Source organism: Lathyrus oleraceus, chromosome 3 (genome assembly GCF_024323335.1).
Source record: "Lathyrus oleraceus cultivar Zhongwan6 chromosome 3, CAAS_Psat_ZW6_1.0, whole genome shotgun sequence".
Lineage (NCBI taxonomy): Eukaryota > Viridiplantae > Streptophyta > Magnoliopsida > Fabales > Fabaceae > Lathyrus > Lathyrus oleraceus.
The window spans coordinates 349,312,512-349,384,600 of NC_066581.1; the positions used below are offsets into that span (position 1 = coordinate 349,312,512).

Genomic DNA, 72,089 nt, shown 5'->3' on the forward strand with positions numbered 1-72,089 from the left:
CAAGCACCTCCCTTTTCCAAAACGCAAGCTCTCAAAAGATCCTCCAATGACTGAATCGTCCTCTCAGTCTGACCATCAGTCTGCGGGTGATATGCAGAGCTCAATCTCAGTTTAGTTCCCAAAGCCTTCTGCAAACCTTCCCAGAATTTCGATGTAAATCTAGGATCTCTGTCCGAAACAATACTCGACGGAATACCATGCAAACTTACAATTTTCTCAATATACAACTCAGCTAATTTCTCTAACGGATAGTCCATTCTGATCGGAATGAAATGAGCCGACTTTGTCAATCTGTCAACAATCACCCAAATAGCTTCAAAATTCTTAATTGTCCTCGGTAAACCAGAAACAAAATCCATACTGATACTATCCCACTTCCACTCTGGAATAGCCAACGGTTGCATTAGCCCAGACGGCTTCTGATGCTCAATCTTTGACTTCTGACAAGTCAAACAGGAATAAACAAAACTCGCAATTTCTCTTTTCATTCCCGGCCACCAAAATAACTTTTTCAAATCATGATACATCTTCGTAGCTCCAGGATGAATACTCAGGCCACTACGATGTCCTTCTTCAAGAATACTCTTCTTAAGTTCGATAACATCCGGAATACACACCCGATTACCAAATTTCAAAACATCATTCTCATCAACTCTGAATTCGCCACCTTGACCTTGATTCACTAGAGTCAACTTATCAACCAAAAGCACATCGGATTTCTGACCCTCTCTGATCTCATCTAGAATACCACTTGTTAACTTCAACATTCCCAATTTAACACTATTGTGAGTACTCTCACACACCAAACTCAAGTCTCTAAACTGCTCAATTAAATCCAATTCCTTCACCATTAGCATAGACATATGTAATGATTTCCGACTCAATGCATCAGCCACTACGTTTGCTTTACCCGGATGGTAATTCAAACCAAAGTCATAATCCTTCAAAAACTCTAACCATCTTCTCTGTCTCATATTCAGCTCTTTCTGATCAAACAAATACCTTAAACTTTTATGGTCACTGAAAACCTCAAATCTTGACCCGTACAAGTAATGCCTCCACAACTTCAGAACAAACACCACAGCCGCCAACTCTAAATCGTGCGTCGGATAGTTCCTCTCATGAACCCTCAGCTGTCTTGAAGCATAAGCTATAACCTGCTTATTCTGCATCAACACGCCACCCAAACCCAACAATGAAGCATCACAGTAAACTTCAAATGGTTCCGACGAACTCGGTAATATCAGAATAGGAGCAGTAGTTAACCTTCTCTTTAACTCTTGGAAACCTTCTTCACATTTTGAGTCCCAAACAAACGCTTGCCCCTTCCTAGTCAACATCGTCAATGGTAACGCCAACTTAGAAAATCCCTCAATGAACTTCCTATAATAACCAGCCAAACCAAGGAAACTTCGAATCTCAGCAACAGACTTCGGAGCTTCCCACTTAGATACCGCTTCTATCTTAGAAGGATCAACAGCAACGCCACCTCTTGAAATCACATGACCAAGAAAACTCACCTCTCCTAACCAAAATTCACACTTGGACAATTTAGCAAATAACTTCTTTTCTCGTAGAACTTCTAAAACCACTCTCAAATGCTCAGCATGCTCTTCTTCAGATTTCGAATACACCAAAATATCATCAATAAACACCACAACAAACTTGTCTAGGTACGGATGGAAAATCCTATTCATATACTCCATAAATACTCCAGGTGCATTAGTCACACCAAAAGGCATTACAGAATACTCATAATGTCCATACCTTGTTCTGAAAGCAGTCTTCTGAATATCCTCGGTTTTCACACGGATCTGATGATATCCAGATCTCAAATCTATTTTGCTGAACACACTTGCACCAACCAACTGATCCATCAAATCATCAATCCTCGGCAAAGGATACCGATTCTTGATCGTCACTTTATTCAGTTGCCTGTAGTCCACACACAACCTCATAGTACCTTCTTTCTTCTTAACCAATAACACGGGTGCACCCCACGGTGACACACTCGGACGAATAAATTTCTTATCCAACAGATCTTCCAACTGACTCTTCAATTCAGTTAACTCAACAGCAGACATACGGTACGGAGCCATCGATATCGGCCTAGTACCAGGTACCAAATCAATCGAGAACTCCACTTCGCGCTCTGGCGGTAATTCATTCACCTCTTCCGGAAACACATCAGGAAAATCACACACCACGGCTAGATCGCCAATCACCAGTTTATCTTTAGCCTCCAAAGTCGCTAACAGCATAAACAACTCTGCCCCATCAGCTACTTCCTCATTCACTTGCCTTGCTGATAGAAACAAACTCCTTCCCTCCTCAATCTCAGGAAAGACCACCGTCTTATCAAAACAGTTGATAGAAACTCGGTTAAACACCAACCAGTTCATACCCAGAATAACATCAATCTGCACTAGTGGAAGACACACTAGGTCCATCCCAAAGTCTCTACCAAAAATACTCAAAGGACAATTTAAACAAACCGAAGTAGTAGTCACTGAACCCTTCGCAGGAGTATCGATTACCATACTACCAAACATCTCAGATATCTCTAACTTAAGTTTCACAGCACAATCCAAAGATATAAAGGAATGAGTCGCACCTGTGTCAATAATAGCTACAAGAGGAAAGCCATTAATATAACACGTACCTCGGATAAGTCTGTCCTCACTGGAGGTTTGAGTTCCGGTCAATGCGAACACCTTCCCAGTTTGAGATTTCTTTGGCTTCTGACACTGACTTCCAATATGCCCTTCTTCGCCACAATTAAAACAAATCATTTCCTTGTGCTTGCAATCAGCTATTGCATGGCCAGTCTTACCACAACGAAAACACCTCTTTACTTCAGCAGTGCATACATTACTCTTATGACCAGCCTGACCACATTTGAAGCAAACTATACCAGCAGGAGCACCTCCCCTACTAGTCCTCTGAGCCGGAGCAGCTCCTTGTTTCCCTTTTCCCACTGGGGCATCATACGGCTTGCCACGAGTTTGATGTTGCTTGCCCCTGCGGTCACTGACAATCTTGTAATGAGCATTATTGTCTTCTTCAAATATCCTGCAGCTATCAACCAATTCAGTAAAAATGCGTATCTTCTGATACCCAACAGCCTTTTTAATTTCAGAGCGCAGTCCATTTTCAAACTTGATGCACTTTGAAAATTCAGCACCAGCACCAGTGTAATGAGGGTAAAATTTGGACAGCTCCACAAATTTCGCAGCATAATCAGTGACAGACATGTTTCCTTGCTTCAGCTCAAGGAACTCAATTTCCTTCTTACCACGGACATCTTCCGGATAATACTTTCTCATGAATTCCCTGCGGAATACATCCCAAGTAATGACTTCACCTGCCACGGTCAACCTCTCGTGAGTCTCTAGCCACCAGTCATCAGCTTCGACTGCTAGCATGTGAGTACCATACCGAACCTTCTGAGCTGGAGTGCAATCCATAACACGGAAGATTCTCTCAATCTCTTTCAACCATCCCAAGGCTGCATCTGGATCATGCTTCCCTTTAAACACCGGCGGATTCTCTCTCTGAAAAGTCGCCAAGCTACGTGATCCAGCATCACCACCAGCATTTGGCAAGTTCTGCACAGCCTGTGCCATCGCTTGCATTGCGGCAGCCATTGCAGCGTCATTCCTTCCAGCCATTCCAACTTATCAATACAACACAACTTAAAAGTTAGATTAGTAACAATACAAAATTGTTAGACAGTAACGACACGACAACTGGCCGGACAGACCGACCTGCTCTGATACCACTAATGTAACACCCTTCTAAAATACCCCAAATATTTAATTAAAATAACACATATCAATCAGAGTAAATATGCAATCAAGGGTGTCACACAACATTTCACATCATAATAACTGTCATGCTCTTTCATTAACTCAAAACATAAAACATTTGCACAATACGCAGCGGATAGAGATCAAATCGATCATTCAAAACATGCAACATACTACATGTAAACTGGTTCAACAATCATCAACAACAATATTAAAAATGTTCCCTCCCAATGTTACATCTATCAGAGCACGACCCTCTAAGTAGACTACACTAGACTCCAAGCATTAGCTTCCACTCAACTCATTTGTTCGTTACCTGAAAAATAGTTGTAAGGGTGAGTTCCTCAATCGATATAATAAGCATTATAAATCATCATGTAATGCTAAGTAAATTCACACATTTCATCACCCTAATCGTAACATACATCCAGGAACGGCACATCAACTCAAACATCATACTTAATATCAACACAATTCCACTCCTCAATTAAATTAAATATCCATACAACAAGCCAACAAAATGCAACTCAAATGAGACTCGACTCGTCATGCATGTGGTACCATTCGGAGTAAAACTCCCAACTTAAAATCATTGCCATTTTATTGGGCATCAAGGCATAAGCCTTCAACTTTCAACTTAAGATTTTGCCAATCCAGGCCAACGTGGTGTGAGCAAAGCTCCGACTTAATGCATATGAATGTACATGGCATACACGACTTTAAACTGTCGACAACATAATAAGAATAGCAATACAACAATGTTTTCAACAAAATCAACTTATAATCAACTTATAATCAACTTTGGCTCACCAAGCCTACAACTCAGTATTTTCAACAACTTTAACACAACTTATCAACATATTTGTATCAACGCTTCATAACATAAACTCAACAAAGTTACTCATCAAAATTAACGATAATAGGCCAATAACCAATTATGTTCACAACATTAAAATATCAATTTTTTCCAATTTCCAACAGTGTTAACCGGTTAACGCCCTGGGTTAACCGGTTAACGCAGGACAAAACACACTTTCTGGCAAAACGCAACAGTGTTAACCGGTTAACGCCCTGGGTTAACCGGTTAACGCAGGCAAAACAGCACATTTCCACAAAATATAACAGTGTTAACCGGTTAACGCCCTGGGTTAACCGGTTAACGCAGACAAAACAGCAGTTCCTGCGCTAACACAAGGCAGAATGCAGAGTTCTCCGCATTTTCCGCCGTTGGAGGACTTCCGGACCTCCGATTCAATTTCCGTAAAAAGCTATACGTTCGGGGGAACACGACTCACACAATTACGGACTCAATTACAGCTTTAATACAACTTATTCATCACAATATTTCAGCATTCAACATCCCAATTAGGGTCAATTCCACGGTTTATCACTACCCATGACATGTTAATCTATAATACCCATTAAACGACGATAAACCCCCCTTACCTGAGATAATCCGGCAATCTCTAAGCTTCAAGCTTTTCCGTTCTTCAACCTTTGCTCTCTAGCTCTTCCTCTTTGCCCTTTCTCCACTTTCCACTTTTCAGCCGCTTCTCTGTTTCACGTGAAAACTCTTTACCAACAATGAAAACCCTTTTCTCTTATTCCAACTTATATATATTTTCCACTAATTATTATTCCAAATAATAATAATAATAATAATCCAATAATTCAATTTATTTAATTAAATTAATAAATATATTATTAACTCAATTTAAATAATTCTCTTATTTTATTCGGGGTGTTACAACTAGTCTGGAACCAGAGGAAAAATGGATGTGCTTCCCTAAGACGACTTATCTTATAGAAAGTGCATATAATAGGGTGTGTATTGATATGACAAGATACCACTTCTCGAAAACTTTTTCCACATACATCATCTGAGTGGACAACTCATTCCATAAAGGAAGCTGAAACTTGGCTGGATAACATTTTGGATAGGATGGAAAAATTCACCAAATTAAGTGAGATTGGAATAGAATCAAATAAGTAAAAGTTAAAGGTGAACCACCCATAGATATAGATTTAGGCGGTTACAAATGTTTTGATGCATTTTAGTTTTTATATAACAATGTATTTAGGTGGTAACACATGTTTTGTATGTAATGTTGGATTGATATCAACGATGTAAACTAGGAACATTTTGATACATTTTTATGTATATTTCAGTTTTCTAATTTTTTTTCTAACTTTTTATGTTTCATAACAAGTTATGTTTCCATATCAGGCTTTGTGTGAACAGTATGTGGTGAATCCAAAAATGTAATTCTGGATGCACCCCATTTTCTAAAAATAATGCTAACAAGGGGTTAATTCAAAAATACATTTCCGTATACACCCTAAGTTTACTAAATGAAGGAGGGTGTATATGGAAGTACATCTCTGGAATATCCTTTAGGACATGATTGGGTTTCTAAGGGACATATTAATCTAAAAATTGTATAAATATGGGTGTCCCTCGTATTGTTAGCAAAATCACACATAAAGTAATTAATATTCATATCTCGCTTTTGTCTACTTCAACGGTGAAAAGCCCCATCTTAAATATAGGTTCACAGATATCACTCGACTTGACGAATTAAAATCCATACTTGAGAATATGTTGTGCTTCCCAAACAATCGAAGAGTTGTGAAACTCTATTATCATTCACCTTAGATTGACAACATAGGGAAGATATAGTTAAGCAAATTTGAGATAAAGACCTATGAAGATTTAACTGTTATGTAGAGTACATTTCATTGTTAATAAACTAAAGGTCTAATCGGGGTGAATGTGAATGTTGCAAGATAGACCGAAGATATTCTAAAGATGTTGATACGTCCTCAACTATCATTTGATGATGAAATATAATGTTAGATTTAAGTTAATGATTATCTATGTAATGTTATATTTTTAATGTATGTCATACTAATGATTGATGCTAATTTATGTTACATTTTCTGCATTTGTTTATGAAAATGTTTCTGGTTTTTTAAGAACTGCAGTTTCCGAAAATAAAGTTCTAGATTTGTCTTGAGGTTTTGGTGCATTTAAAAATGCATTTTCATATTTGATGAGAAATTTGGTTTTTTCACAAAGGTGTGTGAGCACCACTAAGGATGCCAAAAGTAATTCCCTTAACTTTAGGTAGGCCCAATGTACAAGCTCGATGGGCCTAAATTTTGGAGATTTATTCAATTCACCTAGTAAAATGTAGGATATTTATTGAAAAGATTCCCCTAGTAGTAAGGGTGGCAAAACGGGTTGTGGCCCGTCGGGACGACCCGTTGTCATATGGTGAACTGACATTATGTGTTTTTGCTTTGGAAAGCAAATGTCGCGGATAGCAAGAGTCGCCACCGACTTTTCTTTTATCCAATAAGGAAAGGTGGAAAAGAACAGGAAAGACCTTAATTAGATTTTGGGTTCGGGAGGTACATTATACAAAGGGAAAGTGTTAGTACCCTTTGTATCCATGGTTATCCATGGGCTCTTAATTGCTTGATCACTTATGTTTGTCTGGAAAAAGTGGTTGTGAATTGTTTAGAAAATGTTTTGAAAAGAGAATTTAACTTTGTAATGATTCTTGTATGAATGTATACAAAGTGGTTATCTCGTTTAGTTTTGAAAGTTGTTTAGAAAAATATAACTCGGTAATGATTCTAGCATGAATGTATACCAAGTGGTGATTTTCTAAAAGATGTTTTGAAAAGGTGTGAGGTATGAAAAGTATTTCGATTTGTGAGTAAGCAATTAAGAGTTATACCTACCCAAGGTCTTGATGGGCATTTCCTATCCTTGTGAGGGTAAAATCGTCCTTATTATTGAGAAATAAGTAGTTTTATCCTTTGGATGTAAAAGGGTCATCGTAGGGTCATCGATTGGTCATTGAAAGCAACGGTTGTAAGGATACCTTAGCATTTGAAGGGACTATCATCATTTAACCGTAGGCTACACCGAAGGGTCATCGAGGGACAAAATCATATTCGAAGGCAACATCCGAGGGGCTATGATTTATTTTAGAGGGACATGATGATTTAATCGAAGGGTCTTGGCTAAAGGGTATCCCCACATTCGCGGGACATGACCGTTATACCGGAGGCAACAAAGAGAGGTCCAAGATCACATATTCAAAGGCAATATTTTGCAATTAAGTATTTAAGATGAATTTCCACATTATGATCAATTAGGATGAATCTCCACATTAAAATTAATTAATTAATTAGGATGAATCTCCACATTAAAATGAATTAGGCAATTAGGATGAATCTCCACATTAAAATTAAGTAATTCAGAATCCATCTCCATAAGGGTATCCCACAAATAAAGTGGAATACTTAGCCGGCCGTTTCTTCGGGAATATGTAAGCCTTTACACAATTCAGCACACGGGTTAGAACATCGAGATAAAGCACAATTGAAAATTGCACCATAAAATAAACACAACAGTCATAAGGTCAGGCCAAATAATGCAGAATCATAATAAATCTTGATTAGATAAGCATAAGGCAGAACAGAAAAGAAACAAAACAGCCACTGTCCCGTTCGCTCCTGCTTCGCCTAGCGAAGGCTTAGCGAGTGCTCGCTACAGGCTCGTTTAGCGATGTGCTAGCGAGCGGCTACGGGTTTTGAGTTTGATAGCAGCATGATCTCCGGAACCCTGAACTTTATGGCATTTAATTACAGGAATAGCATGGACAAACATCAGGATATTCAGGCATACTTAAATTCACATGTGAAATCAAATTACATATCCGAAAATTTAATCATGATGCCTTATGTATGTAGAGATTACCGATTAAAAGCATAAAATAGCAGTGATGCGCAAACCTGTTTGCAACTGAGCTGCGATGTTGAAGGGACTGACCACTCTTGGTATCGGATGGAGTTGGGCGGAGGTAACTTCGGTGTGGATGAGCGGCCTTCAGGGTTTCTTTACTCGGAATTCTCTGAGTTAGTCTCCAGGGTTTCTATGCCAGGGTTTCTGTCCGTCTTCGTCTGTCCATTTTCGTGACTGAAGTGTCGGTATTTATAGTGATTGTGGTGACCTAATGGGCTCAGAATGAAGCCCAAAAATTCTGATATTCGCAAGCTTCGCTAGGCGAGCGTGTAGCGAAGGGTTCGCTAGGCGAAGGAGTTGCTCGCCTAGTGAGCTGGCCAGTTTGGGCCATTTTCTGGATTGGGCCACTCGTGAGCTGGGCCTTTGTTCTTTTAAGGTCAATCCCTTGAAAAATGGGTTGGAGTGCTTCGAAAAGTGTTTTGTAAGATTAACGGGCAAATTTTGGGGTATGACAGCTGCCCCTGTTCGATATTCTTGAACCGAGAGAGTTAGGATGGCATGTATGCCATTCGTGGTCTGGAGGTGGAAGATTATTGAACACTAGAATGCCCCAAAAATTTGCACTTGTCAATTAGTCTTGATGGAGATGGGCTTAAAGATGCCATCTAGGAAGTTTGATGACGAGAGCTTCAGAGGGCGTTGTACATTAGACGAAGTCATACCGGGTCATACGCTAAACCGTACAGTGAGTCATCCATCAGGCTGTCGACTTCGCTGGGGAGTCAGAGTGTGTTACGTTGCTGGGGATAAGAGATCAGAATGGATTATACACTAGACCGTATCTGAATAGCAGAGTGAATTGTTCATTAGGCGGATGACTGACGAAGGTAGAATCAGAATGGATCATACGCTAGATCGTATCTGAGTTGAAGATCCAAATGGGTCATACGTTAGGCTGTATCTGGAGACGAAAGTAGTCGTACGCTAGACTACACCCCGGAATGTACCGTACGCTAGGCAGTATCTGAGGATTTGAAGGTCCAAATGGGTCGTGCGCTAGACCGTATTGGAGTTGCAGAATGAGTCGTACGTTAGGCTGTATCTGAAGAAGAAAGTAGCCGTACGCTAGACTACACCCCGGAATGTACCGTACGCTAGGCAGTATCTGAGGATTTGAAGGTCCAAATGGGTCGTACGCTAGACCGTATTGGAGTTGCAGAATGAGCCGTACGTTAGGCTGTATCTGAAGAAGAAAGTAGTCGTACGCTAGACTACACCCCGGAATGTACCGTACGCTAGGCAGTATCTGAGGATTTGAGGGTCCAAATGGGTCGTACGCTAGACCGTATCGGAGTTGCAGAATGAGCCGTACGTTAGGCTGTATCTGAAGAAGAAAGTAGTCGTACGCTAGACTACACCCCGGAATGTACCGTACGCTAGGCAGTATCTGAGGATTTGAGGGTCCAAATGGGTCGTACGCCAGACCGTATTGGAGTAGTTGAAGGTCAGAATGGATCGTACGTTAGATCGTATCTGAGTTGAAGGAGTCATATATTGAGCTGAGTCAGAATGAACCGTACGCTAGGCTATATCTGAATATCTGGGGTGGGCTTAAAGATGCCACCATTGGGCGGATATCGGAGCGTTTGTCAGAATGAATGTTCATATGGATTATATCTGAGGGATGTAGTTGAATCCTGAATGTAATTGATAAAGATGACTGTCTGAATGGACCTTTGTTTTGACTGTATCAGGAGGATAATTAGCCTGAAAAACAAAGTTAGTCTCGTGCCATGTCATGATGCATGAGATATTTTATGTTTATGAAAATAAATGCGAACAATGTATGCATGCGGATGCTGTGAAATGATGTAATGAATGAATTATGCGTCTGAAAAGTTTTTTTTTTTTTTTTGGTTCCCCCTGGGGAAAATAAATCCCCATATTCTGATTGAAGATATTTGTATTGATGACCCTTTCTTAGCCGGGGATACTTGATTTCTGTCTGATGGTAGAAATATTCAACAGAGCCTGGCTGGGGATGGAAGAGATGACCAGTCTGTCTAGTGATGCCAATTTCTTCTGGGGAATAACTGGCTTAGTAACGGATTCATTGGAAAGCATGGTTAGACTTTCTCCTCGATCCTGAAGTCTCGTAGTGATTGCTATTTCTATTTTATGCATGCATTTTTGGTACACATCGATCATATTCAAATGCACATATCAATTCAAATTAAATCAATGGATGTTTATGCAAACAAAACAGAAAAAGTAAAAATAAAAGCATCTTTTTGGAAATAAAATTATATTGATTTTGAAAGAGGGCCTATAAACAGGCAATTTGTGTACATGGAGACAAAAATCCTAGTAAGAGGAAATTGTCGAGAACATAAAGAAAAGCTATGAAGGAAAAACTCTGTTGATTTTAATTCTACTACTGTCATTATGTCTTCAAGCGTCTCATCTCCTGCTGTCGGATAGAATTGATTGGCTTGTTCAGTCCCTTGAACTTGGATGAAGCTGTCTGAGAACGGGACATAGTCATACGCTTTTAATCCATAATTTTTTTTTGCCTGGACCGCCTTTTCAGGTTTTCAGTCCACCAGGATACCCTTTTTTTTCCAAGCCGCCTTTTCAGGTTTTCGACTTGCCGAGTGTACATTTTTATATGTTTATCCCTAATTTTTGCCCGAACCCTTTTGGTTCGCCGGGATGCCCTTACTTTTGCCTAGGTACGTCGACCTAGCGGGTCTCTTTTATGCGTAGTATTTTTTGACTATGTCTACGTTCACGGGATGTGGGAAGTCTTCGCCATCCATCGTAGCAAGTATCATGGCTCCACCAGAGAATACCTTCCTAACTACAAATGGCCCTTCGTATGTGGGAGTCCATTTGCCCCTGGGATCACCTTGTGGTAGAATGATACGCTTGATAACTAAGTCGCCGATTTGATACACTCGTCTCTTGACCTTTTTGTTGAATGCCTGGGTCATGCGCTTCTGATATATCTGCCCATGACAAACGGCCGCCAGTCTCTTTCCATCAATCAAATTTATCTGATCGAGTCGAGTCTGAATCCATTCATCCTCGTCTAAACCTGTCTCTTTCATGATTCTTAGAGAGGGAATCTGAACCTCTACCGGTAGGACGGCTTCCATTCCATAGACTAAAGAGAAAGGAGTTGCCCCTGTCGAAGTGCGTACTGAAGTGCGATAACCATGAAGAGCAAATGGTAACATCTCATGCCAGTCTTTGTACGTTACTGTCATCTTTTGTATGATCTTCTTGATATTCTTATTAGCAGCCTCCACGGCGCCGTTCATCTTAGGCCGGTACGGAGAAGAGTTATGGTGTTTTATCTTGAATTGCGTGCAGAGTTCAGTAATCATCTTGTTGTTCAAATTAGTGCCATTATCAGTGATAATTCTTTCAGGGACGCCATATCGGCAAATAAGACTATTCTTGATGAATCGTGCCACCACATTCTTGGTGACAGAAGCAAGTGAGGCTGCCTCTACCCACTTTGTAAAGTAATCAATAGCCACGAGGATGAAACGATGTCCGTTGGAAGCGGTAGGTTTAATCTCTCCAATCATATCAATGCCCCACATTGCAAAAGGCCAAGGGGCTGTCAACACGTTTAATGGGGCAGGAGGCACATGCACTTTATCCGCATAGATCTGGCACTTGTGACAAGTTCTGGAGTGATGGTGGCAATCAGCTTCCATGGTAGACCAATAATACCCTGATCTCAGAATCTTCTTGGCCATTGTATGTCCACTAGAGTGAGTCCCAAAAATACCGTCGTGCATGTCTTCCATAATCTTTTCTGCTTCCTTTTTATCCACGCAACGAAGCAAAGTCAAATCATGATTACGTTTGTATAATATTCCATTACTCAAAAAGAATTTAGCGGAGAACTTCCTCAGGAATTTTCTGTCATTGATGGACGCCCCTTCAGGGTATTCCTGAAATTTTAAATATCTTTTTACTTCGTGGAACCAAGGTCTCTCTTCTACTTCATCAGCGTTAAGTTCATAACAATATGCTGGTTCATCTAGTCGTTCAATGGTGATCCTGGGAGCTTCATTGTCCCATCTGACTCTGAACATAGATGACATGGTGGCCAAGGCGTCTGCCAACTGATTCTCTTCTCGTGGAATATGTTCGAATGTAATCTTTTCAAAGTATGGAATTAATGTCAACACCCGCTCTCGATAAGGGATGAGATTTGGATGTTTAGTGTCCCATTCTCCTTTGATCTGACTGATTACTAATGCTGAGTCTCCGTACACACTCAAAAACTTGATTCTCAGGTCTATAGCAGCTCTGAGTCCCAAAATACATGCTTCATACTCGGCCATATTGTTGGTACAATCGAAACATAGTCTAGCAGTGAAAGGCGTATGGCAACCCTTGGGAGAAATAATTACAACACCAACACAATTACCCAACGCATTAGAAGATCCATCAAAAACCATAGTCCATCGGGATCCCGGTTCGGGTCCTTCATCCGGTCCAGGTTCTTCATAATCAGTAACAAGCATGACATCCTCATCTGGGAACTCAAAATTCATAGATTGGTAATCATCCACTGCTTGATGAGCCAAATGATCAGCTAGCACGCTTCCTTTGATTGCTTTCTGGGTAGTATACTGGATATCATACTCTGTTAAAATCATCTGCCATCTCGCTATTCTTCCGGAGAGGGCAGGTCTCTCAAATATGTATTTGATGGGATCCATCTTAGAAATCAACAAAGTGGTATGATTCAACATATACTGTCTTAGTCGGCGAGCAGCCCAGGCCAAAGCACAGCAAGTTCTCTCGAGCAGTGAGTATCTTGTTTCACAGTCGGTAAACTTTTTGCTAAGGTAGTATATGGCATGCTCTTTTCGACCAGACTCGTCATGTTGCCCCAACACACACCCCATTGAATTTTCTAACACGGTCAAATACATGATTAGAGGTCTTCCTTCAACTGGTGGCATCAGGATCGGAGGTTCCTGAAGATACTTCTTGATTTTGTCAAAAGCTTCTTGACATTCATCATTCCATATCATCTCTTGATTCTTCCTCAGTAGTTTGAAGATGGGTTTGCAGGTAGCAGTTAAATGGGAGATAAACCGGGCGATGTAATTCAAACGTCCCAAGAAACCTCTGACTTCCTTATCTGTACGGGGCACTGGCATTTCTTGGATAGCTCTCACCTTAGTCGGGTCAACCTCAATTCCTTTACCACTGACAATAAATCCCAAGAGTTTACCGGATCTTACTCCAAAGGTGCATTTGTTCGGGTTCAATCTCAGCTTGTATTTCTTCAACCTCTCAAACAATTTGTACAAATGATCGAGATGTTCTTCTTCAGTATGAGATCTGGCTATCATGTCATCCACATATACTTCTATTTCATGATGAATCATATCATGGAACAAAACCACCATAGCACGCTGGTACGTTGCCCCGACGTTCTTTAAACCGAATGGCATTACTTTGTAACAGAAAGTGCCCCATTGCGTCACAAACGTAGTTTTCTCCATGTCTTCAGGTGCCATCTTAATCTGGTTATAACCCGAGAATCCATCCATGAAGGAGAATACTTTGTGTTGAGCGGTATTGTCTACCAGAACATCAATGTGCGGGAGTGGAAAGTCATCTTTGGGACTCGCTTTGTTCAAATCTCTGTAATCGACGCACATTCGCACCTTACCATCCTTCTTCGGTACCGGTACCACATTAGCAACCCATTGAGGATAAGAAGTAACAGCCAGAAAACCTGCATCAAATTTTTTCATAACCTCGGCTTTGATTTTCTCAGACATTTCAGGACGCATGCGGCGAACCTTTTGCTTAACAGGACGACAATCTTCCCTCGTTGGCAAACGATGCACTACTATATCAGTATCCAATCCTGGCATGTCTTCATAAGACCAAGCAAAAATCTCTACATAGTCATGTAACATCTGAATCAATCTTTCTTTGATACTGTTTTCCAAGCCTGCTCCTATTTTGACTTCTTTCTTGTCCACTTCAGTACCCAGGTTTACAATTTCGATTGACTCTTCATGCGGCTGTATAGTCTTCTCTTCTTGCAGTACCAGTCTGGTAAGTTCTCCAGGTACTTCACAATCTTTCTCACTTCCATCCTCAGCTTGGTAGATCGGATTTTCAAAGTCATAATGAACAGTAGTAGAACTATTATCAACAGGATCCAAACTGGGTATGGATCTGCAATTCGTTACGTGAGTGTGTGTAAGAAAACATAGCTTTTCGGAAGATGACAGGAAAGATAAAGAGCGCAATATTTGAATGCAACAAGTCCATTGATTTATTGAATGTGAGTATGCTTATGAAAATGACAAAACCCTTAACAAATTAGCTATTGTGCCCCGGGCATAGACACAATGCTTTAAGAAGTTCAATTGTAAAAATTAAAAAAATGCAACACTAAAACAGACAATAACAATTACTCCTGACTAAAGGAAATCGGGATAGTGTCTTCAGCCTTCCAATTATTGAGTCCGTCACCAATTGTTGGGAAAATCCAGCTATCCAGGTCGCAATCGCTATCAGCATCTACTACCGCATTAATCTGATCTTTGACCACCCTTTCCGAGTTAAATCCCAGACCAGACTTGTCGGACTTGTATGGTACGTTGATCAGTTGACCCCAGCCAGTACGACCACCGTTTTCAACCACGGTTTGAGCATCTTTCAGAGAAATCATAGCAGGAGGAGCACGAATAACCTTGGGCACCAGGGGAGTTGGCTTAAGGACAGGGCTGATCGGAGGAACTACTTCAAATGACTGAGAAGGAGTCTCAAAGAATTCACCATCCATCTCGACGCATCTGAAGGCCTGCACACTACTGACAATATATTCTTCTTCTCCACACACAGTGACAACCTTACCCTCTATTGGATACCTCAGCTTTTGATGGAGAGATGAGGCTACAGCACTTGCCCCATGAATCCAAGGGCGTCCCAGCAAGCAGGAATAGGCAGGACGAATGTTCATTACATGAAAGGTAGTGTTGAAGACTTGAGGTCCTATCTTGATAGGGAGGACCACTTCACCATGGACAACACTCTTCGCACCATCGTAAGCACGCACCACAATGTCACTAGGCTTCAGTTCAATGCTTTTACAGTCAAGTTTATCGAGCACGACTTTCGGTAGTACATTCAAAGAAGAGTCATTATCGATCAACACATGAGACAAAGTGATCCCCTTACACTCAATGGAGATATGCAGAGCTTTATTGTGATTCTTTCCTGCTGGTGTCAGGTCAGCATCAGAAAAGCCTAGGCCATTGTCAACAGCCAGGTGAGCAACATAGTTTTCGAACTGATCGACGGATGTCTCCTGAGGTACATGAGCAGTCTTCATGAATTTTATCAATGCATTGGCATGAGATTCAGAAGATAATAACAAGGATAACATCGAGATCTTAGACGGAGTATGCCCCAACTGTTCTACCACATCAAAATCACTCTTGCGGATGATTTTCAGCATTTCTTCCATTTCTTGTTTGGCAACCTCTTCGGTAGTAACTTCGACGGGTGTCCCTGACTGAGAAGAGTTAACTGGTTCCTTTCCTCGGGTTTCAGGGGCGGGAGGTGAGATTTCTGGAGAGAAGATCCTTCCACTTCGAGTAACTTTACTAGTCCCGGCAATGTCATTAGGATTAGCAGAATTACCGACTTGCTTCACGCCATGGATGTAAATATCACCTCCATAATTCCACGGAATGGCTTTGCTTGAGGAATACGGTACTGGGCCAGGTGCAGTAATGATCAGGGGAGCTACCTTGGGCTCAACAGTAATCTTCACAGGTGCTCTGGTAGCGGTAATCTTCACTGGAGCTTTGGACCTAGCAATCGCAGATATTTCTTCAGTAGGGTCTTCCACCTTAGGAACCTTTTCGAAGAGAATTGTGCGATCGTCCATCAGCCATTGAATACCATTCCTCAACTTCAAGCACTCGTTGGGTCGAAGTACACAAAGATCGCAACTTTCAGTACAACCTGGAAATAAACCAGCTTGCAATAAATTCTTCTTGATGATCAGGAGAGGAGATGTTAAGTCCGCCACATTAGCAATGTGAGAATTGTCATCCACAGAATTAACAGTTTTGTCATGGTTAGGCATATGAGCAGTGATGACATTAGGAGTCTCCGGAGGATCAAATTCAATTTCTCCCGCGTCGATCATATCCTGAATTTTATTCTTCAACAACCAACAATCGTTTGTATCATGCCCGGGGCTATCGGAGTGATATGCACACCTGGCATTGGGATTATAACGAGGAGAAGTAGTGTTGACATTCGCAGGAGGGCCTCTGAGGGTAATTAAATTCGCCTTCAGCATACCCTGCAGTGCTTGTGCTAAAGTCATATTGATCTTGGTAAACTGCCTTCTTGGCCTGTCTTGTCTGTGCTGGAAGTTTTGAGTTGGCGGGGCTGCAATTGTGACTGCTCCGACGGTATGGTCACGGCTTTTCTTGTTATGACCCCTTTCACCATACACAGCATTTGACTCATTCTTTCCCTGATGGGTCTTTCTGGTGCTTGCGGAGGTAGCTGCCTGTATCTTTCCACTTCGAATACCACGTTCAACACGTTCACCCGTCAATATAAGGTCAGTGAAACCTGATGAAGAACTTCCTAGTAGATGGCTGTAGAATGTACCAGTCAGTGTACCCATGAACATGTCCACTAATTCTCGATCAGTCATAGGGGGTTTGACTCTGCCAGCCAAATCTCTCCATTTTTGAGCATATTCTTTGAAGCTTTCCTTAGATCCCATAGTCATATTCTGCAACTGTAGCCGAGTAGGCGCCAATTCAGAATTGTACTGGTAGTGCTTGTAGAAAGCCATCGCTAAGTCAGTCCAGGTGCGGATGTTAGAGCTCTCGAGCTGATAATACCACTCCAACTGTGTGCCAGACAGGCTCTCCTGGAAGAAATGGATCCATAGTTTCCTATCAGTGGTATACGGCTGAATCTTTCTCACATAAGCTCTCAAATGCATCTGAGGACAAGACGCACCATCATACTTAGTGAAAGTGGGGATCTTGAATTTGCGAGGAATGACCACATCAGAGACCAGTCCCAAGCTTTCGAAATCCAGACCGGGCGCCTTCTGCCCCTCCATAGCTAGCATACGTTCTTCCAGCAACTTGTACTTATCCTCTTTTGGAGAGTACTGTTCATCTTCATAATCTTCATCGTCGTCCTCCTGGTTGAGGGGATCAGCATTCTCATCTTCCGAATCATTCTCTGTCTCCTCCTCTTGATCCTTCGGAAGTCTAATCTTGATTCCCGCAGCCTGTCCTTTACGCCTTCTTCCCGGGTTAATGTAACTCACAGGTTTCTGGTCTTTCTTCTTCTCGAGCAAGAGAGCCTTTAGTTCCTCCTGCCCCTTGGATAAGCTCAGCATCATCTCCTGGAATTGAGCATTCTGAGCCTGGAGATCTTTGACAGTTTGTTCGAGAGCCATTTTTCTGTTTGCAACAGGAAGACCGTGAGAACATAGATCCTTTAGAGTACCTGTTATGCAATGTTATGTTATGCTATGCAATGTATGCAATGTTTTCAAGGACTTTTGGAATTTAACTTTGCGTAAACTACCAAAAAGAGAGGAACTTTTATTACTAATTTCTTAATCAATGTTCATTACAAAAAATAATAATAAAAATACAATGAAAGCTTAAGTCTCCCAGGGGCGGCTTCTTTTTGGGCGAAGATACGCATTGAGTCTTCGTTCCTCATTAAGCTGGCTGGTGAGCTCTAGTACTTTCTTCCTTTCTGCACCGAACTGAGCTTCGAAAGTATCCCTTTCCTCTCTCAACTGGGTCCAGGATCTCTTCAATTCCTCAACATCGGTAGGCATATCTGGATAAGGAATGATCTGAGGAGTACCTCTTTCAACCCCTGGTTCAACAATCAATGGTCCGACCGCGAGATATGGCATGACAAGTTCGCGAGCTCTTTCGCGTACCCATCTGAGATAAGGTTCCATAGGAATGGAGTGTTTCTGTCCTAAAGTGCTTCTTTTCACCATGCCCCAGGCTCGTACAAATCTCTGACGGAGACCTTGGGAATCGGTGTTATAGTCGAACACAGTGCCTTGAATAATTCTTTCATGTGGACCCTCTCTTCGAGCATACCCCAATTGGCGTAGGGCTAAAGCTGGGTTATAAGTAATACCTCCTCTTATCCCCAGGAGTGGTACGTTAGAGAATTCTCCACAACGGTCAATGATGATAACATTTTCTTTGAGATGAGGACACCAACGGATGTCTGAATGGGAAAGCGACATTATCCTTTGAGACCACTTCAAATTCTGCTCATTCTTCAAGATTGCTTGAGGAAGGTGCGAAATAAACCACCTAGATAATAAAGGTATGCAGCACATGAGAGTCCCTTGTCTCTTCATAGTACGGGTGTGAAGGGAATGCAAAATGTCTCCGAGCAAGGTAGGCACAGGGTTATGAGTGAGGAATATCTTAATAGCATTCACGTCTACGAATTGGTCTGGATTAGGAAATAACACCAAACCATAGATTAGTAATGCTAGAACGTCTTCGAAAGCATGGACATTCATAACCTTTAAGAATTCTCGGGCCTTATTTATCAGAAACTTGGCAAGTAAACCCTTAACTCCACTTCTTGTTACCCAATTGGTTTCAATATCGGACTTTGTCATGTGCAAAGCCGCGACAACCTCTTCAGACTTCGGAATCTTTTTTGAACCACTGAAAGGTGTTTGATCAAGGATAGGTATCCCAAGCATCCTGGAGAATTCTTCTAATGTGGGTACCAGCTGATAATCTGGGAATGTGAAGCAATGATGTTTAGGATCGAAGAACTGGAATAGAACTCTCATCATATCTTCTTTGAAACCAGTGGTAACCAAATTGAGGAGGTGACCATGTTTTTTGATGAACTGAGTCTGATCAGGAAGTTCTGACACTAAATCCTTTAGTTGAGGAGAGATTGCTACAAAATTGATCTGGATGGTCTTCCTGGAAGCCATAACCTGTCTAACAGAGCAAAGCTAAATCCCTAAGTCCTTGAAATGGTTAGTACAATGCTATGATGTTATGATGTTATGATGTTATGATGTTATGATGTTAAATAGATAACAAGCACAAACAAGTCACACAACAATCATCCTTAGGTTTTAAGGCTTGCATGAGTTCCATAGGTAAATACCCTCCCCACTGAAGTTTGGTTGGTTCAACCTGTCCTAGAATAGTAACCGGGTTCTAGAAGGATCTCCAATCATTGACCTTCCTTTAAGTCCACTTCAGTGCAACACCAAGTGGTTGACCGAAGCTTCCCTAAAGTCCAATCTCAAAGAGTGTAGTATCGAGTCTCAACCAACCTCAGTCGGAACCGAAGTCAGTTATCTCACTACTTTCTAATGGCTAGGATGAGTCAATTAAGGTTCTAAAGGTATGGTTAATGCTTTGATGACACCATGCAGACGCCAAATTTTTCCTCAAGTAAACATGAGGAACATCAGGACATCCAAAGTGTCACATTAACCGTAGCCATCATTTTGACCATTCCAGTATACGCCGGATAGTCGCGATGATCTATTGCTACTTACCTAAGGTACACTAGATCCGGGTGTAGGATCTTTCACTCAAGCATAAAATACCCAGGCAATCCCTTAAAAGTAAATCAGACAATTTGAATAAGTGATCTTGTTTTTAAGGTAACCTCTCTTTTTAAGGGTCCCCAGCAGAGTCGCCAGTTCTGTCATACGGTGAACTGACTTTATGTGTTTTTGCTTTGGAAAGCAAATGTCGCGGATAGCAAGAGTCGCCACCGACTTTTCTTTTATCCAATAAGGAAAGGTGGAAAAGAACAGGAAAGACCTTAATTAGATTTTGGGTTCGGGAGGTACATTATACAAAGGGAAGGTGTTAGTACCCTTTGTATCCATGGTTATCCATGGGCTCTTAATTGCTTGATCACTTATGTTTGTCTGGAAAAAGTGGTTGTGAATTGTTTAGAAAATGTTTTGAAAAGAGAATTTAACTTTGTAATGATTCTTGTATGAATGTATACAAAGTGGTTATCTCGTTTAGTTTTGAAAGTTGTTTAGAAAAATATAACTCGGTAATGATTCTAGCATGAATGTATACCAAGTGGTGATTTTCTAAAAGATGTTTTGAAAAGGTGTGAGGTATGAAAAGTATTTCGATTTGTGAGTAAGCAATTAAGAGTTATACCTACCCAAGGTCTTGATGGGCATTTCCTATCCTTGTGAGGGTAAAACCGTCCTTATTATTGAGAAATAAGTAGTTTTATCCTTTGGATGTAAAAGGGTCATCGTAGGGTCATCGATTGGTCATTGAAAGCAACGGTTGTAAGGATACCTTAGCATTTGAAGGGACTATCATCATTTAACCGTAGGCTACACCGAAGGGTCATCGAGGGACAAAATCATATTCGAAGGCAACATCCGAGGGGCTATGATTTATTTTAGAGGGACATGATGATTTAATCGAAGGGTCTTGGCTAAAGGGTATCCCCACATTCGCGGGACATGACCGTTATACCGGAGGCAACAAAGAGAGGTCCAAGATCACATATTCAAAGGCAATATTTTGCAATTAAGTATTTAAGATGAATTTCCACATTATGATCAATTAGGATGAATCTCCACATTGAAATTAATTAATTAATTAGGATGAATCTCCACATTAAAATGAATTAGGCAATTAGGATGAATCTCCACATTAAAATTAAGTAATTCAGAATCCATCTCCATAAGGGTATCCCACAAATAAAGTGGAATACTTAGCCGGCCGTTTCTTCGGGAATATGTAAGCCTTTACACAATTCAGCACACGGGTTAGAACATCGAGATAAAGCACAATTGAAAATTGCACCACAAAATAAACACAACAGTCATAAGGTCAGGCCAAATAATGCAGAATCATAATAAATCTTGATTAGATAAGCATAAGGCAGAACAGAAAAGAAACTAAATAGCCACTGTCCCGTTCGCTCCTGCTTCGCCTAGCGAAGGCTTAGCGAGTGCTCGCTACAGGCTCGCTTAGCGATGTGCTAGCGAGCGGCTACGGGTTTTGAGTTTGATAGCAGCATGATCTCCGGAACCCTGAACTTTATGGCATTTAATTACAGGAATAGCATGGACAAACATCAGGATATTCAGGCATACTTAAATTCACATGTGAAATCAAATTACATATCCGAAAATTTAATCCTGATGCCTTATGTATGTAGAGATTACCGATTAAAAGCATAAAACAACAGTGATGCGCAAACCTGTTTGCAACTGAGCTGCGATGTTGAAGGGACTGACCACTCTTGGTATCGGATGGAGTTGGGCGGAGGTAACTTCGGTGTGGATGAGCGGCCTTCAGGGTTTCTTTACTCGGAATTCTCTGAGTTAGTCTCCAGGGTTTCTATGCCAGGGTTTCTGTCCGTCTTCGTCTGTCCATTTTCGTGACTGAAGTGTCGGTATTTATAGTGATTGTGGTGACCTAATGGGCTCAGAATGAAGCCCAAAAATTCTGATATTCGCAAGCTTCGCTAGGCGAGCGTGTAGCGAAGGGTTCGCTAGGCGAAGGAGTTGCTCGCCTAGCGAGCAGGCCAGTTTGGGCCATTTTCTGGATTGGGCCACTCGTGAGCTGGGCCTTTGTTCTTTTAAGGTCAATCCCTTGAAAAATGGGTTGGAGTGCTTCGAAAAGTGTTTTGTAAGATTAACGGGCAAATTTTGGGGTATGACACCCGTGCACCACCAAAAAATGGCAGGTTGGGTTGGGATTTTGTGCCCGCCTACCCGCCCGCCTTAAGCCTGCCAAAAAAAGGGCCAGGTTGACCCGTCAACTCTCCAACCTAGTTATCAATCATTCAAAATATTTATTTTGGTTGGTTAAAGGTTAATACTTGAATTATAGTTTTGGAATACTTGTTGATGATTCTGTATTATACATTTATTTGTGAATATATGCAATATTTTTTGAAGTAAAATTTATTAAAAAGATGCTATAGTTCTAAAAAATAAGTGAAAAATCTAATTGAAATGTAAAAATAAGCTTATTAATCTATTAGAAATGAAAAATAAATAAATAAATAAATAGGCAGGCATGCCCGTCGCCTGCCAACCCACTACCTTGGCGGGGCGGATTATACTTTTAAGCCTAATTTCACTTGGCGGACTTTCCCACCCCACCCCTTTTTGGCGGGCATAAGACGGGGAGGATGAACCATTTTGCCACCCCTACCTGGTAGTATGTTTTGACAGAAAATACACTATTGAACAAAAAAATTGGATGACATATGTTATTAAATTTAAGCATATATAAGGTCAATTGGAAAACTATCAAATAATCGTATAATTTTGGTATGACCTTTTTCGCATACTAAGCTTGTAGTTATGGACTTTTATATTTTTTTTAAATGAAAAAAGGGAATTTCTTATGGCACTCTATTGGGTGGAAAAATACCCTATGGAAAACCGAAATTACCCCTCAGATTTTGGAGATGCATCTCTGAATGCACCTTGCTTTAAATCAAAGCTTTTATTGATTCGGAGTTGCATCTCCAAAATATTTTAAAACATACACCATGCATTCCAATTCGAAAGGCATTTTACAAGTTTATTATTCCGGAGATGCATCTCTGTTTAGGGTTTACGAATATGCATCCCTGTACCCTATCAAAATAGTTCGGATTATGTTTTTTTTATGGTTTATGCAGATGAAAGTGATGATTTATAAATGTTAAGCACCTATTATATGAGATTTAAACCATACATTCAATATACAAAAAAATTACATATATAAATCCAGATGGTCCAAAAATGACATATATAAATAAAGTTGAAACACAGAATAAAGTAGAATGAAGTGAAAATAAAATCAATCCATAATGTATCCAAAGTACAACTATTAGATACTACTGCGTATGTATCCTTTTGGATTACTGGTTGAGTTTGTTGTTCAGTTCCACATAATCCTCAATCTTTCTTATTGCATTTTCAACCTATGTTGCTTGAAGTTAAACTAAGCACTCGACTACTTCCATATCAGAATCATCTTCAACTTGTTCAACTGAATTAGGAATGACTCGATCCACTGCTGGTGAAGGTGTACTTTCTAAATTTACTTAACTAACCATCGCATCTATTAGGTCTATCTAATAACATTGTTGGCTTTCCTTTTGACGCGGCATTGCTTCAAACATGTTGAAGACCACTTTTTCATTGTTAAACCTCAAAGTTAATTCACCTAATTCAACATCAATGAGAGCCTTGTAGGTTTCCAAAAATGGTCTTTCAAGAAGTAGTGGAATCTCATAATCTTTTGGCATGTCTAAGATCACAACATCTGCAGGGAACAATAAACCATCGACTCTGGCAAGGGAATCTTCGAGAACTTCATAAGAATAGGTGATCGAATTATCAACAAGTGTGGGAGTCATTTTTGTTGGTTTTGGTTCACCATTATTCAACTTCCTCATCATAGATAGCGTTAACAGAGTGATGCTAGATCCTAAACCATACTAAGCATTCCCAATAGTTAGTGACCCAATAATACAAGGAACGATAAACTTTCCTGGATTAGTGAGTTTGGCTGGAAGTTTCCTTTGAATGATAGGATTGCATTCTTCCGCCAAAGCGATGTTTTCATCGCGTTTCAACTTTTGCTTTCCCGATAAGAGCTCTTTCATTAATTTTACATAAATAGGCATTTGTTCAAGAGCTTTAGAAAATGGAATATTAACCTGTATTTTGTTAAACACCTCCATGAAATTTTTAAAATGACTCATTTCCATCTCTTACTTAGGTCTCTTCTTCATAATTGGGTAAGGAGGTTTGATGTAATCGGAAAAACTCAAGATTTGATTCAGTCAAGATTTGTTTCTTTATTCTCCTGAAGGGTGAATTTTTATCAATAAATTGGTCAAAGGTGTATCCTCTGACTTCATCATCACTATTATTCTCACTTTTTTCTCCCTCAGAATTATTATGAACTTCCTTTTCAACCACTACTTATTTTTCACTCTTTTTCTCAACTTCCCTTGATTCTTTCTTTTCCTCACTCACTCTCGGTTTAGAAGGCACCACTTTATTTCTCAACTCAATGGCTTTGCACGCTTCATTTATCAGGTTATCCATGGTGTTACCAATTGTCATACCCCAATTTTGTCCAGGCATTTTAAATTTCCAAGTAACCAATTATACTTTGTTTTGTCCATAATAAAATTTCAGTCTTGTAGACAAACCGGTTGAATCGATTTCTTAACCGCGTCTAAAATCATAGAACAGTTTTTTCAGGTTTGGGCTTGCAACGATCTGTTTTACTGAACTACATTACGCGTAATTTAGTTTGGCATGTTCATTCGATTTTTTTTTGCATTTCGCGCGTTCGCATTTTGATCAGTTTGGGCCATTTCACCAGGATATTTTTAACTGCAATATTTGATTTGTGACTGCCTATTTTATTGAACTATATTGCGCGTAGATTATTTTAGTGCATTAATTTGTTTTTTCACATGTTTGCGGATCCGTGTTTTGCTCGATTTAATTCCTTTTTATTTCATTTATTTATTAAAATAAATAATGTTAAATAAATAGAGATAAAAGTAAATTAATTGAGTTGATTTATTAAAATTTGGGTGATATTATTTCATCAAGTTGAAACTCATTTTGTTACACAATAATGCAGAAGGGTGGAATTGACATTAAATAAAATTGTAAACCCTAAATGATTAGTATATAAGTTAACTATTGGCCCGTGGAAGAAGGACTCAGCCGCCCAATCCATCCATTAGCCATTTCCATCAGAAACAAAAATAAAAAAAGGAAACAAAAAAGAGAAGTTTGAAGAAGGATATTCCTTCTTCTTTTTCCTACACCACCTATTCAAGTTACTCACTCGTCCTACATCACTCAATCTCCGTTCATCACAAATACCTTCACCACTACCCCGCTTCTTCGTAAACCACCCAAACTCACTTCCGACAAAACAAACCACCATCAAACCACAACATATCTGCCTCCTTCAAATCGTGCCACTAGCAAACTTCTTCCACCGACATCATCTCACAACACAGGACCACCATCCACTAGCCACACAAAATTCCAGCCATCATCTTCTTCATATCCGGTTTCCCTCTCAACATCATTATCGGCCACAACTTCGAGCTCCTCCATAACCTTCAGGTTGAACCACCACCCTAATCATCTCTCTGTTTCGTCGGCCTCTCAAATTTCGACCGTCACTTCCAATAACAACAACCTCAAGTTACAACACCTTCGCCGGATTTTGCTCCATCACCTTCATTCGCAGAATCTGTGAGCATCTCCAACCACAATACTCCAAGCTTCAATTTCACTTTGTTCAGCTTAGATGTCGCCATAATCGCTTCAACTAGTATTCAACTCGTTTTCGTTTATGTGAGTATTTCGGTGCTATTGCGAGTAAGATATTTGAAGTATTTGTGGCTTAATTGTTTAAGATATTTTGTATTGTGGATTTCATGTTAGATGCTGTTGGTTTTGCACTTCGATTCAAACATTGATCACATTCACATATTTTTGTTGTGACTTTGCTAGGCTGTTGTTGGACTGTTTCGATTAAAATTCTATAATGATGTAAATATTTGTGTTGTTTTGTGCGGATGATTTCAGTTTTTTGAAATCAAAATCAGATCTGGTGCGTTAGGCAGGTTCGACACCAATTTGTTTTGGTATTGCGTGCCTAACCTGTGTGTATATATGAATGCTTTTGGTACTACTCCCTCCGTCTCATAAAAAGTGTCTCATTTATATTTTTTCTATGTCTCAAAATAATTGTCCTTTTACAATATCAATATAATATTTATTATTATTTTTTCACTATCTTACCCTTATTTATTAACTTTCACTTTATCCAACCACTCTTTTAACTACAATTAATAGGGATATTCTAGTAAATGGTATTAGTTTTATCATCAAAATCAATACATCCAATCATTTCCTTAAGAACCGTGAATTTTTCAAATAAGATATTTTTTATGAGACGGAAAGAGTATGTATTTTAGTATCAAATTGTCGACAACTTTGTGTTACGTAACGCACCATTGTGTTAAGTGACGTGTCCTTGCATAACAAATTTGCCTGTGACGCCTCTATGTTATGTGACGCGTCCTTGCGAGCTAATTCGTGTGGGATGCCTTTTTGCATGTTAGCTTTGGTTTTTGCTTTCTGTTTCGATTGTGATGAATGGATATTGTTTGCGACTTGTGTATGCATGATGAATTCCTTCTTGTTTCTTTGTGTTACGTCTTTGCGAGTTAGAACTCGCGACCTCGCATTAAAACTCGTGACCTCGCGTTAGAATTCATGAACTTTAGTTAGAACTCACAACCTCACGTTATAATTCGCGACCTTGTGTTACAATTCACGACTTCGCGTTACAATTCATGAACTTGCGTTAGAATACGCAACCTTTCATTAAAATTTGTGACCTTGTGTTACAATTCGTGCCATTGCATTAGAATTCACACACTCGCGTTAGAATTCGCACCTAATAGGTCCGTAAGTGCACGGAAATATCGGTTATAATATAAAAAGTGTCGAGCCTGAAGGTAGAGAAAAACAAGAAATGGGGGTTTGAATTATTTTCATAGCAATCAAAAACTTTTTGCAACACCACACACACAAAAAAATTCTAACAACATAAGGAGTTTAACCTGGTTCGCTTGAAAATCAAAGCTACTCCAGTCCACCCGACCAAGGTGATTTCGCCTTCAATAAGGACTTAATCTAATAATCTCAATAGAATACAAAAATGCCTAAGAGTTTAACAACCTCTTAGCCCTCTCAAGTATACAGATCTAAACAAGTCACTTGAGGAATTACAAAGATTTTTTGGAATACAAGTGTTTGACTAGATGCTTCTAGGTAAATAGCATAAACACACGTTTAAGAACAATGAAACAATGACCATACAATATGAGCAACAACTCTTGTGTGCATAATGAATATTACAATGAGAGATATGAACATATGTTGTGTATTGAGAGTTGTAGATCGAAGTGTTGTGATAAGGCCTTTATATAGTACTTTGAGATGATATCGTTGGAAAGGAAAGGGAAAATAGAGATAAAACCCCAAATGAGAGAAATGGTATCGCAACCAAGAGCGGATTCGGAAGTCGGTTATGCAAGGGGAAGGTATTAGCACCCCTCATATTCATGGTACTCCATGGGAACCACTTGCTCGTATCAAATGTGTATGGATGTTGTTTATCTGTATGTTGCTTGCTATAGGGATGAGATGAAAGAATGAGATGGCGGAGAAAATAAGTTTTAAATTAGTTTGAGAGAAAATAAGTTTTAAGTTAGTGTGAGAGAAAATAAGTTTTAAGTTAGAGTGCTTGCCAAGGATTTTGGCCTTTGTGCCTACGTATCCTCATACATGCAATAAGGAAGTCAGAGCTTCGTAGTTCGGCTCACGAAAAGAACATTTGTTTGGTTGTTTTTATTGAACGGTATTGACGTTCGCGTGCTACTGTTCACTTGCTTGTATACTTTGTCATGGGAGCGGAAAGTATTTGCTTGTTTGCGGTAAAGTGGATACGCTTGGTTCGCACTCTAGCAGTTAAACATTACTTGCTCACACATGGAGGCTTAAGCGTCGTTCACAGTAGAACGGAAGTAACACGTTCTTACTGAAAGGTTTTTGAAGTGTGCCCTAAGGCAAAAGATGATTTGATTTGTTGGGGTTGATTTTATGTACGGAGACATGCATCAGACCCTTGGCTAGATACAAGTAAATGGTCCAATAACTCGAGAGTTGAGAGGACAGTGTTGTCCTAACCACTCTTTTTCATCCAAAAAAGAGATTTAAATTGTCAAAAGAGTTTGGAAAGTCTAATAATTGGAACTTAGAGAGAGACAAGTATCTGACCCTTGACTAAGTACGGTCAACGGTCAGAGTACTTGGGAATTGAGAGGACAATGGAGTCTTAGTTACTCTTTTTATTCCCCATAGCACCTAGATCTAAACTATTTGAATCATTATATGTTTTAAAGGGGGAAAGTCAAGTGTCAGGTCCTCAGGCTAGGTACGGATGACAACCCAATTACTTGAATGTTGTGTACAAACACGTACACCCCATTTTGCATTCCAATTTGTTATGAAAATGTTTTGAAAAAGGAACTTGATGTTGGATCAAGTGTTTGAATTTATTATGAAAAGTGTGTGAAGAATGGAGGTAAGAGATAGAATGAGGTTGAGAAGAGAATGGAGGTAAGAGATAGAATAAGGTTGAGAAGAGAATGGAGAAGAGATGATAGAATGGATCATGGGGTGGATGGGAGATACTTGACATTGAATCAAGTATTCACGTTGCAATGGTGTGAGTTTTATTCGGAAAACAACTTGACATTGAACCAAGTACCGTTTATTTCTTTCGAAATGCTTTAGTTTATCGTTTTGTATTCTATCTTTTCTTTTTATTATCATGCATGGTGAACTAACTAGAAAGCAATAAATCTACGCTATTACATGATTATGGGGTGGGGGAACATTTGACTCACAACGGGAGGATGGATCCACACAATACAACATAAGGGAATGAAAGGAAAATACATGTTACAAACTATTAAACTACGTACCATGCCTAAAGCATACAAGTGGCGTGGTACGTTAAACAATACAAGGCTAATGAATAGGTTATAAGCATGTCTATCTAGGAGTGAGCTTGAATCCCAATGTCACATGCGGAGACATAAGGCAACAAACGGGTTAGCATGAGATTAAGTCAAATGAATGAGAATGATGCAACAATATGTAAGCATGCTCAATGGTTAAAATCGATTCAAAAGGTAATGGATTAATCAATGAAAAACAATCAAAGATATATCCTATGATCATGGCAAATGAAATTAGACATAAAAAGTATTCATCACCTAAATTGAAATGAGATTTTCAATTTACAATACGATCATAAACCACAGAATCAATTAAATGGACAATTAAAGTGAACGTTAATTCTAAAATTCAAAATCTACCTAAACATGAATTAGGATCACAATCAATCAAATAAAAAGTTCACAATCCAAATTCAAGAATTAAATCTACCTAAATGGACATGGAAATCATCATACAAAAGTCAAATTGAGCAAAAATTAACCGAATGGGAAAATCATGGTAAAATCAACCATTAACCATATTAATCCAACAAAAATACACAAAGAGAAATATCAAAAACCTAATGACTAAGAATCCTAATCACGATGTGGTTAATCATTTAAGAATCAATTCTGGAAAATTAAGAAACAACTAAATCTAATTTAAAAAGATTAAACCTAATTGTGGACTAACTAATCACCTAATTGAATCTAATTAACTAATCAATCAAAAAAATGAATTAATTCCTAATATCTAAAGTCAAGAAATTAACTAAATCAAACATGGATTAAAAATCCAACACCAAGATTAATAAGGAAAAAAAACCTGGAATTAGCAATTTAATCAAGGGTTAATCATATATTAAAGAAGAATTAAGGGAATAAACATAAACGTGAGCCAGGGGTGTGTGGAATGGGATTGGAGGTGTAGGAAATGAATGCCCTTTTTTTATGCTTGGGCCAAAGGCCCATATCTCCCTCAAAATATTTCGAAGAACCGGGTTTTCAGATTGCCCCGACGAAAATTTTACCCTGTACCCCTACAATTGTACCCACACCCCTACATTAAAATTTTTTTGACCAAAATACCCTCATATAAATAGGGTATATTTTCCATTTCAATTTTTTTTACCATTTTCGTTGAAGACTTCCGTAGAAGACAAATATTTGGCTTTTTTGCATTGTAAACCGGAACACTCAGAGTAAGTCTTCTGGTTCATTAATTGTATACCGGAACACTTCTCTAAAGAGTTCCGGTTTGTTGCATTTAAGGGGCACTGAATCGGAAGTCTTTTAGAAAGTCTTTCGGTTTGGATAGTTGTATACCAGAAGTCTTTCTTAAAGACTTCCGGTTTGGATGATGTATACCGGAACTCTTTAAGAAAGTGTTCCAGAAGGCTTTTTTGTTTTTTACTAACCGAAACTCTTCTTTGAAGTGTTCCGGTACGTAATTTTTTTTTTAATTTTTTTTTTTTTTTAATTTTTTTTTTTTTTGCAGTGGTTCGAAGACGAGGTGCAGATGGCCGGATTCCAGTCCGCATGTTAGACCGGGGTGCATCTTCATCTGCAGCTGCAGCTGAGCCGGCTGGATATCCAGGAGGGCCGTACAATACGTCTCTTTTGGTGAAGTACGAGCATCATGTTGCTCGACATATATGGTTCGGTGAGGTAAGTAAACGGGCTATATTTGAAAATGAATAATAGTTGAATATTTCATAATTTGTTTTCTAATATGTGTTTTAATTGTTTTTAGGAAAGAGGTCCAAAGAAAGAGTTGAAGGTTGCCGGACATCGACTGAAGTTGACTTCTAGAGTTCCATTGGCTCTTCCACCACAGATGGAGAGTTGGGTATCTAGATCCGGTTTATCTTCACTGCAGAGAACGAGTCTGAACAAGATAGACACAAATCTTGTCTCTGCATTTGTGGAAAGATGGCATCTAGAGACATCTTCATTTCACATGCCGTTTGGTGAAATGAGCATTACTTTAGATGATGTCTCATGTCTACTTCACTTGCCCATCAGAGGTATCTTCTGGAGTCCTCAGGATGTGACTGAAGAGCTAGCTGTTGAACTTGCTGTTGACTACCTAGGAGTGTCACAGGGTCAGGCACAGTCACATGTTCGTAGCTGCAGGGGGTCGTATTACAAGTTGGAGTGGTTATATGATTTATTCGTACATCATAGAGCTGCTTCCAGCTGGGCATATGAGACTAGAGCATATCTATTGATGTTGGTGGGTTCCACCATATTTGCTGATAAGACCTTTACACTTGTAGAGGCACGATACCTCCTTCTGTTTAGGGACTTGGATGGATGTTCAGGATATAGTTGGGGAGCAGCTGCACTAGTTACCCTCTACCGATATCTTGGAGATGCGTCCATGTACAGTTGCAAACAGCTCGGTGGATATCCTACTCTTCTACAGGTATATAATTTAATTTTGTTAATTAAGTGTTGGATTCATTTTATAAAATATGTTAACTTAATTTGTTTTATTTATTATGTTTGTATTTTGTAACAGTGTTGGATTCATGAGTACTTTCCAACTGTTGGAAAAAGAGGGGAGAATTGGAAACCTGCTGATAACTGTGGTCTTCCCCGAGCGATGAGATGGTCGTATAGGCAGGGAGTCCTGAAGGTCGATGATTTACGACCTATTTTGACGAGCTGACACCTGCCGACGTCATATGGCGACCATTTGAGGATCATAGAGCATGGTGTGTATTTGATGAGATATGTCTTTATAGGGGTTGTTTGAAGTGGGGTGAAACAGTTGTCCCATACTTGCCTGATAGATGTTTACGTCAGTTCGGATATAGGCAGTATGTTCCATCCCCACCTCTGGATTGTATGATGGCGACAGATATTGATGTTGATTGGATTAGTTACCATCAGAGTGTTATCGCTGTGATCAGTTCAGGAAATTGAAGAATGAATTGTGGTTGCTTCTTTGATAATTTGATCTTCTTCGAAGTCTGTGATGGTTGAGATTGCCTTTGTGAAGATTGAGATTGTCTTTGTGAAGATTGAGATGCCTTATCAACATACTCATGATACGAAGGGTCCCTATAAACATCATAATCTGCTGGTTTTTTCCCTTTCTTCTTCACTCCTCCTTTGGTTTTTATTTTCTCAGGTGGTGGACACAATGTTGTCATTGTTGGGTATGCTAGTTCACATACCCTACTCTTTAATGCCCTTTTCCCAATAACATCTAATGACCTAAATCGTCTCCACAACTCATCCATTGCAGAAGTCATATCCACCTCTGATCCATCATCTTCACCTACCTCTAACTCAACTTCCATAGTTAGTTTCCTCCAATGAACATGAACAACATCAATGGGTATCGGTATACCACCTACTCTGTATCTTCCTAACTCACAAGCACAAGATAACCCATAAGATGTTCTAAGAGTACAACCACATATTTGCCTGTTAGTTCCAACATAATCAACTCTCAATAACTCTTCAGCAATACGTCTCAAAGTAGCTCGAGATACGGAACCACGCAAATAACCATAAAAGGGACTTACGTGCGCGTGCTCAACTTCGTAAAAACTCTTTTGAAAAGAAGCTCTAATGTTTCCCAGTTGTAACCTCAAGTTGTTATTCATTGCTTCCCAACATTTGACCATGTCACCTATACTGTTTCCTAACATTTGCTTTAACTTCCAATGAGCAGATTCAACCCTAAAAATATTGAAAATAACACATAAAAAATACATAGAAATAATATCAGATATAAAAATAACACATACAAAATTATAAGACGTACCGATTAGTCGTTGTGTTACCCAAATGTAGCACTCGATTAATCCATGCTCCAACAAATCTATGCCTATGTGGAGTCAACCATGTATCATTCACATAATTAATAAATCCACTATAATCAACACATGCTTGCTCAAGTTGATGAAACCGCTGACCATACTCAACCTCATCACTAGCCCAGACAACTTCCATCCATAATGTGTCTATCGTCTTTTGCAGGTCATTCACCACATGTTGTTTGCATTTGGCACCAACGTTTTTGTTAATGTGAAATCTACATAGCAAATTAATCGAGCTAGGAAACACAACTTCAATTGCTTTCATCAAAGCAAGATCTCTATCTGTCAAAATCACTTGTGGACACATGTCTTTCTTCACAAACAACTCTTTTAATTTCTCCAATACCCAGCAAAAATTCTCTGTTTGCTCAGACTCCATATACGCAAATCCAACAGCAAAAGTCAACTCCGTCGATGTCATGCCAACAATTTCAAACAAACGTTGTCTATATTTGTTTGTCTTGTAGGTGCTATCCATAACTAACACAATCGGAAATATATTCAACAACTTAACTGAATCAGGATGTGCCCAAAATATCTCTCTCACCACTTCCGAGTCATCCTTTTTTCTACTCCAATACACATATCCTGCATCCTCAATAAGCTTAAACAAATGTTGTATCTCACTCCTAGGACCTCTTATCTCTTTTTGTATCACACTCTTATGCTTGTATACTTGCGTAATCCGAGTGACATTCTCAGGATAATTGTCTTGCAAGGAAAGCAATATGTGTCTAGGTGCTACATCTCTCTTTGCCAAATCAGCGACATGTTGCTTCTCATCTGTGGTCAACCTACCAATAAACGAATGACCTTCTAATCTATCCGGTAAACCATGATTATGTAACGCACATTTTACATCAATCTTCCAACCAGATCCATCTTTCGCCGGAGTCGACCTGATTTTAAATGGACATCCACATTTCTTCGACGCACTTTGGGTACCACTATCACTAATCTTGTGTTTCCCACCTTTATCACAACCAAATATTATTTTGTTACTTCTCCCTCTCTTCCCCGTTTCAGTATCTGAACGACTGATAATAACAGTTACTTTATTGTTGATTCCAACCTCTTTAATCCATTTGATAACCTCTTCTCGTGTACCAAATCTTTTCGTCGTCATAAACGCATAAGTAGTATCTACACATATTTGGGGAAGATTTTCCATTCCTGCAAAATAAAATAAAAAAATAAAAAAAAATAAAAATTAAAAAAATTAAAAAATTAAAAAAATAAAATAGCGAATCGGAAGAATTCTTGAAAGACTTTCGGAACACATATAATACATACCGGAACACTTCTCCAAAGAGTTCCGGTATGTAAAATTTGTTCACCGGAACTCTTTCAAGAAGTGTTCCGGTTTTGTAAATTTTTTTTAATTGAACCGGAACTCTTTCATGAAGTGTTCCGGTTTGCTTTTTTGTATGTTCCGGAAGTCATTCTTTAAGTCTTCCGATTTGGGAAAAATACATACCGCAAGTCTTTTTGCGGGAGTTCCGGTATGAGGGGTGTGAAAGTGTAATTTCTGAAATTTTCAACTGAAAGGTAAAAATGAAATGGTAAATTGGTTAAAACCAATTAAAGATAGAATGAGAATTTTTAAAATTTTGTAGGGGTATGGGACTAACTGTAGGGTACAAGTAAAATTTTCTGCCCCTACGGCTCACTACGAATCAAGAATCCTTCTGAAGAGGTTTCGTTTTAGAACGAAGAACGCCTTTCATCTCATACATGTTAAACGCACCACCTTCATCCTTATCAGAATCCTAACTCCATCTCCGCACACGCAAACCGACATGCGACCAAACAGATGATTCAAAGAATCGACCCCAACCTCCATCGGCGAAACAAGAACGTGAGTATATCAGACGATTTAGATACAAAATGGGAATATTTGAAGGAAAGGGAACCGAGCGTTTTCGTCGTCGCAACGTTGATGCTCGATTGCGATGTTTGACGATCGTTGCGCTTCAATCGCTGTGTATTATGGAATTCGGCGTGATGGATAACTGAGTTATCATTCTGCGGAATGAATAGGATCCCTTTTAAATTTCCCCGGCGAATCAAAGATGGACGGAAATAAAGCTCTCCTTCATTGTAGTGAGTTTGCTCTCTCTTCCTTCTCTCTATTTCACCGATCTTCATTTTCCTTTTCTCGATTCCATTTCTAACTTTTCCTGTTGCGGCCTCTGTGTGAGTTTTGAGTTCTGATTTTGTAAATTATGCAGGGTGTTGTTTCTGGAAGGTATCGAAGGTTTTTGGAAGTGAAGTTCGTTAGAAGGTGAAGAAATTGGGGTGGTGATTGGTGAGATTGTGAAAGGTTGTCGAGAAAGTTGAAGAAGGAGATTGAATAGACTCTTTTTGCAGGGTTTTTTCTGTGATTGTTATAGGGTGATGGTGATGGTTTGAAGGGAGTTGGTTCTTGAGAATTGGTTGTTGAGAGCTGTTATATATCGATTTCGGTTCTGTTATCGAGTTTTTATTGAAGGGATTGTTGTTGATTGAAGAGGAAGAGAAGAATTCTGTTAGGCTTTTGGTTCCACTTTTTAAGTTCGGTTATGTCAATTAGGATGGTTGAAGAGTCGGTTAGAAGTTGAAATTAGAATCTATTATGAATTTGTTAGGGAAGATGGTTAATTCTATTTCTATTATGTTTGCAGGTTGAAGAAAATTGGAGAGGTTTTGTTATCAGTTGGAACAAGGTGGTTGAAAAGTAAGTTAGAAAAGAAACTGTCATGAGGTTCTGTTAAAGGATGAGATGGAATTTCGGTTGGGATCTTTGGTTAGTTCTTTTTGAATTTGGAAGTTCACTTCCTGCAGGTTTTCTGTTTGGTCCTGCTGCCGGTCCTCACGATCGCTTTTAATATCCTTCTCGACGGAAGCTCTTGGTGAGTTTTCTTTTATTTGTGAAATTTTGTTAGATAGTTAGTTATATTGCAGTTGAGTTGGTGAAAATTGTGGAAGGGTTCCGTTATATGGTGGTTATGAAGAGTGCAGAAGGGGGTTATTTGAAGGTTCAAATGAAGGGTGAATGAAGACTGGCCAAATGTGAACCCTCCAGGTTGCAGTGAATTCCCTCTTTGAAGTTACCTCCAATTATGTTATACTCCTCCTTCTCACTTTGAGCAATTCTTGGTGGTTTTTATTATGCTTCCGTCTTTTGAAGGTTTGGACAGTTTGTAGATTATGGACATGGTTTGGAATTGGATCAATGCATTGGCTATGAAGCTACTTGGAATATGAAATGGAATGCTTATTGATGGAATTTGAACCATGCTTTGTAGTTTTTTTTGAAATGTTATAATGTCATGTAGAATATTGGGACTTTGTAATGTAACTTTGGAATTGAAATTGTGAAAAAATGAATTGGTTAAATGTGAAAATGTATAAGTTGAATTGGAATATATTGAAATGGTTCCATGAATTTATGAATGTAATTGAAGATAAATGTATGCAATTTTGGAATTGAAAGTTGTATGAGATAGTTGTATTAAATGATTGAATTTTGGAATTAGAATGGTAATGCTTTAAATTGGAATTGAAATTGAAAATGGTTGTGTAATGCAATGGTTCTCTTGGAAAAAAATGGTTATACTTGTTCAATGTTTATGGAATTGAAAATGAATGTATGAATGGTTTTAAAATATGAAGATGATTAAAAAATGGACTTTGGTTAGATGATTGACTTTGGTCAACAGTTGATCAAAAGTCAACTTAGGTAAAAATGTGTACTTCCTTATGGGAAAATGAAAATGGACCATGATGATAATGCAATGCACAGATGAATTGAGACTATTGTGAACCGATTATCCAAAGAACTAAAAACAAACCGAGGTCTTAACCAACTATAAACATGAATGCACCATGATTGAATATGGATATGACTGGAAAGTCCAATGTTCTTAAATCAAATGAAACATGTCAATCCAGAACTTGAAGTTCAATCATGCCAAACCAACCAACTGATACTTAATCAAGCAACAAATTATAACATCTGAAATGGATTCTAACCAATGAATCAGAACCACGGATCATGAACAAACAACTGAATCATTTATAATGAACCACACGAATCAGATGCAACCTCCCTGAATACACATACCACGGAGGATACTGCCATGATCAGAAACCAGGGCTTCAGGGACTTGAATGATCCTGATGATGCTCACACCCAACAACTAGGGTTTCAAGCTATGCTCCATGATGAATACACCCATGATGAAGGGCTCACCTCTTACTCAATGCCATGTGTGGTAAAAACCTTGAATCCATGATTATGCTTTTTTTCCAAATGCAAGTGGAATGTATTATTATATTATGGATATGTATATGAGATGAATGCTTATCAGGATAAGAAAATGCTTAGGGTTAATGACCTAGATGAACTTGCGAAGGGTAGGGTCAATTTTGGGGTATGACAGATAGCATGAGGGATCTTAGGGTCAAAATTGGGGTCTTACAGCTGCCCCTATTTAAGGATATTTTAACTGAGGATGTGAAGGTTAAAATCTTTGTATCAGCTCATTAAAATGGACTTAAATAACAACAATAGAAACAAATTTTAGTCCCTAAGAGACCTCATGGTGCATATGATATGAATGTTAAAATAATATATGTGGGAAACATATTGCCACGAAGGAAAAGAATCCTGAAAGACTGAAAGTCCATAGGAGCAAAATGCATTCCATAAGGAAAACTCACTGGGGGACATAGACTCTGGGGATAAACAGTTGTGCGTAGGCCAGGCTACGACTTGAAAATTGTTAGAGACACGAGAGAAATTCCACAAAAATAAATCAATGGAAGGACTCGGTTGGGGCTAAGGAAAATCTGCAGGGGAAACGGGTAAATCAGAACAAAACTGAAATACTCGAACCAAACAGGGGATTGGCGACTTCATTGAGGAAATATGCACTTAAACTTAATTGGGGAAGAATGAACTTCAACATAGGAGTACCAAAATTATATTATCTATTACTGGATACTGGGTAGGAAGGTGATATACTCTGACAGAGGGACATCCGATACCGGTTAGGGTAAACATATCAAGGATGACTCGCTGAGAAAAAAAAGGTGTATTCGTTTCCGGTTATTGGGTAAGAAATAGCCTGCTGGGGAATATATCAAATAGGATTTACAACTACCAGTTACTGGGAAGAAGACCAAAGAGAGAATATACGTCACTGGTTAAAGTGAACATATCAAGGATAGACTTAAAGGAAGAATATTTGTCACCGGTTAGGATGAACATATCAAGGATAGACTGCCAGAGAAAAATATGAATTATATCTATCGGTTACTGGATAGAATACCAAACAAGAGAATATCTGTCATCGGTTAAGATGAACATATCAAGGATAGACTCAACAGGGGGAAGCAGGATTTACAACTACCGGTTGCTGGGCAGAAGACCCCAAAGAGGAGCAAATCCGTCATTGGTTAAGATGAACATATCAAGGACTAACTCTCTAGGGAATGAAATAGGGATTACAACTACCTTTTTACTGGGTAAAAAACCGCAAAGGAAGAATATCTGTCATCGGCTAAGATGAACATAACAAGGATAAACTGCCTGGGGAAACGTGAAAACGAATCCGCTGGGGAAAACAAAGGAAGTATTACATTTTACCGGGTATTGGAAAAAAATAAAGTACTAAAAAATTGAGAGGAATATTACCAGTTACTGGGTAATAGACTCTCAAGGGACTGAAAAGTATTTATCTAGGTAAGAGCTAGAAAAAAACGGCCAAACAAGGACTCAACCCAAATGAGGATATAACTCAAAGGGAGTGGTTCCATCCAGATAATTAACTAGGAAGAAAACTGAAATAATAATCATCCACGAGAAAATAACTCAGTGGGGAATGAGAAAGGTTTAACTCTTTCCGCTTAAGGGGCTGACACTCTACAATTGAAGGAGGACATAGGGAAATAATATCGCCAAAGTAGGGAATCAGAATAATGAAATCAAATGCAATAAAAAAATGCATAATGAAATATCTGATGTATGAATATGTATGCATATGATTGATGATTACGCTGACAAAACAATCACGAAGGATACAAATATCGCAGATTTGAATCACCACTACAACACTGGGCTAATCTCAACAAGGAGGGAACACCAACTGGAGAAAAATGCTAGAGATGAACATAAATCATCTGGCTCTGAATAATTCAACCCTGGCTGGAGAGAGAGAAAAAATCTGCTGAATATCTAATTTGTCAATTCTGTGGGGAATTTTAGGTTAACACCATATCAAATGGGGGGACAACCTCGCAGGGGACCAAATCAAACATTGCCAAAAACTTTCGGGAATCAGAGATCTTCGATATCTGAAGATGGACTCTGCCGGGGAATACAGGAGATAAACTCTGCACGGGGTCTGAGCCAAATTGCTGAGGATGTGAGCCTTCAACTCATCTGGGAAAATGATTTGCAAAAGGGACCGATTAGCAACTCCACTCTACTGGGGATGAACTGCTTGGGAAAGATTACCAAACCAACTACTTGGGGAAGACCAACAAGGCTTCACATATCAAGATTTACCTGTTCTCAGACTGCTATTGATATTCCTTGCTGAAATCGATTGTTCTTAAAGTAATTTCTTTTATATTCTTAGGAAAAATGATCTTTATTTATTAATTTATTTCAAAATTATCATCATCATAAAAATTCACTTATATTTAGCTGAAATAAATAAGAGTAGAAATAATTGGATAAAAAGCTCAACTTTATTTAATAGAATGGTAGTCTGTAAATGACAAGACTCCATAGATCTTTACATAAGTTGAAAATGGTAATTTACATGGAAAAATGCTACATTGAATACAATGATCACTACTCTCCCTACCTACTTCAATATCCGTTGTGCTCTTGGTTTTGGTTGAGAATGACGAATCAGATCCAAATGACTTGCTCCAAATTGCTCCAATGATTAGGACCAACCGAATGCAGTTACTTGCCATAATCCCTAACTTTTGCCTAGATTTCCCTAAGGTGGGGTACTCAATCTATCGGGATAAATTTTTTGTTTTATGTCTCTAACTTTTGTCTGGATCGCCCTTTCGGGTTTTCAACTTAGTAAGTTGTTCTTTTATTTTTTTAGTAGAAGTATTCTTGACTGCATCGGTGTTCACAAGACGAGTGAACTCTTCACCATCCATAGTTGCAAGAATCAAAGCACCGCCTGAAAAGGCTCTCTTAACAACATATGGGCCTTCATAATTAGGAGTCCATTTGCCCCTAGCATCAGGTTTGAAAGATAAAATCTTTTTGAGCACAAGGTTACCTTCTCTAAACACACGAGGCTTGACCTTCTTATCAAAAGCCTCCTTCATTCTCTACTGGTATAACTGACCATGAAACATGGCAGTCAATCTCTTCTCTTCAATCAAATTCACCTGGTCATATCTGGTCTGGCACCATTCATCTTCTATCAACTTGGCTTCCATCAAAACACACAATGATGGGATCTCAACCTCTACTGGGAGAACAACTTCCATACCATAGACAAGAGAGAAGGGGGTTGCCCATGTTGAAGTGCGGATGGATATACGGTACCCATGCAAAGAAAATGAGAGCATCTCATGCCAATCTTTATATGTTACAATCATCTTCTAAATGATCTTCTTGATGTTCTTATTTGCAGCTTCAACAACCCCATTCATCTTAGGTCTGAAGGGAGAAGAATTATGATGTAAAATTTTGAAGTCTTTGCAAAGAGCTTCCACCATATTATTATTCAAGTTAGATCCATTATCAGTAATGATCTTACTCGGCATACCATACTGACATATAATCCGATTCTTAATAAACCTCACAACAACTTGCTTTGTCACATTTGCATACAATGTTGTTTCAACCCACTTTGTGAAGTAGTCAATAGCCACCAAAATAAAACGATGTTCGTTTGAAGCTTTGGGCTCAATCATGCCGATCATATCAATTCCCCACATGGAGAAGGGCCATGGAGAGGAGATGAAATTAAATAGTGTCGGAGGAACATGAATTTTGTCTGCATAAATTTGACACTTGTGGCATTTCTTCACAAACTTGCAGCAGTTAGATTCCATTATCAGTCAATAGTAACCTGCTCTCAACATCTTCTTTGCCATAGTATGTCCATTAAAATGAGTACCAAAGGAACCTTCAGTGACTTCAGTCATCAATAAGTTTGCTTCGTGTCTATCCACGTATCTGAGCAAAACTATATCGAAGTTTCTCTTGTAAAGCACATCACCATTCAGGTAGAAGTTGCCAGCTAATCTTCTCAAAGTCTTCTTATCTTTCAAAGATGCCCCATGTAACACCCTTCTAAAATACCCCAAAAATTATTTAAAATAATAAACATATAATCAGAGTAATAGTGCACCAAGGGTGTCACACAAACATTCCACACCATTCAACCAATATAACAGTCATGCTCTTTTATTTAATTTAAATATAAAGTATTTGCACAGTTACGCAGCAGATAGAGATCAACTCAATCATGCAAAACATGTAACATCACATGTAATTTAGTTCAACAACAACTACAATAATAATCAAGTGTTCCCGCCCGATGTTACATCTATCAGAGCATGACCCATAAGAACTACTCTAGACTCCAAGCATTAGCTTCTACTCGACTCATTTCTCGTTACCTGAAAAATAGGTTGTAAGGGTGAGTTCCTCAATCAATATAATAAGCATTATAGAACGACATGTAATGCTAAGTAAATAACACATCAATTCACCCTAACCAGACTACGCATTCAGCAACGGCAATATCCGTCCAAACATCATATTCAACAATATTATATATCATATGTAAAATCCTCAAACCATATTCAACACCAACAACGCAACACAACGATTTACTCACTAATTCCTCACAATGGGAATTAGCTACAGCCCCTCAGGCTATGCCATGCATTCATTATGCAATGAGACTCCATGAAATGCGGTACCGACTCTTCTCGAACATATAGTTCAAGCTCACCGATCCCTCCAGATACGGCTACTGAGCTCACTAGTCCCACTCATTGAGATCTAATGCCTCACTCACTAATTCCTCACCATGGGAATTAGCTACAGCCCCAAAGGCTAGACTATGCACACTAATCATCTAGTATGCAAACATCAACAACAATTCACAACTCACTAATTCCTCACCATGGGAATCAGCTACAGCCCCAAAGGCTAAACTACGCATGCTAATCACCTAGCAATACAACATCAACAACAACTCAAGAATAGACACATGCTCGCACTCTACGCCATCGAATAGTCTATTCACAACTGCATACATTCACAACATCATGTATAATATATACATTCACCGCATCATATACATCAGCAATATTTCATCACATAAGCATGTCAGATTATGTCAAACAACCACTACAATATTAGTACATTCTAATATTACATCTCCTGCAGCGGGAATTAATCCCTATCACACCATAGGCAACATAGGCCAACCCTCACATAGGTACACAACAATTAAAACAACAATTTTTCCATTCTGCTACAGCGTTAACCGGTTAACGCCCTGGGTTAACCGGTTAACGCAGCACAACACGCCTTCTGTCTCAATTTTTAACAGTGTTAACCGGTTAACGCCCTGGGTTAACCGGTTAACGCAGCACAAACAGCCAAATATCAGAATGACAACAGTGTTAACCGGTTAACACCCTGGGTTAACCGGTTAACGCAGACGAAACAACACATATTCATAATCCAACACAGTGTTAACCGGTTAACACCCTGGGTTAACCGGTTAACGCAAGACAGAAGCTGTTCCTGCGCTAATTCAAGGCAGAATGCAGAATTCTCCGCATTTTCCGCCATTGGAGGACTTCCGGACCTCCGAATCCGATTCCGTAAAAAGCTATACGATCGGAAAATTACAACAGACTCAATTACCGATTTAATTTCAACTTCTAACACGATTCATCTAACAAATTTTCAGCATTCACAATTCTCAATTAGGGTCGAATTAACAGCTTATTACTACCCATCACATATTCTCCCATAATACCCATTAATCGAGATAAACCCCCCTTACCTTAACAATCCGGCAAAATCTTTGAGCTTCAAGTTTTCGTTCTCCAACCTTTGCTCTTCAGCTCCTCTTCTCTGCCCTTTTTCCCTTTTCTCTCACGAGGCTTCTCTGTTCTGTTTTCACGTGAAATGCTTTTCCAAATGAGAACTTTTCCTTATTCCAACATATATATATTTTCCAAAATAATAATAATCCAAAAAAATAATAATAAATTTCTAATTATTCAATTAAATTAATAATTACATTATTAACTCAATTTAAATAATTATTTTATTATTATCGGGGTGTTACAACTCTCCCCCACTAAACGAGTTTTCGTCCTCGAAAACATACCTCAAGCGAACAACTCTGGATAAGACTCCTTCATCTTACTCTCCAGTTCCCAAGTCACGTTGCCACCTGCTGGTCCTCCCCAAGCTACCTTCACCAAGGCAATCTCTTTACCCCGCAACTGCTTCAACTCTCGATCCTCGATCCTCATAGGTGATGTTTCAACAGTCAGGTTATCTCTCACCTGTACATCATCTACTTGGACTATATGCGACGGATCATGAATGTATCTCCTCAACTGAGACACATGAAAAACCTCATGCAAATTCGCAAGCGACGGCGGTAAAGCGATACGATAGGCTACCTCTCCTATCCTCTCCAAAATCTGATAAGGACCAATGAATCGAGGTGTCAACTTCTTCGACTTCAAAGCTCGACCAACACCAGTTATCGGAGTGACACGAAGAAACACATGATCTCCCTCTTGGAACTCAAGTGACTTCCTCCTCTTGTCATGATAACTCTTCTGACGACTCTGAGCAATTCTCATCTTATCCTGAATCATCTTAATCTTTTCCGTAGTTTGTTGAACAATCTCCGGTCCAACCACAGCACTCTCACCGGACTCATACCAACATAAAGGTGTCCGACATCTCCTACCATACAAAGCTTCAAATGGTGCCATACCAATGCTCGAATGAAAACTATTGTTGTAGGTAAACTCAATCAAGGCAAATAACAATCCCAAGCACCTCCTTTTTCCAAAACACAAGCTCTCAAAAGATCCTCTAATGACTGAATCGTCCTCTCAGTCTGACCATCAGTTTGCGGATGATATGCAGAACTCAATCTCAGCTTAGTTCCCAAAGCCCTCTGCAAACCTTCCCAAAACTTCGATGTAAATCTAGGATCTCTGTCCGAAACAATACTCGACGGAATACCATGCAAGCTTACAATCTTCTCAATATACAACTCGGCTAATCTCTCTAACGGATAATCCATTCTGATCGGAATGAAATGAGCCGACTTTGTCAACCTGTCCACAATCACCCAAATGGCTTCAAAATTCTTATTTGTCCTCGGCAAACCAGAAACAAAATCCATACTGATACTATCCCACTTCCACTCTGGAATAGCCAACGGTTGCATTAGCCCAGACGGCTTCTGATGCTCAATCTTCGACTTCTGACAAGTCAAACAGGAATACACAAAACTTGCAATTTCTCTTTTCATTCCCGGCCACCAAAATAACCTTTTCAAATCATGATACATCTTCGTAGCTCCAGGATGAATACTCAAGCCACTACGATGTCCTTCTTCCAGAATACTCTTCTTAAGCTCAGTAACATCCGGAATACACACCCGACTACCACATTTCAAAACACCATTCTCATCAACTCTGAATTCACCACATTGGCCTTGATTCACTAAAGTCAACTTATCAACCAAAAGCATATCAGATTTCTGACCCTCTCTGATCTCCTCCAGAATACCACTTGTTAATTTCAACATTCCCAATTTAACACTATTGTGAGTACTCTCACACACCAAACTCAAGTCTCTAAACTGCTCAATTAAATCCAATTCCTTAACCATCAACATAGACATATGCAATGATTTTCGACTCAATGCATCAGCCACCACATTTGCTTTACCCGGATGGTAATTCAAACCAAAATCATAATCCTTCAAAAATTCTAACCACCTCCTCTGTCTCATATTCAGCTCTTTCTGATCAAACAAATACTTCAAACTCTTATGGTCACTGAAAACTTCAAATCTTGACCCATACAAATAATGTCTCCACAACTTCAGAACAAATACCACAGCTGCCAACTCTAAATCATGTGTCGGATAGTTCCTCTCATGAACCCTTAGTTGTCTCGAAGCATAAGCTATAACCTGCTTATTCTGCATCAACACACCACCTAAACCCAACAATGAAGCATCACAGTAAACTTCAAATAATTCCGACGAACTCGGTAATATCAGAATAGGAGCAGTAGTTAACCTCCTCTTTAACTCTTGGAAACCTTCTTCACATCTTGAATCCCAAACAAACGCTTGCCCCTTTCTAGTCAACATTGTCAACGGTAACGCCAACTTGGAAAATCCTTCGATAAACTTCCTATAATAACCTGCCAGTCCAAGAAAACTTCTTATTTCAGAAACTGACTTCGGAGCTTCCCACTTAGATACCGCTTCTATCTTAGAAGGATCAACGGCAACACCACCTCTGGAAATCACATGGCCAAGAAAACTAACTTCTTCTAACCAAAATTCACACTTCGACAGTTTAGCAAATAACTTCTTTTCTCGTAGAACTCCCAAAACCATTCTCAATTGCTCAGCATGTTCTTCTTCAGATTTCGAATACACCAAAATGTCATCAATAAACACTACAACAAACTGATCTAGATACGGATGAAAAATCCTATTCATATACTCCATAAATACTCCAGGCGCATTAGTCACTCCAAAAGGCATCACAGAATACTCATAATGTCCATACCTTGTTCTGAAAGCAGTCTTCTGAATATCTTCAGTCTTCACACGTATCTGATGATACCCAGATCTCAAATCTATCTTGCTGAACACACTAGCACCAACCAATTGGTCCATCAAATCATCAATCCTCGGTAAAGGATACCGATTCTTGATCGTCACTTTATTCAGTTGTCTGTAATCCACACACAACCTCATAGTACCTTCTTTCTTCTTAACCAACAACACTGGTGCACCCCACGGTGACACACTCGGACGAATAAATTTCTTATCCAGCAAATCTTCCAACTGACTCTTCAATTCCGCTAGCTCAACAGCAGACATACGGTACGGAGCCATCGATATCGGTCTAGTACCAGGTACCAAATCAATCGAGAACTCAACTTCACGTTCTGGTGGCAATTCATTCACTTCTTCCGGAAACACATCAGGAAAATCACACACTACAGCTAGATCGCCAATCACCAGTTTATCTTTAGCTTCCAAAGTCGCTAACAGCATAAACAACTCTGCCCCATCTGCTACTTCCTCATCCACCTGCCTGGCTGATAGGAACAAACTCTTTCCTTCTTCAGTCTCAGGGAATATCACAGTCTTATCAAAACAATTGATAGAAACCCGGTTAAACACCAACCAGTTCATACCCAAGATAACATCAATCTGCACTAATGGAAGACACACCAGGTCTATCCCAAAGTTCCTACCAAAAATACTCAAAGGACAACTTAAACAAACAGAAGTAGTAGTCACTGAACCCTTCGCAGGAGTATCAATCACCATACTACCCAACATCTCAGATATCTCTAACTTAAGTTTCACAGCACAATCCAAGGATATAAAAGAATGAGTAGCACCTGTGTCAATAATAGCTACAAGAGGAAAGCCATTAATATAACACGTACCTCGGATCAAACGATCATCTGCAGAAGTCTCAGAACCCGATAAAGCAAAAACCTTGCCTCCCGACTGATTCTCTTTCTTTGGCTTTGGACACTGTGGACTGATATGACCCAACTCTCCACAGTTGAAACAAGTCACAGTCTTCAACCGGCACTCTGCAGCCAAATGACCACCTTTTCCACACTTGAAACATTTCATCTCAGCACTGGTACACTCATGAACACGATGTCCAGCCCGACCACATCTGTAACACTTAACAGGAGCACTAGAGTCTCCCCCACTAGGCCTCTTCATCCCACTCTGCTTCTGAAAACCTTTGCCAGCTGCATACGGTTTTCCACGATCCATCTGATTCTTACCCTTCCTATCAACCCTCTGCTGATAGCTCTCTGCTCTTGCCTTGGAATCCTGTTCAAAAATTCTGCAACAGTCAACCAAATCAGAAAACACTCGAATCCTCTGATATCCAATAGCTTGTTTGATCTCAGGACGCAACCCGTTCTCAAACTTCACACACTTCGAAAATTCTCCAGCAGCCTCATTATAGGGAGTATAGTACTTTGACAGCTCTGTGAACTTCGCAGCATACTCAGTAACAGTCCTGTTACCCTGTTTCAATTCCAAGAATTCTATTTCTTTCTTCCCTCTGACATCCTCTGGAAAATACTTCCTCAGAAATCTCTCCCTGAACACAGCCCAAGTAATCTCAGCATTCCCAGCAGATTCCAACTCAGTGCGGGTAGCAACCCACCAATCATCAGCTTCCTCTGACAGCATATGTGTACCGAACCTGACCTTCTGGTTATCAGCACACTCAGTTACTCTGAAGATCCTCTCGATCTCCTTCAACCACTTCTGAGCACCATCTGGATCGTATGCTCCCTTGAACATTGGAGGATTGTTCTTCTGGAACTCACTCAGTTGACGAGCAGCTCCCATTCCCATAACATTCTGATTTCCTCCAAGCACTCCAGCTAGCATACCCAGAGCCTCAGCGATTGCAGCATCATCTCTACCTCTTCCAGCCATCTCTATTCTGAAAACCCAAACAAACTAAAACAATAAGTACTGATAGGTTACTCAACACCTATACCGTACAGGGGAACAGAATAATTACGACTCGACACGACCGACTATGCTCTGATACCACTAATGTAACACCCTTCTAAAATACCCCAAAAATTATTTAAAATAATAAACATATAATCAGAGTAATAGTGCACCAAGGGTGTCACACAAACATTCCACACCATTCAACCAATATAACAGTCATGCTCTTTTATTTAATTTAAATATAAAGTATTTGCACAGTTACGCAGCAGATAGAGATCAACTCAATCATGCAAAACATGTAACATCACATGTAATTTAGTTCAACAACAACTACAATAATAATCAAGTGTTCCCGCCCGATGTTACATCTATCAGAGCATGACCCATAAGAACTACTCTAGACTCCAAGCATTAGCTTCTACTCGACTCATTTCTCGTTACCTGAAAAATAGGTTGTAAGGGTGAGTTCCTCAATCAATATAATAAGCATTATAGAACGACATGTAATGCTAAGTAAATAACACATCAATTCACCCTAACCAGACTACGCATTCAGCAACGGCAATATCCGTCCAAACATCATATTCAACAATATTATATATCATATGTAAAATCCTCAAACCATATTCAACACCAACAACGCAACACAACGATTTACTCACTAATTCCTCACAATGGGAATTAGCTACAGCCCCTCAGGCTATGCCATGCATTCATTATGCAATGAGACTCCATGAAATGCGGTACCGACTCTTCTCGAACATATAGTTCAAGCTCACCGATCCCTCCAGATACGGCTACTGAGCTCACTAGTCCCACTCATTGAGATCTAATGCCTCACTCACTAATTCCTCACCATGGGAATTAGCTACAGCCCCAAAGGCTAGACTATGCACACTAATCATCTAGTATGCAAACATCAACAACAATTCACAACTCACTAATTCCTCACCATGGGAATCAGCTACAGCCCCAAAGGCTAAACTACGCATGCTAATCACCTAGCAATACAACATCAACAACAACTCAAGAATAGACACATGCTCGCACTCTACGCCATCGAATAGTCTATTCACAACTGCATACATTCACAACATCATGTATAATATATACATTCACCGCATCATATACATCAGCAATATTTCATCACATAAGCATGTCAGATTATGTCAAACAACCACTACAATATTAGTACATTCTAATATTACATCTCCTGCAGCGGGAATTAATCCCTATCACACCATAGGCAACATAGGCCAACCCTCACATAGGTACACAACAATTAAAACAACAATTTTTCCATTCTGCTACAGCGTTAACCGGTTAACGCCCTGGGTTAACCGGTTAACGCAGCACAACACGCCTTCTGTCTCAATTTTTAACAGTGTTAACCGGTTAACGCCCTGGGTTAACCGGTTAACGCAGCACAAACAGCCAAATATCAGAATGACAACAGTGTTAACCGGTTAACACCCTGGGTTAACCGGTTAACGCAGACGAAACAACACATATTCATAATCCAACACAGTGTTAACCGGTTAACACCCTGGGTTAACCGGTTAACGCAAGACAGAAGCTGTTCCTGCGCTAATTCAAGGCAGAATGCAGAATTCTCCGCATTTTCCGCCATTGGAGGACTTCCGGACCTCCGAATCCGATTCCGTAAAAAGCTATACGATCGGAAAATTACAACAGACTCAATTACCGATTTAATTTCAACTTCTAACACGATTCATCTAACAAATTTTCAGCATTCACAATTCTCAATTAGGGTCGAATTAACAGCTTATTACTACCCATCACATATTCTCCCATAATACCCATTAATCGAGATAAACCCCCCTTACCTTAACAATCCGGCAAAATCTTTGAGCTTCAAGTTTTCGTTCTCCAACCTTTGCTCTTCAGCTCCTCTTCTCTGCCCTTTTTCCCTTTTCTCTCACGAGGCTTCTCTGTTCTGTTTTCACGTGAAATGCTTTTCCAAATGAGAACTTTTCCTTATTCCAACATATATATATTTTCCAAAATAATAATAATCCAAAAAAATAATAATAAATTTCTAATTATTCAATTAAATTAATAATTACATTATTAACTCAATTTAAATAATTATTTTATTATTATCGGGGTGTTACACCCCAGGCGGGTAAATCTGACTTTGGAGGAAACATTTGATATCAAAATACCATGGCTTCTCATCTTTGACTTCTTCAATGGAGAACATATGAGTTGGCCTATCAAGACGCATCACAGCCAAATTGGGAACTTCATTCCAAAATTTCACTGCAACCATTGAAGCCAACGTTGCAAGAGGATCTGCCATCCGGTTTTCATCTCGAGGGATATGATGAAACTCAACCTTTGTAAAGAAAGTTGAAATCCTTCTCGCATAGTCTCTAAATGGTATCAAACTGGGTTGATTCGTCTCCCATTCACCTTTGATATGATTCACAACCAAAGTTGAATCTCTATAGACGTCAAGATACTTGATTATGAGATCAATTGCTTCTTCAAGCCCCATAATGCAAGCTTCATACTCAGCCATATTGTTTGTACACTTGAAAATCAATCTAGCTGTAAACAGAAAATGAGTACCTTAAGGAGTAATAATCACTGCCTCAATGCCATTACCATAAGAATTAACAGCTCCATCAAATACCATGCCCCAATGGGAACCAGGTTCTGGCCCTTCTTCAAGCAATGGTTCATCACAATCTTTCATCTTTAAGTACAAAATCTCTTCGTCGGGAAAATCATATTGCACTTGTAGGTGTTTAATTGGCTGCATTATATGGTAAAACACTAGATGGATACTAATGTCTTGACGGATGTCACGACATGTATGTGTGACTACATTGTAGTTACTGCAGGACTAGCTAACACAGGATTTATTGAATGTCAAACTGGATGATGTGACATTCATACCTGTCAACAGATACTAAGGTATAGAACAGCAGGTGTTCTGTTAGAACTTAGTATTTATTACCAGTCTGGTTATCAAGGAAAGACCAGACCTGGCATAAGGCCTACTGACTGAATGTCAAACTGGATGTTATGACATTCATCATTGACAGCAGCTACTGAACATTAGACAGAGTGGTGTTCTGCTATACTTCAGCATGTAACTTAGTTTGTTCTTCAAGAGAATAACAGAACTAACTTAAGGCCAAATGTGTAAATGTTAAGTTGGACACTTTGACATTTATTAATGTAAGTTGTTACTGTAGTATGGTCATTTTGATCATGTACAGGTCAGCAAAATTGTACAGTCTGTTTTCTGGAAAAACAGACTCAGCATATGGACCTTGATGTCAAGCTGAATGTCGTGACATTCATGCCTGACAGCATATGCTATATTGTAGGTTGTTCAGTTTTCTGTTTCTGCTTTTTCTCAGGCTATTCTTCAGGGATTCAACAACTGAGAGAAAATCCAGGAAATCAACAACCAAGCTACATTCAATGAACCTAACAAATAGCCTATTTGTTAGTAACCTAAATGTTGAATTTATGGGAACTCGCGTGACCTTAAATTCAGGAGAATACAGGTGCAAAAGCCCAGGATACTGCAATATAAAAGGAAGGCGTTCCTTCATTCAGTTTCAGGGATTTTGAGGCGTGAAGATATTGTGTGTCCATCATACTTCACTGCTGTATTTTTGTGAGTCTTGTATTAGACGTATCTTGTAAGCCAAGCCATTATCAAGTAGATGATAGCTGTGGCATAGGGTGTTCATTGAGTTGTAAGTGTTGTGTCGCTCAAAGCTTTTAAGCGTGAGTGCTGTGTATCATGATTAAAGCTGTGAAGCACAATTAAGAGTTGTTTGAAGTGTGACTTCAACTTGTCTTTAATATTGTTTAAAGATAGTAATCACTGAGGTGATTGAGGGGGAGTGAGTAGGAACTCTGATCTTAGGTTAAGATTGAAATTGCATTGGGTAAGGATTAAGTGATAAGTTGTAAACGGGTGAGTTTAACTTTGAATTGATACTACTAATAGTGGATTTCCTCCCTGGCTTGGTAGCCCCCAGATGTAGGTCATGTTGGACTGAACTGGGTGAACAATTACTTGTGTTATTTACTGCACTTACTGTTAAGTTCTGCATAATCCCTGTCTGTGCAGAATTGGATGTCATAACAATCAGTGTGACATCCAAAGTCTGATAACTAGAATTTCAATTGGCATCAGAGCAGGCACCCTGCCTGTGAATTTCTGGGTGAGATCTAGGGAAGTTACTTTCTAGTACCATGGACAAGGATTTAGGACACTCAAACAGACCACCCATGTTGGATGGCTCTAATTATGATGACTGGAAGCCTCGTATGATAGCCTTCTTAAGGTCTCTAGACAGCAAAGTCTGGAGAGCTGTCAATAAAGGATGGGAACATCCAATGAGGACAGGTGAAGATGGAGTCAGTGTGCAGATTCCTGAAGAAGAGTGGGACAAGGAGCAAGAGGCATTAGCTCTTGGAAATTCCAAGGCCTTGAATGCATTGTTCAATGGAATCAGCAAGAACATCTTCAGGCTGGTACACCACTGTGAACTAGCTAAGGAAGTTTGGGATACCCTCAAGGTAACTCATGAAGGTACTTCCAAGGTGAAGATGTCCAAACTTCAGATGCTAACCACCAAGTTTGAAAATCTGAGGATGAAAGAGGATGAGACTATTCATGACTTTCACATGAATATTCTTGAAATTGCAAACACCTCTGGTGGACTAGGTGAGAAAATGGCTGAAGAGAAACTTGTAAGAAAGATTCTCAGGTCCTTGCCTAAGAGATTTGCTATGAAGGTCACAGCCATAGAGGAGGCGCAGGACATCTGCAACATGAAGGTGGATAAGCTTATTGGTTCCCTCCAAACCTTTGAAATGGGCTTGGGTGAGTATGCTGAGAAGAAGAACAAAAGCATAGCTTTTGCATCTAATGCTGAAGAGGAGTCAGAAGCAGGATATACTGGAGGTGATGAAAGTATATCAGAAGCCTTAGCCATGCTTGGGAGACAGTTCAACAAGCTCATAAAGAAAATTGATCAACAGGTTAGACCTAATGTCGAGAACGTCCCGTCTGACATAAATAAAAGATCAACTTATGAAGAAAAGGCCAACCAAGGCAAGGGAATCCAGTGCCATGGATGTGAAGGATATGGTCATATTAAGGCTGACTGCCCTACCCTTCTCATGAGGCAAAGGAAAGGGCTAGCTGTCACCTGGTCAGAAGAAGACACTGAGAGTGAATCTGAAGGAGAATCAGCCAAACATGTCACTGCTATGACTAGTGTTTGTGCCTCAGAGGATAACTCAAGTGGAGATGAGCTCACCTTGGATGAGCTTGCTGTCTCATATAAAGAATTATGTGTTAAAAGTGCAGAAGTTTGCATCCAAGGAGAAAAGCATAAGAAACTCATCAAAGAGCTAGAAGCTGAGAAACTAGAGCAGCTGAAAGTCATAGAGGGTCTGAAGGGTGAGATTTCTTTGCTGATCTCTAAGCTAGACCAAATGACCAAATCCATCAAAATGTTGAATAAGGGATCTGACACCTTGGAAGAGATCCTGAAGACAGGACAGAAGTCTGGAACCACATCTGGTTTAGGCTTTGGGAAAAGATCATCAGCCGAACGCAAACGTCCAAAGGCTAAATCCAAAGGAAAGTCTCATCCAAAGTCACAACATCGAGGAACCAGAATGAACAATCATCAGAAGAAGAAATTCAAGAGATGGAAATGTCATTACTGTGGTAGATTCGGTCACATAAAACCATTCTGCTATAGGCTGCATGGTTACCCAAACCAGACCTCTCGAGGTAGGCCTAAGAAAAAGGTGTCTACGCATAATGTCCCCATTAAGAAACAAACATGGGCGGCTAAGCAGACAACTCAGGTCAATCCTAAGCAGCTGGCATCTAAGACTCACTTCTCGCCTGAGAACCAACAGTGTGTCGCTAACATTGCTCACACTTCTTCAAGGGGACATATCAGACAAGATTGGTACCTTGATAGTGGCTGCTCAAGGCATATGACTGGGATGAACAACCTAGTGGTGAATCTACTTCCTTCTAACATCAAGTTTGTGACATTAGGTGATGGAACTAAAAGAGAAGTCATGGGTGTTGGGAATCTGGACTGTCCAGAAACTCCAAAATTGAGTGATGTATTGTTAGTAAAAGGACTAACTGTGAACCTCATAAGCATAAGCCAATTGTGTGACCAAGGATACAAGGTGGAATTTACCAAGGGAGGATGTGTGGTGTTGAATGGGTGCAATCAAGAAGTGATGAGAGGAGAAAGATCCAAAGATAATTGCTATCTTTGGAAATCTAAAGACTCTCTCAACTTTCCCAAGTGCCCTTTGGCCAAGGGAGATCAGGAAGGGAAGCTGGGACATGGAAGACTTGATCCCCTTCAGGTAAAAGGAGTGAAGAAGAGCATGTCCAAGGGAGCTATGAGAAGAGTCTCATATCTGTCTTTAGATAAAAGGATAGACTGTGGAAAGTGTCTGATCAAAAGTTATGTGCCCTTGGTACCCATTGGTCATCATACAACTGATATGACAGCAAAGGATAGACAAAGGTGTGTATTATTGACGTCTGCAGAAACTCAGTACCTAGCTTGTGGCAGCAAGTGGGCATCTCTAGTAAGGAGGAACCTAATGCAGACAGAGTACAATGTCACCCGGAATGTCATGACATTGTACGTTACTAAGTGTGAAACTAGTAAGGGCAAAGTGGGAATGCATGCGTCTGAAAAGTTATAGCAACTAATGAAGTTAGTTAGCTACTGTTTAATAAGTCAAATTATTAAACAACAAATAGTGGGCTCTGAGTGGTCAAAATCTAATAGACCTTACTCTTGCATAAAGCGTTTCACATTCAGTCGTTTCAAACTCCACTCGTGCAAACCCTCGTCCAAAGAAACGGTTCATCTTCCCTCTAAGATTCTCAGCATGGCTCGTCAATCCGATACCTCCTCCTACACCACCATGTCTGATTCTCTCAGCACTGAGTCTTACCACCCTACCCGGGAGGATCCAGTTGTTGATGCAGCAACTTCGTCCCATGCAAGAAGACCTAAGGAAACGGTCTCCGGGTTTTCATCAGAAATCGCTCTTGATGAACACACAAGGGAAGGGTCGAGGTATGTGCATAACTCCATTGCAACTATCGTCACTCAGATACTATCTGGTAATCGAAATGTTCCTGGGGTTTCTGTTCCCTTGAACACAATCATTCCTGATATTGCTGCATGTCAAGATAAAGCTGTAGTGTTGAGAAAAAATGTCACTGACAATGTTGAGCAACCAGATGCTCATGAGGGGTCAAAGATTGACAAACCCTCAGGCAAAGTGAGAGGTGAGAAGGCCAATGTTACTCAAGGTGTTGAGGACAACCCTAGAGCTGAAACGATTAACGTGGAAGAGCTCTCTGACAATGAACTTCTGGCTTCAGTTGTCCCTAGGATAGCCAAGAGGGTTAGGTCTAGAAGGGAGAAAAAGACTATGGAGCAGAAGTCCCCCTCCAAGGAAGTTGGTGAAACAAATCCTCACAAGCAACCAGAGACAGAGAGTGCACACAAGAGGAAAGGTTATGGTCCTACAAAAGCTTGGAGCAAAGAGGTGCCCAAGAAGTTGAAGACCAAGGCTGTGGTGGTTGAGTCTGAATCTGATGTCCCATGTGATGTCACAACATCCATGTCCAGGAAGAAGCCTTCTTCCAGCAGGCTGGCAACCAGTGTCCCAGAAGTTCCTATTGACAATGTGTCCTTCCACTTTGCCTCCAGTGTTAACAGGTGGAAATATGTATACCACAAGAGGCTGGCATTGGAGAGAGAACTGGCTCAGAATGCATTGGAGTGTAAGGAAATTGTGGATCTCATCAATGAGGCAGGACTGATGAGAACTGTGACTAAACTCCCTAAATGCTATGAGACCTTAGTGAAGGAGTTCATTGTTAATCTGTCTGAGGAGTGTGCTGATGGGAAATCCAGAGAATTTAGGAAGGTCTATGTGCGTGGCAAGTGCGTGACTTTTTCCCCTTCAGTGATAAATCTGTATTTGGGAAGAGCAGATGAAGTGCAACCTGAACTTGAAGTGACTGACAACACTATCTGTCAAGTCATCACAGCAAAGCAAGTCCAGAAATGGCCTCTCAAAGGGAAGCTGGTGGCCAGTCAACTAAGTGTAAAGTATGCAATGTTACACAAAGTTGGAGCAGCCAACTGGGTACCCACTAATCACTAGTCAACTGTGTCTGTGGCGTTAGGGAAGTTCATCTATGCAGTGGGAACCAAGACAAAGGTGGACTATGGTAATTACATCTTTGATCAGACAATGAAACATGCTGGGAGTTTTAGTGTGAAGGGACCCATTGCCTTTCCATCTCTCATATGTGGAATTGTTCTGAATCAATTTCCACATATCCTGACAGATAATGACTTTGTGAGAAGAAGAGAGAGTCCATTGGCCTTCAGCTACAAACTGTTCCTGGGCAAGCATGTCCCTGACATTGTCTTGACATCAGGAGAAACATCCAAAGCTGGCAACCAACCAGACAAAGCTGATGTTATTGCAGTTCTCAAAGAAACCTGCAAAGAACTGGAGGCTAGAAAGCATGCTCTGGAAAAGCTCATCTTGCAATTGGAGACTTCTGCTGAGGACACGGATGGAGCTGATAAGCAAAGCTCTGAGGAGGAGGAGGAGGCCAGCTCTGAAGAGGAGGCTGATGATGAGGCTGAGGATTAAATACTTGTCTTTCTGTGTTTTCTGTCATTACTATTTGTGGATCTGTAACTTAAAGTGTTGCTTTGGCAACATTTTTGACAAAAAGGGGGAGTGACAAGTGATACCCCAAGACAACAGAAGTTTACTTTGTTAAACTTTGTTAAATGTGTTAAAACAGGTTCTCATTCTGACAGATTGAAGTTTTCCTCTACTGCAGCTCATGTGTGTGTGAAGTTTTTATTTAACTTCTCTCCCTATTTAACTTCTCTCCCCTGCAGCTATTGTGTGTGAAGTTTTTATTTAACTTCTGTATGTGTGTGCTGCTGTGTGAAGTTTTTATTTAACTTCTGTATGTGTGTGTTGTGTGTGAAGTTTTGCTTAACTTCTGTATGTGTGTGAGTGTGCTGCCACTCTGAGTGTATTAGCTAGTATTAATTCCTGCTAGGTGTGTGATTCCGCTGCTATGAACTCTGTTATGGGGATCAAAGTGTTTTAGCCAAAAATTTGCCAAAGGGGGAGTTTGTAGGTGTTTAATTGGCTGCATTATATGGTAAAACACTAGATGGGTACTAATGTCTTGACAGATGTCATGACATGTATGTGTGACTACATTGTAGTTACTGCAGGACTAGCTAACACATGATTTATTGAATGTCAAACTGGATGCTGTGACATTCATACCTGTCAACAGATACTAAGGTATAGAACAGCAGGTGTTCTGTTAGAACTTAGTATTTATTACCAGTCTGGTTATCAAGAAAAGACCAGACCTGGCATAAGGCCTACTGACTGAATGTCAAACTGGATGTTATGACATTCATCATTGACAGCAGCTACTGAACATTAGACAAAGTGGTGTTCTGCTATACTTCAGCATGTAACTTAGTTTGTTCTTCAAGAGAATAACAGAACTAACTTAAGGCCAAATGTGTAAATGTTAAGTTGGACACTTTGACATTTATTAATGTAAGCTGTTACTGTAGTATGGTCATTTTGATCATGTACAGGTCAGCAAAATTGTACAGTCTGTTTTCTGGAAAAACAAACTCAGCATATGGACCTTGATGTCAAGCTGAATGTCGTGACATTCATGCCTGACAGCATATGCTATATTGTAGGTTGTTCAGTTTTCTGTTTCTGCTTTTTCTCAGACTATTCTTCAGGGATTCAACAACTGAGAGAAAATCCAGGAAATCAACAACCAAGCTACATTCAATGAACCTAACAAATAACCTATTTGTTAGTAACCTAAATGTTGAATTTATGGGAACTCGCGTGACCTTAAATTCAGGAGAATACAGGTGCAAAAGCCCAGGATACTGCAATATAAAAGGAAGGCGTTCCTTCATTCAGTTTCAGGGATTTTGAGGCGTGAAGATATTGTGTGTCCATCATACTTCACTGCTGTATTTTTATGAGTCTTGTATTAGACGTATCTTGTAAGCCAAGCCATTATCAAGTAGATGATAGCTGTGGCATAGGGTGTTCATTGAGTTGTAAGTGTTGTGTCGCTCAAAGCTTTTAAGCGTGAGTGCTGTGTATCTTGATTAAAGCTGTGAAGCACAATCAAGAGTTGTTTGAAGTGTGACTTCAACTTGTCTTTAATATTGTTTAAAGATAGTAATCACTGAGGTGATTGAGGGGGAGTGAGTAGGAACTCTGATCTTAGGTTAAGATTGACATTGCATTGGGTAGGGATTAAGTGATAAGTTGTAAACGGGTGAGTTTAGCTTTGAATTGATACTACTAATAGTGGATTTCCTCCCTGGCTTGGTAGCCCCCAGATGTAGGTCATGTTGGACTGAACTGGGTGAGCAATTACTTGTGTTATTTACTGCACTTACTGTTAAGTTCTGCATAATCCCTGTCTGTGCAGAATTGGATGTCATAACAACCAGTGTGACATCCAAAGTCTGATAACTAGAATTTCAGCACTGATTGGTAATCTTCAATCGGTTGGTGAGCCAAATGGTCAACCAAGACACTACCCTTGATAGCTTTTTGAGACCGGTATTCAATATCATACTCAGATAACAACATTTGCCAACGGGAAATTCTCCCAGTTAAAGTAGGCTTCTCAAAAATGTACTTGATTGGATCCTTTTTGGATATCAACCACGTAGTATGATTCAATATATATTGGTGCAGACGCTTAGCAGTCCAAGCCAATGCGTAACAAGTCTTTTCCAGCATAGAATACCGAGTCTCACAGTCGGTGAACTTCTTACCGAGGTAGTAAATTGCATACTCTTTATTTCCAGATTCATCTTACTGACCAAGAACACAACCCATACTCTCATCGAGCATAGTCAAATACATGATCAAAGATCTTCCTTCAACAGGAGGAGACAGAATCAGAGGCTCAAACAGATACTCCTTGATATTATCAAAAGCTTTATGGCAATCTTTGGTCCAATCACAAGACTGATCTTTTCGAAGAAGCTTGAATATAGGCGCACATGTGGCAGTCATATGCGATATAAATCTGGAGATGTAATTCAAGCGGCTGAGAAAACCTCTGACTTGCTTCTTAGTTTTGGGCGCAGGCATATCTTGTATTTCTTTGACCTTGGCAGGATCAACCCCAATGCCTTTCTCACTGACAATAAACCCAACAACTTACCAGAACGAACACCAAAAGTACACTTATTGGGATTCAAGCGGAGTTTGTACTTCCTAAAACGTTGGAATAACTTAAAAAAATGTTCAACATGTTTTTCTTCATCACTTGATTTGGCAATCATGTCATCAACATAAACTTAAAACTCTTTATGCATCATATCATGAAAAAGAGTGGTCGTAGCTCTCTGGTATATTGCCCCAACATTCTTTAAACTGAAAGGCATCACTCTATAACAGAATGTTCCCCAGGGTGTAATGAATGTGGTCTTCTCCATATCTTCAGGTGTCATCTTGATCTGATTATAACCGGAAAATTCGTCCATAAACGAAAAGACTTCGAATTTATTTGTACTGTCTACCAACATATCAATGCGTGGTAGAGGAAAATCATCTTTCGGACTAGATTTGTTCAAATCTCTATAATCAACACACATGTGGACTTTTCCATCTTTCTTTGGAGCAGGTACAATGTTGGCCATCCACTGTGGATATTCGGGGGTAACAAGAAAACCAACATCAATTTTCTTTTGCACTTCCTCTTTAATCTTTACTGCCATATCAGGGTGAGTCCTCCTCAACTTCTGCTTGACCGGCGGGCATTCTGGCTTCAACGACAATCTATGCTCCACAATCTCAGAATCCAAACCGGGCATGTCTTGATAGGACCAAGCAAACAAATCTGAATACTCTCGAAGAAGATCAATCAACCCCTTCTTAGCTTCTGGACACAATTGAGACCCAATCTTGACTTCATTCACATCATCTTCGGAACCCAAGTTGACTAGCTCAATCTGCTATTCAAATGGCTAAACGACTTTTTCCTTGTGCTCAAGTAAACGAGATAATTCATCAGATACTTCTTCATCATTTTCTTCCTCAGCCTCAAACACAGGGAAATCAAAGTTTGGAGAGGGAGTAGGATCATTGTATTCAATGGGTTTGAGAACCATCCTGCATAATAATTTGATATTTTGATTTTAGAGAAGTGAATTATGACCAAATATCATGCAGATGGAATATTATTATTTATTTATGTTTTTTGTGATTACCATTTTCAGAAAAGCAAAAAGTAAAAATAAAACATCATAGATGTGGATGAATAAAATTGCATTTTATTGATGATAATAGAAATGCCCAACAATGTTCACTTCTCCCTTAGGCATAGGAGAAGGATTTTTTTCTTAAAAATTAAAAACACATTACTTAGAGTGATGGATAATAGTAGGAACATCAACAGCAACCCAATTGTTACAAGTCTGGCCATGAGTCACAAAGTTGGCACAAGCTTCGTCATCATCGTCACCATTCTCAATTACAACAGCTGAGTCTTGATCATTCTCATGAATGAACCCTCCACCATGGAAAATTGGTTGCACAACTTCAGTCTTGACGTTGAATGACCCTGGTTGAAATCCCAATCCATCCATATTCTTGTTCTCAACAATCTCTATCATTCGGCCCCACTGATCAATGCTGTCAGCTTCAATAGCTTTTTGTGCATCCTTTAAAGAGGACATAGGTGACCCAATTTTCTTTACTTCATCAGTAATAGACAAGGCTTGGAACGACATTCCAACCTCCTCCTCAACTTCCATGTAAGAAAAGGATGACAAATGGCTCACTAGTAGCGCCTTTTCTCCACCAACAACGACAAGCTTGTCGTTCTTCACAAATTTCAATTTCTGGTGTAGAGTAGACCTCACTGCTCCAGCTTCATGAATCCATGGCCTTCCCAACAAGAAGCTATACGTCGGGTGGATATCCATTACCTGGAAAGTAATTTGGAAATCACTCGGACCTATCTTAATTGGAAGGTCCACTTCACCAATGACGGTTTTACGGGAACCATCAAACGCTTTAACAATCACACCAATGTACCTCATTGGGGCGCCTTGGTAATAAAGTCTTGACAGAGTTGATTTCGGAAGCACATTCAAAGACGAACCAGTGTCAACCAACACATTGGACATAGCATCCTCTTTGCAAATCATAGAAATATGGAGTGCCAGATTGTGATTTCTGCCTTCCTCGGGAAGCTCTTCATCACAAAAACTCAAATTATTGTAAGTAATGTTGGCAACAATGTGGTCAAACTGATCCACTGTCACATCATGCTCAACATAAGCCTGCTCGAGCACTTTTTGCAATGCCTCCCTATGTGCCTCAGAATTCATCAATAAGGACAACACAAAGATCTTTGACGGGGTTTGGAGCAGCTGCTCCACCACATTAAACTCACTTCTCTTTATCAACTTTAAAACTTCATCGTCATCACTAGCCTTCAGTTTGCTGGATTCACCATACTGACACAATGGAGTGCTAACCGGATTCATCACTAGAATCTCTACCTTCTTACTGATTGTAACATCTTCTACTTATTTCAAGAAAACTAGACCGAACATACAACCACTACGGATCACCTTCGGAATATTAACAATATTTACCATAGGATCTGCAACTGGTAAGGGAATGTCTTGGCCATTCTCAATCATCGTGGTATTGTACTGATACGACACAACTTTATCGGATGTATACAGAATAAAGCCCGCTAACCGTATTACCAACGGTGATACTAATCTATTGTTGTTACTGCTGCTGCTGTCAAACTGTATAACTACCCGCTTAGGGGTCTTGAACACATGCACGATCACATTCACATCATCTATATCCCTCGACTGTTGAATCTGGATTAGATTCTCATCCATCATCTTCTGGATATCTCTCTTGACAATTATACACCCATGGGGGTTCACACTATAGATTACACAACTATCATGGTCGTGCTCACAGTCACTGATCAAACACAAGGTTCTATGCATTTCCAACAACGACCTACGGATACGTCGTACATCTAATACTCGAAAATTCCCTGGACAACCGTCTACCATGTTGACAGTAGCATTACCATGAGCAGGCAATGGATTAACTTTAACATTAGGCGCTTAGTCCTCAAAGGACACTGTCCCACACTTCACAAGCTTTTGTACCTCATACTTCAACGGATAGAAATTCTCTATATCATGGCCAGGAGCTCCCTGGTGAAAGGCACAACGAAGTTTGGGTTTAAACCACCATGGAAGTGGCTCGGGAATTTGCGGAGGATTTCTGGGTTGAATAAGGTTCTTGAGAACCAATGATGGGTACAATTCGATGTACGTCATATGAATAGGGTCAAAGGAGACCTTCTTCCTCTCAAAATTTTGTTGATTATTATTATTGTTGTTGTATTTGGTTCTTTGTTGCGGTAGTTGTTGACGATGCTTCTTCTTTAGACAGGCGTCCTTCACGAACTCCTTCTTCTAACCTCATCCCCATATTTACCATTTCAATAAAGTCATTGGGGGCACTGATAATCATACGTTCGTAATAAAACGAACTCAACGTCTTCAAGAAAATATTCGTCATCTCCTTTTCTTCCAATGGTGGGCTTATCTGGGCAGCAAGTTCCCTCCACCTCTGGACATACTCCTTGAATGTCTCCTTATCTTTCTGAGACATAGACCTCAGCTGGTCTCTATCAGGCACCATATCAACATTATACTTGTATTGCTTGACAATGGTCTCGCCTAAGTCATTGAAAGTACTGAAACTTGCACTGTATAACCCCATATACCATCTCAAAGCAGCACCAGTCAAACTATCTTGGAAGTAGTGAATCAATAACTGATCATTATCAGTTAGAGTTGACATCTTTCTGGTGTACATTATATGGTGTCTCAACGGACAAGTGTTTCCCTTATACTTTTCAAAGTCAGGGACCTTGAACTTCATCGGGATTTTCACATTAGGCACTAGGCAGAGCTCAGCAGCACTCTTCCCAAATAAATCCTTCCCTCTCAGAGTCTTCAACTCTTTACGCAGCTCGAGGAACTGGTCCTTCATTTCGTCCATCTTCTTATATACATCTGGGCTATCAGATGGCTCAGAGTGGTAGATGGTATCCTCAACACAAGGTAAAGTATGAACAACTGGAGGTGGCACTGACATGACCGGGCTAGATGTTGGCAGAGAAACAACGGTGGGTGCATACCCTTCGAGCATAAAGTTGGACAACATCCCCCAAGGTAATCCAGCAGGCATGGAAGGACCGGATTGGGTGGCAACAATAGGAACAGTTGAGGTAGCAACCTCAGAAATAACAGTCCTTTGGGGAGGAGTTGCAGGAGTTGGTGAAGATTGATTATGCGCAGCAAGAACAAACTCCGTGATAGCAGTTAACCATGCAATTTCATCCTTCAGCTCTCTATTCTCTTACTCTAAATGCTCCATTATCTTTGGTTGATTAGCACGAGTGTTGTATCGGTGAGTCAGCTTGGCTGAAGCACAGAAGAATAACCAATAAGACATCTGGCGGAAGCAAACCTACTATGCAAATGATGCATGAAATGCAATGTTTTTGTTTATTTAATATCAAGGAACATATGAAGTTCTATTTGAAAATATTAAATAATAACAATAGTAACAATTTGATTGGCCATAAAATCTCTTTTTATTCATAAAATTTGGAAGGAATACACTGAGTACAATTTTCAGAAACCAAAATACAAATACAAGAGAAAAGGAAACTAATCATCCTAAGGACCCCTTAGCAACGGTATCAGATGATCTGGTTGTGGGCGCGTACTTCCTTCAGATGCATCGAATCTCAGACTCAAAAGATATCTTCATTTGAGCTTTCTCAAGAACAAGCTGATCAACAATCTTCTCCAAGCACCGGAAGGTTGACGCATACTAGAGGAAGATAGACCCTCTGGCTCTCTCTGTCTCTTTATTACTCGGTCTTCAAGAAGTTCAATAAGCGCGTCTTTGTCCTTTGACTCAAGATGCAACTCTTCATGCTTTCGGCTCAAAGCATGGAACCGCTCTTCCCATATATCTCTCTTGCTTCATCTTGGTGAGTGTATCTTCCAACTCCTCTACATCTTGGTTAGGGAGAGTTGATGGCTCAGCCACAACCAAAGACATAGGTCTTTCACAGGCGTACGACATCTTCAATTCCAAAGCTCTCTTCTTCACCCCAATAGTGTAAGCTTTCAAAGCTACACAGTTGCACGGACCAAGCTCGGATCTTCCCTTCCTATGCACATTATGCCAAGCATGTATCATCTTCTACTTCAAATGTTGGGGATCTTTACCCTCTTGATAGAAAATACCTCCTAATTGAGTGTTATAAGGTTTGTCTCTCAAGGGGAATCCAAGTTGACGACGAGCCAAAGCAGGGTTGTAGTTGATCCCTCCTTGTGTACCAATGAGGGGCACATTAGAGAATTCACCATAACTGTCAATAATATCCAATCTACCCAATGCAGAATCATACCAAACAATATCATCATTAGTGAGAGACATAAGTCTCTGGGACCACCATAAACATTATTTGTTCTCCAAAAAAGCAGGCGTCTGAGGCAAGTGCGAAATAAACCACTTGTACAGAAGAGGAACACAATAAACAATAGTCCCACCACCTTTAGAATTCCTCAAATGAAAAGAGAAATACATATCACCCAACAGAGTAGGCACATGGTTCCCAATCAAGAAGATTCTAATGGCGTTAACATCAACAAAACCATCAATGTTAGGGAACAAAGATAAACCATAGATGAGCAATACAAAGATGGATTCAAAAGCATCCACACTACCGACTTGAGAAAAGACAATAGCTCTACCAATGAGGAACTTAGAAGTCAAACCCATAATTCCTCCTTTCTTCACCCAATGAGTCCCAATCTCATATTTCTTCAGATGAAGAGCTTCAGCAATGATATGAGATCTAGGAATCTCCTCCAATCCACTAAAAGGTACCTTATCAGAAATGGGTATTCCCAAGAGATGGGCATACTCCTCTAACATAGGCATAAGCTGATAATCGGGAAAAGTGAAGCACCGGTAAAAAGGGTTATAGAACTGAACCAAAACAGTCATAAGTCCTTCAACTACATCAGTAGATAACACAGACAAAAGCTTCCCATGACGTTGTTTGAAGTCCAAGGGATTTAGTACAAAGGATGACAACTTCCTTAGCTCTTTAAAACTAATGTTATTAATCATAAAATGGTACCTCCGATCACTCTTATACTTTATCGAACGTTACGCCTGACAAGAATTCATATCCAGGGTAGTACTTCCAGTGAAAGGCACCAAGGTAGCTAACTTAGCGTCTAAATGTAAGGTGTGAGCAATGGAGGTAATCAATCCTCCAATACCAATAACGCCCCTTTTTGCATTGGACACTGAACACATGTGTGTGAGAATAAACGCCACAGAATGGACTGGTGTGGGTTTAAACACACAATTAATGAAAAAAAGCTCTTTAGAATTAACACTACCATTATCACCTCGACCAAAAATAGAATGGGCCATAATCTGCCTATAATAATGAATAGTCGGGTTATGGATGTGGGAATATTTCTTCCCCTCGATATCAATAGAAAAATCTTCGGTTAGTTCCACAAACAGCCAAATTCAATCAACCAAGGCCCCATCGATGGACCTCGCAGGCGATACCAACATCATGCGAAAAATGTAACAGGGCAACAACTTAGTTGTAACTAAACTTACAATCCTTATTAAAGATTCTAAATCTAAAAGCCCCAACCGAGCCTTGGCTCACGGGATTCGTGCATAAGAATAAGAATCAAGGAACTCAAGTGTGAGTCACTCATAGGTAGAGTAACATAAATGGACAAAGTGATTCCACCCTATTTTATCCAACATTCAATGCACACAATCAAACAAGCCTAAAGAACGTAAACAAGAGTCATCGGAGTACCTCGTTGGAGTAATATGGAGTCGGTACAGAGTTGTATATCGTTGTTGTTGATTTGTTCCCTCTTTGAAAACAATGTCCATAAAGTCTACTTGAGTTCTTGGAGGCATGGTGGAAGAAGAATTGAGTTCTTGGTTGGATGGGTTCGGAATTGGGATTTTGGGGTAGGAGGAAAGTTTGATTTTTGGATGGTGGTAATGAAAGTGGGGAGAATGAGGGTGACAACGGTGGTTTCAGTTTGGATTTTGGTTGATAAATGAAGAAGTTTGAGGTGTTTTAAGGTTAAAGGTTTAATGAAGTTTATATGGTTTTTGTGTATAAGCTGAAGATGAGAAGTGTAGGAAAAGTGTGGTGGGATACGTGCTTTTAAATTGGATGGAGGAAGAGAGAGATAGTTCGGAATATGGAAGGAAAATGGGAGTTCAATGGATTTATGGAACGATAAAAAATAAGTGAAAGGGTTCCCTTTTAACAGCCTGACAGGCGTCAGGCCAATGACGGGTAGCCCGCCAGCGTATGGGAAAAAATGGAAATTAAAATGGCCAAACACGTCCTTAACAGCCTAACGGGCGTCATCTTGATGACAATCTGCCCGTCAACCCCCTTTGAGTGGCTGACGCCCGTCATCTTCATGATGGTCAACTCGTCATGCTATTAATGCAGCGCTTTTTTAAAGTTTCTCTTGATAAAGAGGATGCCTAGTGCCTTTTAAAGGCATTTTTGACATAAATGAAACACATAAATGCTCTTCCTCTCTTAACTGACTCTACCAATTATTAGTGAAAATAAAAAACAAACTAAAATTTGAAATTCGTGGATTTCCTGCCACGCAACGCTTCATTTTACATCGGTAGCTCGACTAAATATTTTCTCAGGCCTCAAGGGGGACATAGGATCAAGGTACAATCTTATTCTAAAACATTATCAGAGGGATGGTAGTGTTTTAATCGTTCACCATTTACTCTAAACTTTCTAGTGGATTCACTTCATACCTCCACTACACCTGACTCACTGACCCCCGTCACTTCAAACGGTCCTGACCATCTAGACCTTAATTTCCCAAGGAATAACCTTAACTTGGAGTTGAACAACAGAACAAGCTCACCTTCATTAAATTCCCTCCTAGTAATGCGCTTACCATGCCATCTTTTCGTCCTTGCCTTATAAATCAAGGCATTCTCGTATGCATTTAAACACATCTTCTCCAGCTCGTGCAGGTCAAACACTCCCTTACTCCTAACAACCATGTGATCCATATTAAGGGATTTATGGCCCAATAGGCTTTACTCTCAAGTTTCGAAGGGAGATGGCAGGACTTACCATAAACGAGCTTGAAGGGGGTGGTTATAATAGGAGTCTTGTATGTAGTTCTATACGCCCATAACATGTCATCCATCTTGGTAGACCAATCCTTCCTAGTGGTGGAAACTATTTTTTTTCTATTATCCTCTTAATCTCTCTATTGGAGATTTCCACCTGTCCGCTGATTTGTGGATGGTAAGGGATCGCATCTCTGTGTCTAACCTCATACTTGGTTAAAAGGTTTTCAAAGCATTTAGAAATGAAGTGTGAACCACCATAATTGATAACCAATCCAGGGGTTCCAAACCTAGGGAAAATGACATTTTTAAACATCTTCATAAACACTTGTGCATCATTAGTAGGAGAGGAAATGGCCTTAATCCATTTAGACACATAGTCTACAACAACATGTATGAATTTTTTCCCATTCAAATATAGAAACGGTTCCATGAAACCAATTCCTCAGACATCAAAAATCTCCACTTCTTGGATTCACTTTTGTGGCATCTCACCCCCCCTTGAAATGTTTTCAGTGCGTTGACATCGTTCACACTCTGTGGTGAAGATGTGCACGTCCCTAAAAATGGTAGACTAATGAAGACCATGTTATAAAATTTTGGCAGCAATATTGAAAATGCTCATATGCCCTCCATAGGGAGAAGAGTGACAATGAGTCGTGACACTCTCGATCCCACCACCAGGTGCGCATCGATGAAAAATACCGTTGACGCCTCTTTTAAATAAGAGAGGGCCATCCTAATAGTTTTGCTTAAGGTCATGGAAAAATAGCTTTTTCTGCTGGTAGGTTAGGTCGGGAGGCAACACACCAGTAACGGGGTAGTCAAGGTAATCAGCATATCACGATACCACTAATTTAGCTACAACAGCAGTCTCTAGGCATGGCAACGGGGTGGGTCAGGGACAATTTTTTCCTCCCCCAAACCCAAACCCGAATTCCAAAACAATCCATGTTCCCCGTCCCAATCCCCATCGGGGATGGATAATTAAAACCCAAAACCATCCCAAACGGGTTCGGGTATTCCCACCCCGCCACCATCTATTTAGTAAAATCAATTTATTTTAAATAAAAATATTTATTTTCCAAAATCAAATTACATTACAATCAAAACTAAAATAATAAAATAAATGGGGTAGGTTCGGGGTGGGTACTAGCATCCCAATTACCCGGCCCGTCCCAATATTTTATAATCGGGGAAAACCCAAATTCGAATCCAAACCTAGTCAAATTGGGTTTCGCCCTTCAAATTTCTGGGAGGGTTAGGGTAGGTACCCACATGTGTGGGTTATGTTGTCATGCCTAGCAGCCTCCTCAAATTCCTTCTTAATGCCAGAACTGCCCTCTTAAAGAAAATCAATAATATGGGCATACGGGGCGTTTCAGCTCTGGAAAAGGCTACCAGCCTATCATAAGGAAAATATTCATTAACCAGTTCATCTTCACATTTACCATCACTTATTATCGACAGGTGATCTGCCACTATATTTTATGTACCTTTCTTGTTCCAGATCTCCATGTCAAATTCCTGCAGTAATAGGATCCACCGAATCAATCTCGTCTTTGCATCCTTCTTAGTCAGTAGGTGATTGTGACTTAGTATGTCTATAGGATTCGTGACTGCAAGTGCACAGTCATATCGCGTAGTTTTAAAGATTATCAAACCTAAAGGACTAATAATCGAACTTACTGTTATCTAATGTTACTACGTAAATCTAAGGCTGAGGATTTCTCTAGGGGTTTAGGGACGATGGGAAATAACTACTAACGAAAATAGAATTTTAATAAAAAAAATTATTAGCGGGATATCGGTATGTAACGCATCAAACTTCGGGGATTTGATAAATAGTTGGTGTAATCTTAAACGTCAAAATACTCTTCAGTAGAAATTATTTATTTAAAAGACTTTAACTCACACTCCCGTGTTTATTGACTCTGACTATACTCTTAAACCAGAATGCTTCGCTCTCGTTGTCTCATTTGATTTAAAAGTAATTTTTAGAAATAAATAGAGTCTAATTAATCCTAAAGCGCTCTCGTTGTATTTAGAATTAATGCCTAGTTTCAGTTATCCGGTTAAAACCTCAAACTCTCGTTTTTATTGAATGTAACCTTGTTTGCTTTGTACTCTCGTACGGAAACAGTTTTAATCTTAGAACAAGAAACTATAACTAGAAAATAATATTTTATAAAAGTCAACACCAATTATTTATGAATCCCGTCGTTTCGACGGTCTTTACATACCGATATCGATTGGTTTAGCCTGACATGGATTCGAGAACAAACATGCTATTATGACAATTAAACATAAGACAATGCATAAGAGATTAAAATAGCAATTAAAATAGAATGTGGAATATAGACTGAAAAACTGGAATTAATGCTGGTTCTTGAATTCAAATAATGTCGGTACGTTTGACAAATCAGGTATAGGATTACAATAAAAATCAATTGCTAAAACTAAAGTTGCAATAGTCCCCCGATGTGGAGAATCTATTACTTTACAAGTAAATATCTGCTTAAAATGCTAACAATAAAATTTTGGCTAAAAGAGACGGTCCGGTCTTTGAAGACCGAAGCCCTAATATATACTCCTCACTCCTTCCTTGAAAGTAGCCTTGAAGATCTCTTAGTGGGAGCGGTTGGTTGAACGAGCTAAGCAGAACGTGGAGAAAAATAAGGAGGAATGGATTTGGTGGCGGCTGCCAGAACCCTAGGTAGTGGGTGCCACACCTTGCTAGGTGGAGGGCGCCACTCTTGCTTGGTGATGGGTGTCACACCTTTCATTGGGTGGTGGGCGCCACCTTGCTTCATGTGGTGGGCGCCACCCCTTGTTTCTTTTAATGGTGGGCGCCACCTAGGTTTCATGTGGTGGGAGCCACCTTGCTTTGTGGTGGTGGGCGTCACCTTCTTTCATTTGCATCATTTTCTTCCCTTTTTCTTTCCTTTTTGCTCTTTTCCCGCTTTGCTTGCATAAACACTTCTTATTCGATAAATACCTGAAATAAACACAAAGTATGGTGTAATGCTATGAAAAACAAGTAAAAAGAAATGCAAGTCAAGTCAAATATACGATACATTTTCGCGTTATCAAACTCCTTCATACTTAAACCTTTACTTGTCCTCAAAAAAATGTTGCACACATGAATAAAAGAGTTTTGTAAAATTTTGCAGCATATAGTATCAAGACTCGTGAAAAACACAGTTGCATTCGGATACTCATTCTAGCCTACAAACTCTACTTCGGTCAGAAATTGCATCAACAGGTACTAACTTCCACACTAAGGGTATCGTTGGAACACATAGTCGTAATCATGCAGTCATAAGTCTCCCTCCTATACAAACTAATCTGAATCATGTCATCATGCCTAAGCCTACTTACTAATCCTTCTTTTTATCCTTTTTTTTTCATTCTAGTGCAATCACATTAAGCCTGTTATCCTTTCACACTCATAGCAAGATAATCTGTTAGTGACTACGATCTCATTATTTTTTTTATTTTTTTATTTTTCTCGCACTTTGGCTCAAATAACAACTAAAGAGGGTTGTACCGTTGGGTTAAATGACCGGGTGAGGGTCACCTAACTTAGAAGGAACAACACTTTTCATTAATTTGGTCAATCTTTTTCTATTTTAAGTCGGAGATCATACACTTATTTGCATCGACTTCTTGCATAGTGTGCGTTTAGGATGGTGATGACTGCTAGATAAACTACTTAAAGAATATTAAAGGATAGAATTTAAGACTATGGCATGACAAGTACTCAAATCAATCTTATACTTGGGAGATTTAAGGTGTTAAAACGATACCGATCTTGTAAAGTTCTTCCAAGTCTCTACAATCCAACTTAAGTTTTATCTATAACTTAGAATTTTCAAAAGAAGTACTGTATTTCTAAGTCAAGATTTTCACAAAAGTTTGGTATGGCATAAAGACTCGATAGTGCAATGATATTTGACTCAACTAACACTTAACAATTTAACAAAGGAAATGAAAATAGTTAAATCTACCTAGAAAGCGATGAATAAAAGTGGTAAAGCTTCCTTCCTCATACTTAAATCGAGCATTGTCCCCAATGCAACAACATAAGATAAGAAAGGAATATAGAACCTGGAAAATCTGCTACTGATGGCCTCTTCCACGTGTTCGTCCACGTCTACCATTTCCAGGCTGGTGAGGTGGCGTACCCACATAAGAGGCATGGTCTTGGAGGTCTTCCACACACACTGTCAAAGCTGCCATCTAATCGATCAAACACAACATGTTATGTTCATTCCTGAAAGCATAATCATGTTGGTCGTGCTGCATCCGACGAAGGATTTGCATCATCTCAGTTTGCTGAGCTTCCATGTTTTGAATTTGTTGGTCGCTCTGAGTGTCTAATTCGCTATGTCGCATCAATTCAGCATAAATGTCATCAAGAGTGGCAGGTGCCATATTTCTTCTTCTGGGCCTACGCCTGGATGATGTACCTGTAATATTTTCAAAAGTAACGTGTGTGGTTTGTGGGTGTGTGTTGTAACACCCCGATAAAATAAGGCTAATTATTTAATTTGAATTAATATAATATTTATTAATTTAATTAATTAATTGGAAATATTATTGGATTATTATTATTATTATTGGAAAATATATAAGTTGGAATATGAGAAAAAGGGTTTTGGGTTGGTAAAGAGTTTTCACGTGAAAGCAGAGAAGCGATCGTGAAAGAGGAAAAGGGCAAAGAGGCAGAGCAAGAGCAAAGGTTGAAGAACGGAAAAGCTTGAAGCTTAGAGATTGCCGGATTATCTCAGGTAAGGGGGGCTTATCGTCGTTTAAT

The 72,089-nt window shown here is 39.6% G+C and overlaps 1 long non-coding RNA gene across 2 annotated transcripts; it reads left to right on the top strand.

Moving 5' to 3' along the window:
• The first annotated feature begins 34,705 nt into the window (after positions 1 to 34,705).
• Positions 34,706 to 36,514, top strand: LOC127127610 (uncharacterized). Of its 2 annotated transcripts, XR_007805379.1 has the most exons (3): positions 34,727 to 35,177; positions 35,306 to 35,790; positions 35,898 to 36,514. It is a non-coding gene; the product is annotated as an uncharacterized LOC127127610 (long non-coding RNA). The 2 variants fall into 2 exon arrangements; XR_007805378.1 differs by having other exon boundaries at positions 34,706 to 35,177; positions 35,306 to 36,514.
• Positions 36,515 to 72,089: the final 35,575 nt, after the last annotated feature.